Here is a 72,089-nt window from a genome sequence, read left to right on the forward strand (position 1 = left end):
CAGGACTTTTATAGTCTGCAGAGTCCAGCGCCTTAATGATGCTACATTATCATAGCAAGAACCAGGGAATTGTGCAGAACCTCCCCAAAAGTTCCCCAGAAGAGACTACAAGTCATCCTAACACGGGAAATAGACAGGATGGCAATGGGTGAAAGTTAGGCACAGCTCAGTGTTACACCAGTTTTCAAGTCCACTCTCGCTGTATCCTGGAAAAAAAAAAAAACCTGGCGTGGCCTAGGACATCCATATTAAGCTGTTCGGAGCTAAAGACTGTGGCCAGGCCTTTTTGAAATGAAGGGAAAATAGAACAGCTTCAACTCACTTTTACTGTCCTGTTAGCACATCAGATAGCAAGTACAGAAATAAAGACCCATGGGTCAACGATCACAGTTTAAAATTTGTTTCGGGGCATGAAAAGACTGTCCTCATGAAATTGCTATAAATACTTGTCTCAAGTGTCTGAAGATCCGACAGCCAGTTTTCAATGTGTGCTGTGCAGAAGACCGAGTATAGAAGTATATAGCCTCCTGGTTCCTAAGGCTTACCAAAAGAAAACACTCACACATGATCCAAGTGCTGCCTGTGGTTTGCAGTACCTGAAGATACTCTCTATCCAAATAGCATCACTCACTTTCTGTAGCTCATCTCAAGCCTTTACAAACACCGGTAACCAATCTAGGTGGAGAAGGCACTGGTGACCCACTCCAATACTCTTGCCTGGAAAATCCCATGGACAGAGTCTGGTGGGTTGCAGTTGGACACGACTGAAGCGACTTAGCAGCAGCAGTAGCAGCAACCAGTCTAGGAAAGAAGAGGACAATTGGCTTGGCCCTTTCCTAGCCCTGTTGGTCTCACCTTTTGTTGAACCACTTTCACTCTGGCCAGGCAAGGAGCAGGGGACTAGGATGTCTCCTGGTAAAGCAGAATTTCAGGATTATTATTGACTCTAGAATTTGATATTTTTTTATTCTCAAAACCTTAAAAAAACTGATAAGCTGTGAATATCTTTTAGTCTTTAATAATAAAATTGATTCCACGTGGTGCAGTGGTAAAGATTCTGCCTGCCAACACAGGAGACACCAGGAAATGTGGGTTCATCCTTGGGTTTGGAAGATCCCCTGGAGGAAGAAATGACAACCCACTCCAGTATTCTTGCCTGGAAAATTCCACGAGCACAGGAGCCTGGCTGGGCTATGGGGTCACGGAGGGTCAGACATGACTGAGGGACTGAGCACACACAATAAAATGGAATATGGCTTAGAGTCATAAAGATTATTCTCAGCCATTTGAAGCAGGTGAGGTATAGTAAAATAAGTAAATACCGAAGTGTCAAGCTTGGAATCAAGAGCCCTGGGTATCGATCTTGACCATACATCAGACCAACTGTGTGTCTTTTGGGGTTTATTTTGCCACACTTCGAAGTTTGCAGGATCTTAGTTCCCTTAGCAGGGATCAAACCTGTGTCTTTGGCAGTAGGTGCGCAGAATCCTAATGACTGGACTGCCAGGGAATTCCCCAACTGTGTGTCTTTCAACACAGACTCCTAGGATTGGACAAGAAAAGGATGCCACCTACATTCTAAGGGTGTGGTGTTCACAATAAACAGGAGTAAACAAGAAAGCATCTGGCACAGTGCCCAGAGCATGTAGGCACACAATAATATACTGGAATCTGGATCACTCCCCTCTACAATGCTGTTTTAATAAGTAATAAACTTTGGCTTATATTCAGTGAGAGGTGACTTTTAAAAAGAAATCATAGGAAGTTGGCAGGGTTTGTAACAGCATGATGCAATCGACACACACAGTGAAGGCGGGAAAGTAAATTGTTACAACCTCTCTGGAAGGTAAGAGAGGCAGATGTGTTAAGGTGGTTTTTGGCAATATGCCCAAGAGCCTTGAGAATGTTTCCACCCATTGGACCAGTGAATAATTCTACAACTGGCTGTTTATGCCAAAGAAAGAATAAGACATGCAAAGATTTATTTATTTGTTTATTCATTTTTAAACCTTTTTGGCTCTGCTGGGTCTTTGTTGCTGTGTGCTGGCTTTCTCTAGTTGTGGCCAGTGGGGGCTACCCTCCAGTTGCGTTGCGTGGGCTTCCCATTGCCACAGCTTCTCTTGTTGTGGAACATGGGACTCTGGGGCACGGGACTCTGGGGCACGGGACTCTGGAGCACGGGACTCTGGAGCACGGGACTCTGGAGCACGGGCTCAGCGACTGTGGCACATGGGCTTAGTTGCCCCAAGACAGGTGTGATCTTCCTGGACCATGGACTTGAACCGGTGTTCACTGTGTTGCAAGGTGGATTCTTAATCACTGGACCACCAGGGAAGCCTGAAATACAAAGATTTAAATGCAAAGTTGAACATCCTAACACTTCTTTTATCAGCGCTATTTATGATAGCTATAAATGCCCATTCATAGAAAGACTAAGTTACAGTGTATTTCTAGTTACAATGTATTCCTGTTGAACAGCTATATGGGCTTCCCAGGTGGCTCAGAGGGTAAAGCATCTGCCTACAATGCAGGAGACCCAGGTTCAATCCCTGGGTCCGGAAGATCCCCTGGAGAAGGAAATGATATCTCCAGTACTCTTGCCTGGAAAATCCCACGGACTGAGAAGCCTGGTAGGCTACAGTCCATGGGGTCATGGTAAAGAGTCAGACAAGACTGAGCGACTTCACTTTCACTTTTCAAGAAGTAGTGAAGAATATTTGGTGATGCAGGGAACATGCTTGTGAAGCTGTCACTGAAAAAAACAGGATACAATTATAGAGGCGTTTGTCACTGCGGGAAGAGAGGAAATACGGTATTATATTTATGGATAGAGAGGTTGAAGGAAATGACTCCACAATGTTACTATCATTTATCTCTAGATGTTGGGATAATGGGTAATTTTAATGTTCATTATTATATTTTCATGTTTTATAAAATTTCTACGGTGAATATGCTTTTCAGTGAGGGGATGGGTTTGGCAGTTGGAAACTGATCAAAATCTCTACTAGCATTAATCTACAAATACTTAAGCCCACATCTTTACAACATTAGTTGTGTTTTCTTTAAACTCTTAATTTCCCATGGAAGAAGCAAGCAGATATTGACTGCCTTTCCCAGCTTTGATCTCCCTTGCTTTTCAAGTCACCCATTCGTGCCATATCATAGCTAGATCCTTGGAGATCAGCGTCTTACGCTGCAGATCAGGAAACTGAGACCCGGATGACTTTGCCAAGGAGTGATGCTTGCTTTCTTCAGTCATCGGAAGGTGGTCTTCCTGGCTCAGCTCTCTCTGTCTTGTATCATGCTGCATCCATGAAGATGCACCTTTAAAAAAGGTAGAGCTTTCTGTACGTTTAAAATTCAAATTGGGATTCCTGCTAAGCAAAGACAGATTTGAATTATAGCATCGTGTGGTCATACTTGCATTTCTCCAATCTCAAAGCAAAAAAAAAAAAAAAGTTTTCTGTTGCTCTGTTTCACTGCAGCTTCTCAGCAAAGTGCCTCCATTAGCTGCCTGCAGTCACTGTCTCCTCTCACCCTGCTAGGCCTCTCCAGTCTGCCTGCATCTTCACCACCCCACTCAGCTGCTCTTGCAAAGTCACACTGGCATCCCCCTTGGGAATTCCAACAGTCAGCTCCATCTCCATCTTACTTGACCCACTGTCAGCATCTGACCCTGTGGATCCTGACCCCCATCCTGAGCCACTTTCTTCCTTTGACTTGCAAGACACCATGCTTTCCTTCTCTTCTTTCTTTCTGCCACATTGGCTGTCCCTACCGCCACTTCTCCTTCCTCCTGAAGGAGGGCACTGCAGGTTTTGGGATCTCTTGTCTTGCATGCTTACTCCCTTGGCCATACCATCAAGTCTCATAAACAAACAGACTGTTTTTCAGAAGAATTTTGGTCCCATAGCACAATTAAACAGAAAGTTCAGAGTTCCCAGGTACCCTTCACCCACCCCTACAACCTCCCCACCATCAATCTTCTCCCTCAGGGTGGTTACAAGCAATTGAACCTGCATAGACACATCAGTTTCACCTAAGCCCATGTGAAATGCCATTCTTAGACCAGGGGACTCCCACGTTTCCATCTCCAGCCTAGTCTTGCCTGTTTGATGTTTCCTCTTGGAAGCCAGCATTGCAAACCAAGTGTGTCCAGAAAGGAACCTCCTCTTCCCATCCACACCCACTCCACCCACCCGCAGCCTTCTCATCGCCACTAAAGACAGCTCCACCCTTGCTCAGGCCAATTATCTTGGAGTCATTTCTGATCATCCTTTTTCTTACACCTCACATCCAAGGAACTCTGCAGGTTCTACATTCAAAATAAATCCAGAAGCCCATGCTCCATCTCAGTCTCCACATCACCCCCATCCAAGCCACCATCCACTGCTCTGGTTCACTGCAGCAGCCTGACAGGTCCCCCTGCTTCCAATTGCCATGGTCTGTTCTGAACCCAGCAACCAGAGTGAGCCTTTCGAATAAGGGATGTCTCACCACGTCACCCCTCCGCTCAAAACGGCAGTGGCTCTCCATGTGGCCCCAAGAGAAAGCCCAAGACCTTATAAAGACTGACAAGACCCCACGTGACTGGAACCTCTCTCCACCTCTGAGCTCCTTTCCTGTTCTCTTCCCTCACTCATCTGCTCCAGCAAATCCTCCTTACCCCTCACCCCCGCCCCCCCCCCCCCCAGCAATCCCACCTCATGGCTTTTGCTGGGGCACTTCTCTCTGTCTGGAGCAGCTTGCCCTGGGTATGCATGGTGCACGCCCTCAGCTTCTTTGGGTCTTTATCCAAATGTTACCTCCTCAGTGTTTCAAATGGCAGCCTCATCCCTGAACTTCTATGTTCCATTTTCCTTCATCCCTTCCCTGTCTCTCTGTAGCACACACACCTTCTAACACACTGGAACTTACCTACTTACTACGTATGTCTGTTCTCCATGGAGTCCTTACACACACCCTAGTCTCCATTCTCCCTAGAATGTCAGCTGCCATCCCACACCCGGAGGAGTGCCTGTCACACAGGGAACACCAATGCGCTGATGAATCAAGAAAAGTACTTATCCCCTCTCTCCCCAAACTCCACTAAGATGACAGAAAAGACATTACAAATAAGGTGTATTCGATAATAAGGTACATACCTGGGCTTCTTTGGTAGTCTAGTGGTTAAGAATCCACCTGCCAATGCAGTGAACACGGGTTCTATCCCTGACCCAGTAAGATCCCACATGCCTTGCAGCAACTAAGCCCAGGCACCACCACTACTGAGCCTGTGCTCTAGAGCCCAGGAGCCACAACTATGGAGCCTGCACACCCTGGATCCCAAGCTCCGCAGCAAGAGAAGCCACTGCAATGAGAAGCCATCAACAACGCGACTAGAGAGAAGACTCTGCCCTCCACAACTAGAGAAAGCCTGCACACAGCAAGAAAGATCCAGTGCAGCTAAAAATATATAATTAAAAAAAAATTTTTTTAAGTGCAAACCTGCCTGGATGAGGTGTACAAGAAAGGAGGCAAAAACGGAAGACAGATTTCTTCTTTTTTTAATTAAAGTGTAGTTGATTTACAAGATTATAAAATGCCAGGCTATCTGAAAGCCGATGGAGCAGCAGAAACTGCTTCAACAAAAGAGAGGAGCTTCCACCCAATATGTCCACCCAATATGGGCGGCTGGGCATTGGCAGGAGGCCAGTGTACCCTGCAGAGCCACCCAGGAGCTGTGAACCAAAAGCCACAGGACCACCGACTACAGGGCAGGTAAAGGCTGGAAATGGGTTTTGGATCAATCCAAGGAGGCCTCAGGCTCCCTCCCACCCTAGCCCAGGAAACCAGAAATGACTGTGGGAAATGTGGAGGCACGGAGGCTGTGGACTTAGGGACCAGGGGCTGAGCTGACATGCAAGTGGGATTCTGGGCTCTATGAGGGTGAAGTTCTGCATCCTGAATTGGGAGGCCCCTTCCCCTCCCTGCACCCAGAAAGGCAGCAGTCGGGAGCCCTGGACACATTTAATATCTCCCTCCAAATAAATATCAAACAAAGTGCAATAGATATTAATATTTAGGGATTCCCCAAAGGTGTCACGTCTAATCATAGAGAAATCATAGAGAAATATACCATCCACATGCAGCTTCTGAGAGCTTTTGACATCTCCCTCTCAAATATGAGGGGTATGTGAAGATCACAGACATTCAAGGAATGCCTCCAGCCTGAGAGAGAAACCAGAACAAACAGAAGAATTCAGAGGAAAGACAATGGAGACAGTAGAATAAATCTTTTTTAAAAACTGTAATTACCTGAGAGAGAGAGAAGCTATTGCATCCATAAAAGAAACAGAGCTTAGAATATAAATACAAAAACAATTATTTTTTAAAGGAGGGTGGAAGAAAAAGTCAAAGAAACCTCCTAAAAATTAGAACAAATGAAACAATGTATAATAGGAAAGAAAGAAAACTAGTGAAAGAATCAGCCTGAGCAATAGAAGTTCTAGAAAGACATTGCAGAGAAAATAGCAGAGAGGAAATGAAAGATCCAATTCCACAAAATTGTCCAGACGGAAGAAATCATCTCCAAACTGAAAAAGCCCACAAAGTGGACATAATGATATACCTACAACAGAGTACACCAGCATGAAATTTCAAAACAGCTTTTTCCAAAAAGCTTATGGAAAGTGTACTGCTGGTGGGAATATGAAATTTTTTAAAAAGTCAAACATATATAGACCGTATATTTCAAATATTCCACTTCTCAGCATTAAATCAAGAAAAATAAAAGCATATGTCTATAACAGACTTATACATGAATATTCACAGCAGCTTTGTTTGTAATATCCTGAAACTGGAAACCACCCAAATGTCTATCAGCTGTTGAATGGATACACAGATAACCATGCAATAGATTGTTATTCAACAATAAAAACGAGTGAAGCCTTGATATATACCACATGCAGGAACCTAAAAAAATATTTCACTAGGTGAAAGAACCATCACAGAAAACCACATACTGTATGATCACATTTAGATACATTTCAAAATAGACAAGTCTGTAGAGATGCAAAGCAGATTATTGTTATTGCTGAGTCGCTAAGTTGTGCCAATTCCTTGCAACCCCATGGACTGTAGCCCACCAGGTTCCTCTGTCCATGGGATGTCCCAGGCATGAATAACAGAGTGGGTTGCCATTTCCTTCTCCAGGGGATCTTCCCGACCCTGGGATCAAACCCACGTCTCCTCTATTGGCAAGTGGATTTTTTACTCCTGAGCCCCCAAGGCAGCCCCAGAGAGTAGATGGGGTTAATTAACTGTTGTTAATGGTTACAAATTTTCTTTGGTGGATGATGAAAAAACCCTAAAATTAGGTTATGGTGATGGCTGCACAGCTCTGTAAATATACTAAAAGTCATGTAATTTTATGCTCTAAATAGGTGAACTCTATGGTATATACATTTTATCTCAACAAAATTGTTGAAGTTTTTTAACTGCAAACATCAGGGGACTTCCCTGGTGGTCCAGTGGTTAAGAATCCACCTTCCAGTGCGGGGGAGATGGATTCAGTCCCAGGTTGGAGGACTAAGATTCCACAAGCTGCACAGTAACTAACCCCTCAAGCTGCAACTACTGAGCCCACGGATTCTGGAGCCCCCACATTGCCAGAAAGAACCCTAGTGCCACAATGAAAGATACTGTGTTTCGAAACTAAGTCCAGATGCAGTCAAAAAAAAAAACATATATATATATATGTAGATTTTAAAGATCAAAACCAGCTCACATACAAAGGTTCAGAAATCAAATTGTTGGGACTTCCCTGGTGGTCTAGTGGCTAAGACTCCATGCTCCCAATGCAGGGGGCCTGGGTTTTATCCCTGGTCAGGGAACTGGATCCTCCATGCAGCAAGTAAGAGTTTGCAGATTGCAACTAAAGATTCCACATGCCACAGTGAAGACCCAACAAAGCCAAATAAATAAATAGGTTTTAAAAAGAAAGAAATCAAATTGTCATTGAATTTCTTAGAAAACTACTGGAGGATATTCTACAACAACATGAAGTGAAGTGAAAGTCACTGTCATGTCTGACTCTCTATGAACCCTAGCTGGCCAGGCTCCTCTGTCCATGGAATTCTCCAGGCAAGAATACTGGAGTGGGCTGCCATTTCCTTCTTCAGGGGATCTTCCTGACTCAGGGATAAAACTCAGGTCTCCTGCATTGCAGGCAGATTCTTTACTGTCTGAGCCACCTGGGAAGCTCCTATAATAAGAGAAAATGCAAAAAGAAAGGAAAACACAGGCTTCTGGGAACAGGGATCCCAACCCCAAAGACACGCAAAATGCCTGTAAGAGATGCTGGACAGTGTGGTAAGGCTTTCTAATACGGTTGCCTTAAGAGACAACAGGATTGTATATCGTTCTTGTTATGTGGAAGTAAATAAAAGACTGAAAAAATAGAGCTGGAATGAAGGTCTTCAGATTCCTGGTGCTCTTCTACATGTGCCTCATATAAGTACATCATGAGAAACGCCGGGCTGGATGAAGCACACGCTGGAATCAAGATTGCCAAGAGAAGTATCAATAACCTCAGATACACAGATGACACCACCCTTATGGCAGAAAGAGAAGATGAATTAAAGAGCCTCTTGATGAAATTGAAAGAGGAGAGTGAAAAAGCTCGTTTAAAATTCAACATTCAGAAAATTAAGATCATGGTATCCGGTCCCATCACTTCATGGCAAATAGATGGGGAAACAATGGAAACCATGAGAGACGTTATTTTGGAGGGCTCCAAAATCACTGCAGATTGTGACTGCAGCCATGAAATTAAGAGGTACTTGCTCCTTGGAAGAAAAGCTAAGACCAACCTAGACAGCATATTAAAAAGCAGAGATATTACTTTACCAACAAAGGTCCATCTAGTCAAAGCTATGGTTTTTCCAGTAGTCATGTATGGATGTGAGAGTTGGACCATTGGACAGCAAGGAGATCCAACCAGTCCATCCTAAAGGAAATCAGTCCTGAATATTTTTTGGAAGGACTGACGCCGAAGCTGAAACACCAATACTTTGGCCACCTGATGCGAAGAACTGACTCATTGGAAAGGACCCTGATGCTGGGAAAGATTGAAGGCAGGAGGAGAAGAGGATGACAGAGGATGAGATGGTTGGATGGCATCACTGACTCAACGGACATGGGTTTGGGTGGACTCCGGGAGTTGGTGATGGACAGGGAGGCCTGGCGTGCTGCGGTTCATGGGGGTCACAAAGAGTTGGACACGACTGAGCGACTGAACTGAACTGAACAATGCAGGAGATCCAGGTTCGACCCCTGGGTCAGAAGATCCCCTGGAGAAGGGAATGGCAACTCACTCCAGTATTCTTGCCTGGGAAAACCCACGGACAGAGGAGCCTGGTGGGCTACAGTCCATGGCCTCACAAGAGCCAGACACGACTTAGTGACTAACCCACTACCACCATACACAGATGAACATGTATCTGCATATGCACACTTAAATGAGTTTGTAAGCAAGCTGAAAGCAGTGAGCGCTGTTGGCCCAGCAGCTGGATAAATGCACCTTAGTCTGCACAGCTATACTTCTTAAGCGTAGGCATTAGTTCCACACAGAGATCTGGCAATCGTCAGACAGACCCAAAGTTTTAAGCTCATAAAAAGGAGTTACTTTTACAGGGAGGCAAATACCACAAATTTCTGGTTATCAGTCTTGTTATGTGATCTCTACTGATAAAGACAGGAGAATCTTCTAACACTACTTATTTTTACAAGCTTCCAGTCATAAATACCAAAATACTTTCTTTAATAAACTGTTAATCCCACACATTTATAAAATGGGCTATCAAGTGCCATTTTGGATTGGGGTCCATGTTTTGAAGGGATTTATAGATACAGGTAAAATTTGTTGCCAGGCACTATTTGCAACCTCAAACAACCTTGCCAGCTGAGACCACGTCTGTTCTCAGCCACCACTACCCTCAACCTTTTTAAGTCAAGGTCACCAGGCTTTTTTTACCCTTAACATAAACAGCAGTAAATTCTCCGAGGGCAAACATACCATTCTTGACTTCACAGGCTAAATGGATATGCATCAACTGAGGATCAGACTGCTATCGGCTACATTTTGCATGCATTGCCCTCCTAGTGTTGTTGAGGTTGGTGGCCTAACTTATTTCTTCACATTTAATATTTTTATGCCACTGGCTAAGAAATACCAGTAGACTAAAATCAGCTTGAGGCAGTTTAAGTCAAGAGGAAATTTACTAATAAGCTGATGACTAGCTGAGATCTTAACTCACCTAAATGTCTTAAATAACTAAGTTGGGTTACATAAAATGTAGACTTAACAAAGCAAAAACAGTGGAAGAGTACTATTTCTCAAGAGGAAAAGTATCTAAGGACAGTCACCTAACAAGAAGAAAACTGAGTAAATTTACACAGAGGATCTAATTCTGTCGGCGAGAAAATGAGAAGAATTCAGAAAGCGCTGACAAATCTGAAAGGAAAAGAGTGGTTAGGCCCAAACAGTAATCATTCTCTTGTTTATTATTATTTTTTTAATGTGATCCATAAAATTCAAAAGTTACATACTTTATCGTGTTGAAAATACACAACATAAAATTTTCCATCTTAGCCAGTTTTAACTGTACAGTTCAGTAGGGTCACATTGTTGAGAAACAAATCTCCAGAACATTTTCATCCTGCAAATCTGAAACTAGCCCCATGATACGTTTCCCCTTTCCCTCTTCCCTTCGGTTCCTGGTAACTTTGATTTTCTTTTTTGTCTCCATCAATTTGACTACATTAGATGTCTCATATAAGAGGAATTACAAAATTACACAGTATTTTTCTTTTTGTGACTGGATTGGCCACCTGATGTGAAGAGCTGACTCATTTGAAAAGACCCTGATGCTGGGAAAGATTGAGGGCAGGAGGAGAAGGGGACAACAGAGGATGAGATGGTTGGATGGCATCACCGACTCAATGGACATGGGTTTGGGTGGACTCTGGCAGTTGGTGATGGATACGGAGGCCTGGCGTGCTGCGGTTCATGGGGGTCGCAAACAGTCAGACATGACTGAGCGACTGAACTATTTCACTTAGCACAACACCCTCAAGCTTTATCCAGGTTGTAGCCTGAGTCAGAATTTCCTTCCTTTTAAAAGGCTGAATAATATTCCATGGTATATATATACATTTTGCATAATCCATTCATCCATCAATGGACATTTGAGTTGCTTCCATCTCAGCTTTGTGGATAATGCTGCTATAAACATGGGTACACATATATCTTTTTGAGAATCTGCTTCCAATTCTTTTGGATATATATCTGGAAATGGGATTACCAGGTCATATGGTAAATCTATTTTTTAATTTTTTGAGGACTCTCCAGACCACTTTTCATAGCGATCACACGGTTTCACGTTCCCACCAACAGTACACAAGTGTTTCAATTTCCCCACATCCTCATCAACATTTGTTATTTTCTGGTTTGCTTTTGTTCTTTTAGATTAAAAAACAAAACTATTCACTCTTTTGGGCTTCCCTGGTGGCTCAGACAGTAAAGAATCTGCCTGCAATGCGGGAGACCTGGGCTCAATTCCTGGGTTGGGAAGATCCCCTAGAGCCCATGGCAACCCACTCCAGTATTCTTGCCTGGACAATTCCCATGGACAGAGGAGCCTGGCAGGCTAGCTACAGTCCATGGAGTCGCAAAGAGTTGGACCCAACTAAGCACATATACGTTTTACATCTACAGTACAGTTTTCAGCTTAAAGTAAGAATGAAAGTTGGGTGAAAAAAAAAAAAGGAAATAATTGTCAAACTTTTCAAAATTTTTAAATGTATATAGTCAACTAGATCATTGCTCCCAGAACTTAAAAATTTAACTCCAAATTATTTAGATTTTACTTTTTCTTTTGAACACCCTGTCCTTATTCTGATTGATCAGGGAAAAGAAGATGACTAAGGGTTCATTCAACTGTAAACATAGGAACAGCTGCCAGTGGTAGAGACAGGGATGAAGGGGCATGATGACGGGAGGGGAGAAGGAAAGGCTTAGATTTGCACGTTCCCTGGTGGCTCAGAGAGTAAAGTGTCTGCCTGCAATGCGGGAGACCCGGCTTCAATTCTTGGGTCAGGAAGATCTCCTGGAGAAGGAAACGGCAACCTACTCCAGTACTCTTGCCTGGAAAATCCCATGGACAGAAGAGCCTGGCGTTCTACAGTCCATGGGGTCGCAGAGTCATACACGACTGAGCGACTTCACTGGCTTCCCTCTTAAAGATTTCCTTTCCAATCACTGCCACAAGCATGTTCATCAACACCAACAGGAGCTCCTGAAAAGAAGCTGATTTACCTGTTCCCCAAACAGCTGAAAACTGAGAGGCTCCCACCACCAGCAGTAGCTACCTAGACCACCAGAGGAATCTCTCAGTGGCCCGCCTGACTTTGGGAGTGACAAGGTGGGAGGTCAGCAACTGTGCCTTGAATAATAGAATGACCCGTATTGCTTCCCAAGCAATATATTTCCCTTATTAATAGCTCTAACCAGACCACTGCTCCAGTCTGCTCTAGACCATGACCCTATTTCTCTTCTGTCACTACTTTATCATCATTATTTGCTATTGTTGTTCAGTTGCTAAGTTGTGTTCCACTCTTTGTGACCCCATGGACTACAGCAGGCCAGGCTCCTCTGTTCTTCACTATCTCCTGGAGTTTACTCAAACTCATGTCCATTGAATCAGTGCCGCTATCCAACCATCTCATCCTCTGTTGCCCCCTTCTCCTCTGCCCTCAATCTTTCCCAGCATCAGGGTCTTTTCCATTGAGTTGGCTCTTCAAATCAAGTGACCAAAGTATTGGAGCTTCAGCTTCAGCAGCAGTCCTTTCAATGGATATTCAAGACTGATTTCTTTCCGGATTGACTGGTTCAACCTCCTTGTTGTCCAAGGGACTCTCAAGAGTCTTCTCCAACACCACTGTTCAAAAGCATGAATTCTTCGGTGCTCAGCCACTTTCTTTATGGTCCAACTCTCACTTCCATACATGACTACTGAAAAAACCATAGCTTTGACTAGATGGACCTTTGTTGGCAAAGTAATGTCTCTGCTTTTTAATCTGCTGTCTAGGTTGGTAGACAGCAGGGAGATAGTTTGTCTTCCAAGGAGCAGGTGTCATAGAGTTCAAAAACTAACTATTTAAGATCATACAAATTAGGCTAGTGGTTATTTTAGGGGGAAAAGGGGAGGTTAGAGACCAGATAAAAAGCATGAAGGCTTCTAGGGTGCTGTCAATGCCTCTTTCCCAATCTCAGTGGCTCTACATGAATGTGTATGTTCAAAACTCGGAGTTGGGCACATATGTGTACCTTTCTATGTCCTAACTTTTTAAAGCATACATTCCAGGTAGGAAGCTGTAGTATTCCAGAGGAAAAAAGATGGCAGGTCAAACTTGGGTAAGAATAGAGAGCAAGTGAAGACAAGATTTATAAATTGAGATGTATTTTTTCCCCAGCTTTTGCATTTCGTCTCAAGTCTCTGTAGGTCTAACAAAAGCATCAGCAAATTGAGTGTCAAGACAACGTATTTGCTTTAAAAAAGTGTAGTTGCTCAGTCATATCTGCCTCTTTGCAACCCCATGGACTGTAGCCCACCAGGCTCCTCTGTCTATGGAATTCTCTAGGCAAGAATATTGGTATGGATTGCCATTTCCTTCTCCAGGGGATCTTCCCAACCCAGATGCATTGTAGGCAGATTTGCATGAAAGAGGTAACAAATTTGAGTACAGTTGTAAATTCCTGGGAGTAAACACAAGTAATTTCCAGACATATTAGAATTTAAAAGCTTTGTGCTTGGCAGCACTAGATTCAGGGCACATTTAAGACTCAATCAAGTGAAGGGCTTGCTTGGGGCTTCCCTGGTGGCTCAGATGGTAAAGAATCCACCTGCAGTGCAGGAGACTTGGGTTTGATCCCTGGGTGAGGAAGATCCCCTGGAGAAGGGAATGGCTACCTGCTTCCAGTATTCTTGCCTGGAGAACTCCATGGACAGAGGAACCTTGCGGGCCATAGACTGAGCGACTAGCAGTTTCAGTTTCAATACTTAATCAAACTAAAAATATAGACTATAAGGCATTACCCTTTGTAATAGAGGGCAGATCAAATTTTAAGTAACACAGTATTTTAAATGTACACTCACAGGTGATACCATGAGAAATCAACACTATTAAAATTACCTGTTTTCCTACAAGTTTTTTACAAACTAATTTTCACTTAAGCAGTTTAAGAAATGTCCTTATCAGTATTGCTGAAGCACACAGACTTTAGATGTCTATGATATATATATAGCAATTATATACATATGAATAATTGCTACTTCAAGAATCTCAACTGTGTCACTTCCTATGGTTATTTCCAAGTAGTCTATTATACTCAGATGCTGCCTGCCTAGGAACCCAATTCTGCCTTGCTGGTAGCCCCTCTTCTGAAAAAATGCTCCCTAAACTATCTGATACCATGGCCCAGTGTCACTCACATTCTTGAAGAGCTATACACAAACAGCTATGGTCCCTACCTGGTAACATTATCATAAGGTGTACATTCTAGTCACCTTTAAAAGATGGTTAACACTGTATTGGGTAACAATCACAGTAATCATGCACTCTAAAATACTAATTTTTCTGGGAAAATTTGTGACCATTGCCCACAGTTTCTTCCCCTGACAAGAGCTAAAGTAAGAAAGGAACCCACACCAATTAATTTTATCTCAGATTACATTTAACCACAACTGTGGACTCTGAGACTCAGTCTGTATTTTATCAAGCCCTTGGTTGACTGTGATCAAGGTCTACTCATGTAGTGTTCTCAGAGAGAGACTAAAATGCTCATTTGCTTTTACTTCCTCAATCACATTCACGCAATAAACATCTACTGAATATCCTCCATGTGCCAAATATTGTTATTTAAGTCCTAAGATTTGTGTAGCTATCAGAAGGTCCTTGCCCCCATGGAGCTTACATTCTAAAGGAGGGAAACCGAAGTATCCAAAGATAGAAAAGTAGTGAGGCAACCTGGGAACGAGGTCATCCACTAAAAGATTCCTGGTTATGACAAACTAAATATGGATTTTGAAGGATGTCTTAATCCCATTTTACTGAAAATGCTCAAAGGCAATATTTTAAAACAGTAGCAGGACTTCCTGGTGGTCGAGTGGGTAAGACATCAAGCTCCCAATGCAGGGGACCTGGGTTCAATCCCCGGTTGGGGAACTAAGTCCCACATGCTGCAAAGACCTGGTGCAGCCAAATAAATATTTAAAAATACATGAACAAAACAGCAGCATGTGCCCAGCATTCTAATACACACATAGGTACAAAAATAAAAATACACATTAAAGGAAGCTGAAATGATCAAGGCCAGTAAATAAGACAAATATGTTGGTAATATTTTATTTTCAACAACCTGGTTAAGTCTTCTTGACTAAATGTGCAGAGTGTATGCTAACATATTAAATATCAGCACCCAAGTCCTGACATCATGCATGGTTCACTACACCTGCCCAGGACTGTCTTACTCCCGTGTTAACACTCTTCAGAATCAAGGACTTCTCCCACCTTTATTACTCTAGTCACCACTCCTTTCCCAACCTCATTGAACAGATAACCAAGGATGAACTGGGCCCTATACCACAATATTAATATAACCTATCCAAGTTAATTAAAAATGTTCTTCCAAGTTTAGTCCTTTTCAAAAAGGACTGAAGTTATTAAATGTTTTGTTTAGCTATGTTAAGACCTGTGAATTGGTTTTCATGAGCAAAAGCAATCATATACACCACATATGGAACAACTCAACTCACAACTCTTAACCAGTAAAGTGAACTGTGAAAATCTGAAATTTATACAGTATTAATATCAATTTTCAGAACAGGCACAGTTGCATATGGCTATACCTTTCACGCCCATTTCGTCCAGACGGTTTTGTGGACTTATCAGCATTGGTGTACTGACTGAAACCCAAGGAAGAAAGATACAGGAACAGAAGGGAAAAAACATCATGGTCGGGAAGGTTAGATACAAGTTATACATAGGGAAACCTGGTTTAACTAAAAAAAAAAAAAATTCTGCAGAACGACCTGACAACAGGCTGTTTGCAAACTCTTCACAAGGGTGACTCAGAGTCAAAACAGGAGGTCCACGGGCAAACTAAGCCCAGTTGCAAAATCAACAACTGGACGGCTTGACCCCAAGAGACTACTTTTCAGCGTAAAACCATCCCAGGTTTCTTCTGACAGCTATCTAATTAATTGCAGTTCAGTTTTAGTCATGTCTGGTTAACTTTTCAAGCTGACTTCAAAATATCTCAAAGAAACAATGGTTACTGAATTTTGAAAAATGCAACCATCTGGAAAAGTGGTAATTCAGCATCATGTATTAGAACTGAGTTGGAACACTAAGGGATTCATTTATTGGATATGTACCTTTCATCACCTGTTACCCTAATTGACATTGTTCAAAAGCCAAATTTATGTTTGTTACGTGGATTAATCTTCTCTTCCTTCAAACAAAAGCGTAATTTAACAAGAGGGTCAGTGATTATTAACACCCCCTTTTTCTAAGACAAATACCTATAAATCCCCTTCCTCTATTTTCTAGATATAAACTGAACCTCCTTCACATTTGGGCAATTCTAAAATTAAATTATCTGTGCCCCTCAAAGAGATATTTATACAAAGTACTTTCTAAATTATAGTTTATAGTTTATCTGCAGTTATTTAAAAAATAGCCCCTCTCCCAAAATAGACCCAATTTAGGTAGGCACAAGCCTAAGTTTCATACGGCATTTAAATACCACACTAATTAACCACAACTTAGAATGACACATTTTTAAAAAGTCATAATTATTCACATAATTTCCTTATTTGAAAGTGGAAGAGATGGTAATACAATCTGTAGTGATCTGAACATAGTAAGACATTTTATTACTACACACAGAATTCTTATTTAACAAAACCCACTCATTTGAACCTCTCAAGGCTTTATATAAAAAGTCTGAATCATTTCTGTATCTTTTCAATACATACAAAAATGCAAATTCAATGTTTCTAATGTATTAAGTGGAAGCCCAAATGCTGATTTTTCAATGAATAGGTAAGATATAATTTGGGCACACCTGCTAGAAAGGTGTTTAAACAATTTCTTTTTCTGTTTATTGAGGATAATCTTTACCAATAGCACTGCTGCTGCTGCATCACTTCAGTCGTGTCCGACTGTGTGTGACCCTGTAGATGGCAGCCTACGAAGCTCCCCCATCCCTGGGATTCTCCAGGCAAGAACACTGGAGTGGGTTGCCATTTCCTTCTCCAACTCATGAAAGTGAAAAGTGAAAGTGAAGTCGCTCAGTCGTGTCCGACTCCAATAGCACTACCAAAGATCAATCCAGAAATGGTAAACTTATGGTTCCCATTACTTATGGACTCTAATGAAATTTTACTACATTAATATTCAACAGAGATGGTTGGATGGCATCACCAACTCGATGGAAATCAGTCTGAGCAAGCCCCAGGAGTTGGTGATGGACAGGGAAGCCTGGCATGCTGCAGTCCATGGGGTCGCAGAGTTGGACACAACTGAGCGACTGAACTGAATATTCAACAGAACATACATTTTTAGAAGGATGCAAATTTCTACTCCTCTATATCCAGAAATTAAATTTTAATCCAGCAAAGCAAATGGATGTTTATCACTTATACAGAACACAGAAATAGGTCCTGAATATATGTAAACTTCATATACCTTAACTAATAACATGAAACAAAATGTAATTTCCTATTTCATGGCAGCCTGGAAGGATAATTATGTAATAAACGACAATAAGAAAAAGTCACTCATCATATAGTCTAGTCTTTATTGAAAGACTTAACTTCAACTGTGGTTTACAGCTTTGGCTTAAGTTGGCCAGTCATTTCAGCCTCTCACTGCCAGCAGACATGAAAATCAAGTGGTAATGGCATGAGGGAAAATACTAGTAGAGCGATCAGAGCAAAGAAGGTGGTCGTCAGAAACACATCACCAAAAATAAACCTCAAAGTGATTATGAAATAAACATTTTCTTGCTTGCCAAAGAATCTTTGCTGCTGTTTTTAATGAACATGGAAAAGGCAACGATTCTTAGGCTTAAATTGGATCAAGATAGCACTGACTTCACTCTGTTATAAAATAGTCTTGAGTCTGTGTTAGCTTGATAGTTGTATTTTAAAATGGTACATTTCATTTGGATAAGTAGCTTTATATTTTAAAAACCATTTAATAAGAAATATTAATAATTTCCATTAACTGAACTGAGCACGTAATCTTGTTCTTTCAGATTAAGATGAAAAAGACTTCAGTCATATGTTTACTATGCAGTATTAACTAGTCTGGTGTTGCAACAAGCTACTTAAGTTACTGGCAGACCAAAAAAGGCAAACTGAGAGTTTAGTTCAAGTTTCACATATATTTAAGAAAATTTTAACTAGGAGGCATAATTGAATAATTTGAGTGTTCTCCTTATAAAATATAAAGTAAATTTTCCATAACATCCCCCAAAGATACTAACCATGAACAAAAGAAATAAGGGTAAATTTTATAATAGATGAATGTAATAAATGAGTACTGTGGTTAAAACTAAAGTGCCATAAAAAATTTGGCCTGAAGATGAACAACTTCAGACTCTGTAAATTTTCATATTTAATAAATTTCTAAATGGGGGAAGAAGGAAAATACCAAAATTACTGTGGAGACCAATTTACAAAACCATTATTTTAAAGCTAATTATACGATTTCAAAAGTTTAAAAACCAGTAATTTGTGGGTGCTAACTGTATCTTATAGTATAACGGTAAAGAGTTTTTTTTCTTCATTTTGGTGCCCAGACTTCAAAACATTTCAAATACACTGCCTAAACATTTGCACCCCCTAGCTGTTAGGATTCAAATAGACAGTTTTATTTTACATTCCTGTTATGATAGAAATTTGAGGCAGATTTTATGCACATGGCCTGAAAAATACCTCAGAATCAAGTGTTAATCTTACCCAATCGAATCATTTACAAACTCTACACTCATACAGCTCAGCCTCTGTTCAGACTTGTCATCCCATGCACACTACCCACAAGGAAAAAATTAATTAAAAATAAAAGTCACAACTCTGTGTACTATTTAAGCTGAATATCCAATTATAAATTGGTACATCAAACTGTCTAAATAAGATGTTTTAACAATCTTGTTAAAAAAATTCTTGGGCAAAATATATCTAATTTTAAAAAACACCCCAAGATTTTTTAAAAATGCTTGTACTATACAACTTATAGACCTTGAAATAGGCTTACAAGGTTTTAATCAAGGTATTTACATACCAGATGATGTAAAGCAAAAAGAGAAAAAAGAAAAAAAAAAAATCTAATTTCCAATGACATTTTAAAATGTACTAATGCATCAGATTTGTATGAAATTAAAATTAAGGCTTTTTCTGTCATTTGTATAATTTTAATCTTACATAGTAGCCAACCTTGGAAATGTCAGTCTTAAACATTCTTATTCATCCATTGCATTCAATGCAGTGGAGTGTGTTAAGTGTTACTTCAAATAATTACATTGTTGCTACTTCTATGTTGAAGCATGCTTTTAAAACACTGTATTCAATATTTACAACGTATATCATTTAAACTTCATGTAAAAGCATAGGTATGACTGTCTGACTTTTAATACAAACACCATACTTGGGATTTTCCCCCCAAAATGAAATGTAGTTTACTACAGTTTTAATTATGAACACTTTTTAAAGTTTTAAAAATATGTCTTAATGTGAACCACCACCATTTGCTCAAGGCAGACAATGCTGTTCCTTATTTAGGTTACAAAATTTCTTTTATCAGTCTGGTTTCAGTTTCTTTAGGCACAGAGAAAGTATTTCCTCCAAAGCGACTTCAAAATCATGCATTTCTTCTCAATATCACTTTTTTTTTCCTGCTGACTTCGAATGTGGTCCACCTCAGGGGAGGGGAGGGGAGTATCAAAATTCAGGATGAACTTATATGTGATTCCCAGTTTTTCATGATCCTCCCTTTTTTGCTCTTTTAAAAACACAGTGAGTTAAAATACTGAACAGCAAGATAAAAATGGAATAGTATCTAAGAATCAAAATGTATTTACCCATTTCTCCTATTATATCAAAATTTGTAGTCAGAATTTTTTATTCACTTTATTTTAGTTTTTATACACAAAGAAAAATCATGTTCATATCCATCATGAACAAAAACTTAAAAAGGCAGAACTAGAAGACATGTGTCCTTCACCAAAGCAAAGCTGTGCTAAAGGTTCCAAACATTTCAATTTTTAAAATAAATATTTTCATTTTCCGATGTCTACTTTCATGTCTTCAGAGTGTCACAAGGAAATTGAAGCTATCATGAATTACATTTTGTTGAGAGTCCCCGCTCACTGTGTCTGGTAACTGGCCATGCCATATCCAGCTTGGTTGGGAGGAGGTATTACAGGGGGAGGGGCTTGTCCTTGGGGAGGCTGAGCACCAAATCCACCCATCCAAGCAGCTGAAGGTGATTGACTTGGAAGAAAGAAAGAAAGAAAAAAAAAAAAAAACTTCAGCAAACACAAATAAAAAAAAATCATCTATACATTTACACAGAAATCAAGCAGAGCCTAATCACAGAATAGACAAGAAATCAAGATACCTACAACAAAGAGCAAAGAAATAAATGTTACATATCTAGCCATATATGCAAAATATATGTTCCAATATTAGTCTTAAATTTTTGTTTAGACAACATAATTCTGTCTGATAAATATCTCAAAGCTGATTTTTTTTTAAAATGACAAATGATTCAACACATCTACCCTCCAAATATTGAACAAATAGTAGATATGTATATCAATTTAAAAAACACATGTTTACATTGGAAGGGGGAGGAGCAACTGCTGAGAATAAAGATCTAAGCTGGCCCAGGAAGAAACAGTACAAGGAACAACGCCATTGATCCATAAAACAAAAAGGGTAAGCTGTTTTGAATTAGATAAATCTTGGGAGACTTCTCACACAAGTTAATAGGCATAAAGCATTAAATTTCTGAACATAAATAAGACAAAAGATCTTTTCCATGCAAAAGTAAACAAGTAAATAAAATGGTGTTTAGAAATATAAGTCAAACTCTACCAGCTGCTCCTAGAGAGAGGACACAGCAGATGCTATCCCAATCTCCCTTTCCACCCAGATTATAAAGAGCAAAGTGGCAGCATTTTTCATAAGGTTTCTACAATGGTTATAATACCACATAGTTCAATGTATTTAATTTAAAAAGATTCTCCCCCAGGAAAACATACTTTTTAGATTCCTTTTGTTTGAACTTTATGTTTCTACACTGGAAAAACTCAAACAACTTACTCTACTCCAAATCCTTGTTGATTCCATGGCTGCCCGTATACTCCATAAGGCGGTACTTGCCACCCATTTGCCATATACTGTCCATACTGTTGTGGGTTTCCATAAACTTGGCTCCACTGGCCCCACTGACTATAGTCAACCTAGGAAAAAGCAAATTACTGTTTTAGGAAACGAGTAAGAAACACAGTATTTGAAGAAAGTGGGAGACAAGGAAGAGAAAAACTAAGTAAGCACCCTTATGTGAATAGGACTCTGTTATTTATCATTGTCTAAGTTTATTGGGGTGGTGACACCTGTGAAAAGAAAGTATTAAGATTCAGTTAATACCGTAAAATAATCACTTTTGAAATAGCATTAATAAAATCAACTGAAAGCAGCTATATGCTTTATTTTTTGTTTGCTCTCTTTTACAGACTTTCTAAAGCTCTTATGTAGATATGTAAGATGGAAACCTTAAAAAGTGCTATGAAAAATCGAATTACCTGTTGAAAGTTTTTAGTCATATCAGGAGATTCTTTACCCCAATAGCACTTAACAACATGTCCTTCAATTGTAGTACCATTCACCGAAACAATAGCATGAGCCGCACTTTCATGGGTAGAAAATCTAAGAGAGGAAGAGAAGGAGGTTTTTTTTGTTTTTAAACTTAGTAATACAGAAACCCCTTAGTTTAAACCTATCAACTTGGTATTTTCCTAAAGCACATTATGTAGGCAGTTTAAAGTTCTATATTGCAAAGATTAATTAATTTAGTACAAACACATACTTGAGGGGATCAAATAATATAACTGAAAGGAATGGATCACATGTAAGGTAGAATTATACCTGACAAATGAATAGCCCTTTTCTGGAAAAACTCTGATTTCCATAATTTGCCCAAATGGTGAGAAGGTCTGCCTCATAAGCTGATCTGAAAAATAAACATACAAAAAATGTAAAAATATTTAAGGTTCATAGTATCAAGAAATTACTACTAATGATGATGAAGCTCCACAGAGAAGGGAACTAGGAAAAAAGATTCACTATACCTGTTAAGCCAGAAGCAATTCCTCCACAGTACACAGTACAGTTTTTTGGACTTGACTGGTTTACTACATCTTCAAATCTCAACTGCTTAGTGTTATCTGTATACAGAAAGAAAGAAAAAAGTGTTGACGGTTATACAGCATTATAAAATGGGTTACTGTAATACTATAAAGATATGAGATATGCCTCACTGTGGGGAGAAACAGAACTTTTTTCTCCTTGACACTATTGATTTAATCTATAAAACCAGCTGGTTCACAGCTTCAAATATACTTACATCAAAGCCCAGTTATTTTCAGATAAATATATTGAAAACTAAATGAGTCTTACAATGCTAACAAAATTAAATTTTAAGAAATTAAGACTATACTAATAGATGATTTGGGGAAGTATCCTTAAAAACATATAAAAGCAGATGCATCTTACTTTCTTGTGTACTTTTAGGTGCAGGTGGTTTACGTGTGGCCCAATTGGTTCTGATTTGACGACCACCCAACCACTGACCTCCCATATGCACAATTGCATTTTCTGCATCCTGGGAAGGAAAAACAGAAAAGAGCGATTACCAACACAGAAAATAACAGTATACAAGACTCACTAAGATGAAATAAAATGTTGGCATTTTTGGATACAAAAATCTTATCAGTAAATGACTCATTACAGCAATGTTTATTTATACATTTTAAGATACTAGGAAACACATTTAATTGCATCAAGGGAAATTTATAATTCAAACATGCAAGGAGAAAAATCACAATCCCACTGATAACCAAGAAAAGAGACACAGTTGTTTTTAAATATCTTGTTGATCTGTAACATTACATTTACTGTAGAGTATCTAAAAACTCTTGATATTATGCTCTAAATCACCTTACCCCTTACCAAATCTACATTCTAATAGCAATGGATTATGATTATGATAGGCCTCTCCAGGTGATGTTAGTGGTAAAGAACCTGCCTGCCAATGCAGGACACTAAGAGAGAAGGGTTTGATCTCTGGGTCAGGAAGATACCTTGGAGGAGGACATAGCAACCCATTCCAGTATTCTTGCCTGGAGAATCCCATGGACTGAGAAGCCTGGTGGGCTACAGTCCCTGGGATCACAAAGAGTTGGACATGGCTGAAGTGACTTACACATACGCATGCACACGTGACTAGACACAAGATTTAAAACTTAAGACTGCGTTGATTTATAATGTTTTTAAAAAACCTTTTTTTTGGCCATGCCACATGGCATGCAAGATCTTAGTTCCCCAACCAGAGATCGAATCCATACGCTCTGCAGTGGAAATGCAGAGTCCTAATCACTGGAACGCCAGGGAATTACCCCCAAAATGAGTTTAGATTATAGAGGTTAATGTGCATTTGCAATGAATCTAAGCAAAAAAAGAATATGACTCCAAGGCCTTCCCTGGGGGTCCAGTGGCTGGGATTCTGGGCTCCCAATGCAGGGAGCCTGGGACCAATCCCTGGTCAGGGAACTAGATCCTGCATGTCTCAAACTAGAGAGTCTGCATGCGCGGGGAAAACTAGAAACCACAGGTGCCACAACTAAGACTTACAACAGCTCCCCCCCCCCCAAATACAACTCTTGTCCCTTTATCTTACTGCTTCAATAAAATGTGCAATTTGTTGTTGAAACTGTTCCAAAATGTTAATATCAAAGCCCATTATATTATCTGATATTACAGTTAATGCAAATGCTTAGATATTTGGTGCCCTTTTCTTGAATATATGCAAAAATCAATATGAATTGCCTAAAATTTCATTTCTGTAACTTGCTGTAGTCACTACCATCCCAGCTACAAAAATACAGATAATATAATTAAAAAGTTAAAATTGAGATTTTCATGGTTAAGACAAATATAATTTAACCTCCCTCCAAATTCTGAGGTTAGCTCGTGCGTCTTAATTTTGAGTTTTATTTCTAACACATCTTACTCATACCAAGTCACAACTGCAAACTTCAATATTCTTTCTTATCATCACCTTATAACCAGTCTATCTTTTCCCATTTATTTCCAAGCTTATGGAAAAAAAGAAAAAAAAGAACTATGCCCTATTACAAAATCACACAATCATCGTGTTTGTTGTTAACATCCAAAAACATTTACTGATGACTGAATTTTGTATTAAATTCAAATTGAGCTGAAAGAACATACCAGTTTATTATAAAAAGACACAAAGCCATAGCCTTTGGATTTTCCAGTTGCCATGTCTTTAACTACTCGGGCATCCCTGTGAAAAGAAGCACAGCTAAATGAGGGAAGTGAGAGTCATTCTCAAAATAAAAACTAAAAGGAACCACACACACTGTATTGTGAGCATTGTTTTAAATAAAATTTCAGTTAGCCCTAATTAACTACAGCCATTCCTGAACTCTCCCTAACGCTTCTTTACCTGTTAGAAAAAAGCAGTAGGACAAAAACATGTAATAAACATGCAACCTAATCAAATAGCCTGTGCTTTCTAAACTAAATGCTCAAATCTGAAGATTAATAGGAACAATAGTTTCCTTTGCTAATATTCTATTGGCTAGTGTCCTCTAAGGTTTACCGGTTCTATAAATTACTGTAACAATGCTAACTACTTTACCATGCAAACTCTAAATAGTTAAATGTTTTCTGCCTAGTGATACAAAATATATGAAATATTAAAAAATTGAAAAAGAGGAAAAAATAGGAATTAAAAAGGCATACATGGCCTGTTAACAGATTTCTTTATTTTTCTTGGTCAATTCTCTACCATCATTTTGGAGTTTGGGCAGCTGTAAATTTTGAAAAATTGACATTTTCAGAAATTTAAGAAAGGAGAATAAAAAACTAACAACAATGCTAAGCACACCAGTACGAAAACAACAAATTTACACAGAAATTTTAGTGAGTAAGTTAAAATGATTGGAAATATAGAACTCCACTGAATATAGAATGTTAAAATGTAAATACTAAAATATGTATATATAAATAATGTATAATAATAATAAATAGAAATGAGAAAAAAATCTACAACTGAGTTCCAGTGTGCACAGTTCCTTGCAGTTAGCCTTCAAGATCCTGTCCATTCTTATGAGCAATTCTGCAAAATAACCAGAATGCTATTACTTTTAATTGTGACTTGGACTTTAGAAAAACTGCAGGTCTCAGGTATAAATAAAGATTGAAAAACAGCAACCTGTATTATTTTTTACACTGATTTTTAAAACAGTACTACTTACCACATTTATTAGAGATTAAAAAGCAAAGCAAATATCAAAACAGAAAATTAAGAATTACATCTATCAAATAAAATCTACAGAACAACAAACTGTAGAGAGAAATATTGTTGTTCTTAGGTGAAACATATTTTTGTGAAGTACTAAAACATTTAACTTAAATCTATAGGAAATAAATACATAAAATAATGTGATTTTAACTAGATAAATTGTGATAAACATTTTACAGAACTTGTAACCACTTTTAATTTTCCAATATATTAGATCAAGTAACAATACAGTAAAATCTGAGCATAAACTTTGTTTAAAAAAATAAATAAATCAAACCACAATTTGGCCCTAACTAGCAGAATCAAACACCACTAACAAAAAATAATCTACTAATTAATCCCACATTTATGGCTCAGACATTGAAACATTTTAATACTGTAATAGTGCTACTTTTCAGCTAAAATATCAAAACACATTTATCATTATAATAACATATACATTTCTAATTTCACAATATACCCAAGGATTTCCCTACTTTTCCCCACTTATAAATTCCTTCTATAAAAGTTTAATACACAATTGAAATCACATTTAATTTTGGTTAACCTGTATCTTTAACCACCAAATTTTGAAAACATTTGACAAAAGCTAGAGTTTATAGTAGGCATTACCACCCAAACATCTGCTTTAAAGATAACAAATAGAATCACTTAAAATTTTTTCACATGTTATACACAGGATTAGATGAAAACAAGACCCCAAAACATTGAAATGACATTAACATTTTCAACAACATCTACTAATCAAAAAAACCAAACAAACAACAAACAAAAAAAATCACACTAACTAGGGAAAGAAACTCTTAACTCTGATACAAGTTCATCATATACAATTTTGCCTATTGCTATTGAATATAGTACTGATTATGATACTTACGATATTTTACCAAAGGGGGCAAATGCTGATTTGATATCTTCTGTTGTAATTTCTGGACTCAAATCTCCAACAAACACGTGGAAATGATCTGAAATCAAAGCATTTAGTAATCAAATATTTAAGAAGTCAGGGACTAAACCTTTTTTAGGCAACACTAAAAGGAAGAAAAAGCCCTATGTGAGCTGGTAATGCTGCCAGGATAATTTCACAACTCTTCCGTAAAATGCAGCAGGAGTACTTACTGGAAGTATCTTTTTTCTGGCTACTTGGTGTTGTTGCCCAGTTTACTTTGACCTCCTAAAAATAAAGATTATATTTCATAAAATTATTAGGCATGTCATTATTACTCATAACACTTACCACTTATTAAATCATTTATCAAGCAGAATGAATTTTGGTAAAAGCACTAAGCTGAAGAAAACAAAACCATCACTTGGCAGAACTGAGTATTTGTTTAAAAATTTGCTAAGAAAGAACACAAACTAATCTGACATGCAGATAGATAAGACTCATAAGGTGCCATCATTTATGATCTTACCTTTCCCAAAATTTTTCTCCCATTCATAGCAGCTAATGCAGCAGCTGCATCTCTGTGTTCATAAAATTCCACAAAGCAATATGGGTCATTGCTTGTATGCTGCAAAACAGAAAATCCAACAGAAGAGTTGACCCTTCTGCTATCGGGTTGCTGAGAAGAAAATCCAGGAAAAAACATTACTGATAGCTAGGAATGTATGAGGTGAGACTGCATAAGCTTATGAAAGCCTAACACTTTACAAAGCCTAACACTTTTTAAGATTTACACCTATACCTGGCTTTGTACCTCAGAATATTGTTGTACTCAAACAGAACTACAAAGCAGTAGAGAATCATGACTATCAATATTAAATAAAAACATAGGATTCTGGTGAAATATGTTAAATATAAAAGAGAAGTTTATACTAAACAAAACCTCAAGCTCAGATCTGAGAGATGAGGACCACTCCTTACCACTGCTCTCCTCTCCCAACATTATTTTCAAAGGGATGAACTCTATTTACACATCATAATCCTTCATAAACTGTATCCCATGACCATAAAAAAATACAGAAATGAACCAACTTTACAAACTTTACTTCTGATCGAAACTAGGATTAGTACTATTCATGATGAGACAAGATTATGTATTTCTCTGGATAAGGAAGGAATAAGAATGGAAACCAAAAAATTTCAGATTTATAATCAAGTGTTGAAATGAAATCCCTTTCAAAAGCTTTGAAAGCATTGGAGATTCTATACACTTTGAATTTGGCCTTCCAAAGACCAGAAAAATGTACTAGTGATTAAGAAAAGGTTTTCTGAAAATGTGTCTGAATAAAATATTCCAAGGCAAAGCTATGATTTTACATCAGAAAATGCCAATATAAGAGTGTCTAATATAACACCAATAAATATTAAAATAAGCAACAATATAAAATTATCAATAAACAAAAAAACACAATATAAAAGAAAGTACTTAAATTATAGCAACTATATGACCTATGAACCAAAATGGAAATGAATTTTTATAAGACGGCAACCTATAATGAACAGCTATACAATTGTACAAATATATTTTTATGTAGGCTAAAAATATTCATCACTGTCCAATGTAAAATACACTAAAAATAATATTTAAAATGTGGCAATTCCAGTTGCACTTACAAGGGATTAAAAATACCAGATAAAATAAAGCTCTTTTCAACAACCACTGTTTTTCATTCCAGGAAAGTTTTAGAAGAAAAATCCAAAATAAGACGTCTAAAACAATAGTGGTGAAGCAACCAGAAGGCATTTCCTTGAGGGGAAAAAAGTGTAATTGTTAATACTGACATGAAAACTATGGACTCTCATACAAAATCCTATTGTTGTAGCCACGAGAACGTTGTTGTACTTACGAGGCAGAGAAAGGAAATAGGGATAAAGACTCCAAAGAGAAAAAAAAAAAAAAGACTCCAAAGAGAAATACACATTCAAATTCCTTTTATGAAAAAGAGTTGACATTTACCAGTAACATTCATTGAAGAAAGGATCTCAAAGTAAGTAAGAAGCTAAATCTGTGCTAGTCAGCTTTCCTCCTTGTCCTACCTCTTTTGCCCTGATGGTCTCAAAGGAAAACGTGGATAACTAGTAAAATGTACAGGAATCCAATGGTAGAAATATAATAACTATGACAGGCTTCGGGTAGTTAGTCTACTTGTGCATACTGACTGCAAATTTATCTAACTAGTAGTAGGCCAGATCCCATTCAACGTACGTACATACATGTGTACACACACTCTTAGATATTCGTATCACACTGCACTTCATCTCACTTAAGACACCATTGTTTTTTTTGTCACTGTCAGAGATGTTAAATTTTTTTAACATTTGCCTTAGAATTGGTAATATACTCTTATTATAGTATATGGAGGTGGAGCTTCCCAGGTGGCGCTAGTGGTAAAGAATCTGCCTGCCAATGGAAGGGCCCTTAAGAAACTCAGGTTTAAAAAAAAAAAAAAAAAGAAACTCAGGTTTGATCCCTGGGTTGGGAAGATCCCCTGGAAGAGGGCGTGGCAACCCACTCCAGTATCCCTGCCTGGAGACTCCCAGGGACAGAGGAGCCTGGCAGGCTGCAGGCCATGGGGTGGCAAAGGGCCAGACATGACCCAGCATCTGAGCACACACATACCCACATGTATACGGGGAAAACAGCTAGAGTCTAAGATACAATACCTAAAGTAGAGCGTCATAAGGGCAAGAAAGATTTCTCACACACTGAAATGAAATTGATGAAAGGAAACCAACACTCGGCAGTGGAGTTCATGGCTTTTGAAAGCTTTCCATTTACTCCACTACCCAGGGACACTATGGGGGCTTCCCTGGTGGTCCAGTGGTTAAGACCCATGCTTCCAATGCAAGGGGCATGGCTTAGATCCCTAACATACCACGTGCTGCACAGCCAGAGGGAAAAAAATATTAAAACCGACTGTGTCCTTACCTTCGTGTTGTCACCAATTTTTGTTGGATGACACAAATATCAAAGCAGAGAAATATGAGACTTTAAAACTATTTACAAGTTCAAGTGTAGGAGTTGTAGAATATGAATAAATTATGAAAGTTCACTTCAAACCCTTCCACCCTCAAGTGGCTGATTGTGCATATAATTAAAAACAACAACAACAACAACAACAACAGTTTCTCAGAAGACTTTCTAGTGACTTTCTACTTTCTCACATTCCATTATTTCCTAACACACTCCAGTCAGTTTCTAACCCAACCACGGCAAGGAAAGTTTGTGCTGAGCTCACCAATGACTTCTCTGCCATCTTTGTGATCCCTTTTCTTCCTCATCTTGACTTTCAAGCAGATTTCAACACAGTTGACAACTCTCCTCCTCTTCAAAATATTCTCCTCTAGATTCCACCATATTCTCTTGGTTTTCCTATTTCCTCACTGGAAATCTTTCTGAGGGCATTTTTCCCTCTTAACTCAAACTATCACTGTCACTTAAGTGTTGAGGAAAGCCTGGCGAGCTGCAGTTCACAGGGTCACAAAGAGTCGGATATGACTTAGCGACTGAACGGCAAGTGCTGAGTTGCACCAGGGCTCGCACCTAGGCCACCCTACTCTCTCCTCTCTCAGCACTATCTCTAGCTCTACGAACTACATCTTATCCAGTCCCATGGCTTCAAATATCACTGCAAGCCAGTATCATCAGCATTGGTCTCCCCAGAGTTCCAAAATATTTATCCAACTGCCTACATATAATGTCCATTTATTGATATATGTCTAAAACACATCTTAAATTTAACACTGCCAACACAGAGCGTGATTCTCACCACTCTCCCCATCTATCCCGTGCCTTCAGTCATGTTCATTTTACCAAATAAACAGCATTACCACCCACACAACCACAAACAAGAATCTTAGGGGGTTTTCTTGATGTCTATATTTCCCTGTGTCCCACGGCCAATCCAGTCCTATCAACGCTGCCTCCAGAATACGTCTTAAATTTATCTACCTCTACTTCTGTGGCTACCACTCTAAAGAACAAGTTCCCTGCAGCATCTCTTACCTTGACTAGTGAAACAGACACAGCCAGTTTCCTTCTCCTTCCGCCCTTGCCCCCTACAATCCATTCTCCCTACAACAGTCATTTTCCTGTCACCTTTAAAATGCATATAAGACTAGAGAAAGTCCCAGCCCTGCAATGAAGACCCAGCACAGCCCCTCCCCCGAAATCTAATAGGAATACTTTACCACCCTACCTAAAGCCCCGGGTGCAACCACGATAAAATCCAAGCACCCCGTCATGGCCGGTACTGCCCTACTGATTCCAAACCCTGCCTGCCTGCTCACTTCCCACCATTCACCAGGCTCCAGCCACCTGGGTCTTTGGTTCAACACCCAAGCTAACTACCAACTCAAGGCTTCTGTATGGGCTGTTGCCTCTGCCTCTAGCTCTTAATATAGACAGCACCATCCTATTATTCCCATCTCAGCTCAAAGAGGTGATGATTTCTGACAGAAATCATTACCAGGTTGGTCCCATACCCAACATCCACAGTCTGAAAAAGACTCATTTGATCCTTTAAAATTTGGCTGAGTCAACTACCCGCTGATGAGAGAGATTTCTGGATCACAGACCATAACCAAAAAGCCTCAACATTCAATTAGGCAACTTCTGTTCCCATCTCATGAACCATTATTATTACATTCACAAAACAGATGCCAATGGCAGGATGCCTCCCCTCACCACCCAGGCTACACGGCACCAACACTCCACTCATCATCACGGAACTTTCATTCTCTTTAAAGCTCTTATCCCTATCCAGAATTACCGTTCACAGTTTTCCGTAACAGTTTACTGTTGTTGACAACACTCTCATTTATACATGAACTCTTGGGCACCTTGCTGGTCTAGCTCTGCAGTATGTTCCCAATGCTCTGAACGGTGCCAAGTACAGAGGAAATGTTTGATGAATGAAAAGAGAGAATGAGTAATAATCAAAGACAGGAAGGAAAAAAGAGGTATTATACCAGACAGAGAGATAATTACTGTTAGTTAGGAAAGGAGATCAAAAGGCCACTTGGCTATACAGGTTTTTAATAGTTTCTCCCGTCTCAGGACATCACCCAAACTCCTCAACACAGCTCTGGCCCCTGATGAATGCTCCTGCCTCATCTCCTGGCATCTCAGAAGACGAATCCCATTCCAAACTTAACCATGTTATGGTTTTTATTTTTCCCTCAGTCTCATAAGAACTCCCACTCTCTGTCTACGGGCTGGATCAACATTCTTCTCTCTACCTGGATTCCCTTCTTCCTCAGATTCCTAACTAGCCAGTTTCCACTATCCTTTCTGGTTTCAGCTGAGACATGGAATCCTCCAAGAACCCTCCCCTGACTGAAGACTGTGTGGACCTATATGCTCCTAGAGCACTTGAAACTGTCAGCTTCCGCAGCATTTACCATCCTATTATCATTCGTACCTGTTAACCCCTCTGTCTCCCTCATTAGACTGGAAAATTCTATGGGGCGAGGAACTGTTTTATTCACCACTGTATCCTTAGCACTTACCATGGTACCTGGCACAAACTGAATAGTCCAAAAAAAAAAAAAAAGAGAAGAGAATAAACTGAAATACAAGTCATTGACCAGGAAAGTATAAAAAGTAAGATTTTGTGGGGGAGGGAAGGAAAATAAATTAGCAATTCAATTCAGACTCCTACCTTCATCAAGCTGCTCAAGCAGCATTTACTAAAAATGCTCAAGATGCCTGTGTGGCACTATGGTCATAATAAGCCAACGTTCTGCACACACCATCCCCTGAACTTCAAGTGTAACACTCTTACTGTAAATAGACGAAATATCACCTTTTGAGATAAGCTCTAACAACTTTTTATAAGCAGCATCACCTGAAGATAGCATCATCATGAAGGACTATTTGAAAATAAGGGCACACTTTGTCCTCTCGACTTCTAAACCTAGTTTGTCAGTCAAAGCAAACAAGTCAACACAACAAACACTAATCTCTCCATCTAGTAACCTGAGGCTTAAAATGATACAAATCAACTCATGTATCTCAAAATGTTAAACATTATGCTAACTGTCAGCACCTGGAACTGGGAAGCTCTTACCTCTGTGATCATTTTACAGCTTTTACAGGGTCCAATCTGACTGAATAACTGAAGAATAAGAACTTCTGTCACATCTCTGGAGAGGTTACCTACGTATCTGTATAGGAAGAGGAAAAAAAAAAAAAAAACTATCAGCAATTTCCCTTCAGCTCTGGCTCTAGAGCATTATCATTTACACATCATCTTTTATTTCAACTTCCTCTCTCTTCAATAAAATTTTTCCAATTAAGCCTGATTCTTTGTGTGTAAGATTAACTCTCACCTAGGAAAGCATAACTGTTCTTAGGGCACTAAAGTTATCACTTCAAAAGACTTTATAAAGAGCATATCAATGTGATTTTGCATACCCCCCAAAGCATATTATTCTGCAGCCTATATATCATTTTCTCATCTGTTAGAATAAAAATAATAAATTTAAACCAGTCTCAAGAAAACTACAATGTTTAGATGTGAAACACAATTCAAAATAATGTATAACACACACAGTACCACAAATATTGACTCATTGAAACACCAATCATAGAGGGGTATCAGATATAAGGTTAGTTTATCTTAGACCCTCAACCAAAGCAATTATGTGATCAAAGAACAGAATCAAAGTTATAGCAAAACACACAAGAGATTGAAGGATTTTTTTTTTTCTGTCTTGGTAATAAGACTGTCATTGATGGTATGTCTTCATTATTTTGTTTCAGGAGGGCAGGGTAAAATAACAAAATTTCCTCAGCTAAAATGCATCAGAATCAACAAAATACATCTTTATGTAGATAACAAAGCAAATACAAAGATTTCTCTACAAATTCAGAAAAAATTAAAGACAAATTCAGGCATACTTTTGACTATAACATATCTAAAAATGTTTTTTTAAATTACAAGTTGAATATATATATTTTATATAAGAAATTTAATATACAGGTTAAGTTTAAAAGAAAAGAACACTGTCACTCAAAGATGACTACCTTGTATCATGGCTCTATCTCAATTTAGCTGAATAAATTTTTTAAGTCTTTCCGGTACTCAGTGTATAATTCCTAAAACTCACATCTGTTATGATCCTCATAAACCAAACAATATTTGTAAAATGTAGACACTTTTCTTCTGGAAAGGAAAACAAGCTTTACTTTCCTAACTATAATATATAACATCTGGAAACAACGTATTGAGACCAATATACGCCTTGCATCTACAGTTGCCATAGTTTAAGCTGGGACACTCTGAAAGGGAAAACAAGACTGAGAAAGCTAAGGTTAAGTGTAAAAGAAGAAAATCTGATTAAGAATGAACAGCAATTTTCTTCTTTACCTAAGAATTTCATCATAATGGGTCCTAATAATTTTAACACACTCTAAAAATGAAACATAAGTCCAATGTTACTTGAATGGAAGACTAAATAAGTGACAAACTGGTTGAGGTCCACGTTACCTTTTTTGTTACATTTAAAGTAGAGCAGACCCATGAGTAGGCTGTGCAGGACACACTCCCAGCAGTAGTGAAAGGTTACAGACTTTTGAGCTAGCCAGACAATCACCTGTCTCCTTTTTTTTTTTTTTTAAACCCATAGCAGTTTGTGAGTCTGTATCCTTGGAATTTTTATACAAGGTAGACTTCACTTTCACTTTTCACTTTCATGCATTGGAGAAGGAAATGGCAACCCACTCCAGTATTCTTGCCTGGAGAATCCCAGGGATGGGGGAGCCTGGTGGGCTGCCGTCTATGGGGTCGCACAGAGTCGGACATGACTGAAGCGACTTAGCAGCAGCAGACCTAGCTATAAAGAACAGTGACCTTGGTCTCTGAAGTGTTAAAACTCATCTAACCTAAAATAGTAATAGTTAGCTCATTTCTAAGTGGAGAAGTTAATGGCAACCCACTCCAGTATTCTTGCCTAGAGAATCCTATTGACAGGGCTGTTGTCTACAGGGTTGCACAGAGTCAGACACGACTGAAGCGACTTAGCCTGCATGCTTGCATTGGAGAAGGAAATGGCAACCCACTCCAATGTTCTTGCCTGGAGAATCCCAGGGACGGGGGAGCCTGGTGGGCTGCCGTCTATGGGGTCGCAGAGTCAGACATGACTGAAGCGACTTAGTAGCAGCAGCAGCAGCTCATTTCTAAGAGAATAGGAGTTTCACTATCAAAGCTAACTAGTAACAAAGTAAAAAGTATCGCTTTTATGTAACAAACTGTAAATGATTTAAATAATTTTAAGTTTGTATGAGTGTTTAAACATCTTTCCAGGAAAAACTGCAAGGCATCCTGTTTCATAGGATCTTTATTCCAAGTCAATCTATTTCTAATTAATACAGATTCTGAAGAACTTCTAGAGGCACATTTAGATATGTTAATTTACATTTCAAGCAACAAAGAGCAAAAGGTTAATTTTAGAATGTCATGAAATACTTATAGAAAAAGTCCAGTTTTAAGGTTTCCTACTTTTCAAATATTTTCGCTAAAAGTTCAGTGGTAAAGCAGCAAACTCCAGAAGCTAATATAAAAATGGCCTTCCATAACCACATGTAAGACATCTGAATCTGACAGGAAAAAAAGGATATAATTCAACACATAATTTCACCTAAGTTATACCCAAATCTCAAGATTGCCTTTTCCTTCACTCAGAGTTCTGTAATTCATTCATCTACATTTGCCTTCATCTTCCATACAACTTAATACCGAAATATCTCGTAACTTTTAAAACACTATACAGCTTAAGTACCATGACATTATTATAAAGTTTCTGTCCCAAAATAAATACTAACAAAAATATTCAAGGCTTGCTCTGGCAAAAATATCACATCTTGGTAGTATACTGAAATATTACCCTTTTTCCTTCTAAATTATACGTCATTTCTACACTTTCTTTCTGCTTTGGTTATGAGGCAGTCAACATATTCTAACATCCCAAGAATTTAAATATAAAATTTCTACTTGAAGAACACAGAATAACAGAAAAAGACAAATAGCTCAAATGCTCATATCTGACAATTCAAAGAGAAAATACTTAGGAAATTCTGAAACACTTTTTAACTCAAAGTGGGGAAAAAGCATACGTTAGGTCTATTTTGTCTTGTAAGAACGGGAACTGTAGGAATTAACACATTAAAAATGGAAAATGGTGTCTTTATCCCTAACATCAGGGTTAAAATCAAATTTGAGACTAGAACTTGGCAGTTTCACGGTAGGCAAAAGTCCACATTGCCAAACTACTTCCTATGTCGAACTGTGTAGAATTTTAAGAACACCATGCCTTTCAGAAGACTAATCACACTTTCCATCGCTGACTGTGCTCTCACTCTGAAAAGATTAGCCGTACCGAGATCAAAATTATCAGCACTTTTACACAAGATGCTATGGCTAAGTAACATTTTTGGTTTTGTTCTTGCAAATTCTTATGTAAGAGAAGATTTTGCAACAATATCCTTCAATGGGCCTCTAATGAGCTGATCAATTTATCAATATTTCATTTTAGGAAGGAGACAGGGCAGAAGAAAGGTACAGGAGGTATAAGTGAACTGACCAACTATAAAAGGAATATCAACACACACACACACACACACATACATTTTAGAGAAACAGAATATGATTAAATTGAATGAGAGGCTTAATTTAATTTCAGGCCCAATACAGCCAAACCCTTGGTAGAGTAATCAATTTTATAATAAGATTTAATAGTATTTACTTCTGCTATTGCCCTTGGATGGTCAGATTATACCCTAAATCAATGGTTTATTTCCTCCTTTTGACTGAGTCTCTGTTAGGAAGAAAACAGCCTACAAGATGGCTCTGCACACCACGGTGTAACCCCCCATCCACAATTCCTCTTCATTGTGGTACATCGAATAGATGAAGAAAATGAACCTACAGTAGAGCACCATTACCATGTAACGCTGTGTAACAGATTCAGAAATACCATGGATCAAATCACTGCGCTCAAAGTTACCCACAACACAAATCTGAAATGTGAATCCTACAAGGTAGGTGTTGGGCAGTTCACTTCCAACACCAGTTTTACACAGAATTTTTCTCGTTTGTTTTTTTAGATCCCAAATTATCCAATATATATTAGCTCCCCCCACCTCCCGCAAATGTCAAATGAGAACAAAGAACATCAGAAAACAGACCTTCAAAGCAACTATATGACAAACTTTAGTCTCAACATCAAAGCAATTCTATATCACTTTAAATACCATCAAATAAATTAGTAATACTGTAGGTAATGAATATTTAAAGACCTACCTAGGCTATAAACACCATATTGTTTTCTGATGATAGAACCATATGTCTTAGCTTGTGTGTGTCTGCAGGAAAAAAACCTCACTAGTAACACACAGGCATTTTAAGGAAACAGTTTAAGATAAACTTTGTTAAGAGTACATTGTTTTAAAACATACCAACCACTTTAAAGCCCAAACCAAAGATCACAATATAAAATAAAAGAAGGATCTCCATAAATAAACAAAACCCCTACTAGATATCAATCTCTAAAGTCACCTTCAAATTTTTCATGATGTTACTTGTATCTAAAAGAACCTTTTAAGAATACGTAAAATATGCATTACTTTTATTAAAATCTGACAAAAATGTAATTGTGAAACATTCGCTTTTATCTCAAAATTGTACGTTTGAGGTTTAAAATATATATATATAAATCAACAGACCACACCATGTATGACCATGTCTGCCTATATATAATTTTAAATCAATCAGGATTTCTTTAAAAAACGGACTTAATATTAAATTTAGTGAAAAGAAGTAAAATCATTGTAAAATATTTGAGTACCTCTTACGTTCCAGGCAGGGGTAAGACCTAGGAAGATGTAGCAGTCCTTGTCTAAAAAAAAAAAACAACAAACCTTCCCATGGAGAAGAGTGGGAGCAGGAAAAAGGAAGAAAAGCAAACATGTGCTGACATCTGACAAGCAGGCACAACCAGGCTCAAGATGTTTCAGTACTTATATGTATACATGTCACATTTTTAGACAGCTGTAAACATACTGAGAAAGAACAGGAGTTTGGAGGAGGTTGAGGTAAGAATTCTTAAGTGACAAATTATGTGGAGTAAGATCTGATAGAGACGGAAGAGAAGGCAGATGCAAAGTAGTTATATGAATTAAGGCTACTGCAATAGCATTTTATTTAGCATGATAAAAACCAGGAATTCTTCATAAGAAACAGATACAATTAAAGTGAAACGTGCCTCAAGAATTTACCAATTATTCAGTAGCTATTATGATGCAATGATAACATTTCAGAGTTTTAATTACAATGTAACTTTCCTCTTTGTTAAATACAAGTGCTTGCTAGGCCTAAATTCAGCCTTCCCAGATGCTTCCTTCCAAGAACACATTGCTAACTAAATCCCAAGTCTTGGCTTCAACAGATGTCAAGAGGACAAATTTCAAGCTTGTCCCAATTCTCTCTTCTGGGAAAAGACAGCAGAAATGGAAGACAGCACAAAACATACACGGTAAACTTCTACTAAGCAGGCTTTTCATCCAAGCATTAGATGTGCTTCAGCTGGCCTCAAATTCTCAAAAAGAATAGCAGATACTTTAGGGAGACATTAGAGAAACAGGAACAAAAAAGTGTAATCTACCCCTCCCAACAAGACAAGAAGCCAAACTTGTACCAATATTGAACACAGATATCTACCTTCTTGACCGAACACACTTTCCTTGCTAGAAGTAGAGAAGAAAAACTGGTCAAACTTCCTGAGTACCCATCCACCTTCGTCTATTCCCCCCAAAGTAATTTCCCCAACAGATAGTAGGGCCAAGTGGACTATGATCCTATCAATGCCAGGCAGAGGCAAGAGAAAACAAAGCAGTGACCTGACTGACTCCCTGCACTGGAGGCAGGTGTGCTGAGCTTCGAAACGTTAGGAAAACCCAAGGTACCCAACTTAAAACATTTAACTAGGAATTACTCACACTTCCAAAAAAAAAAAAAAGGCAGGAAAAAAAGAAAGGAGTGCCACATTATTTGCAAAGGAATGCAAATGCTGAGTCATCACTCTTCAGTAGAAAGGCAAGGAAACTCGAAAAAGCAATTGGAAGATGAAATTCATTCATTATACTGGGCTTCAGGTAAAGAGCAACAGGAAGATCGAAGAAAGAGCGCTCAAAAGACACACATCGAAGAGCTGATTAAAACAAAACAAAACAAAACAAAAAACCTCTACTTATCCAACTCTGAAGGTCTCGACCCAAGAAACAGATTAGGAGGAGGTAACACCAATGAGAGCAAAGGCAGTTTAACAACTGGTTGTCAGTTTAGCGTAGGTAGCGCTCAAAGTAAACTTCATCATCCAAGAAGGGAAAAGATGCTCCGGCGGCAAGAGGCATCCCTTTCTCACTCTCAAAGTAGCGGGCGCTGGGCGAGTGTTTCTGACAGCGTGGGCGCGGGCACGTGGGGCAGAGTAGGGGCTAGAGTTGCGGGCGAGCGTCCGGCTTCCTCTGGGAGTTCAACTTAGGGAGAAGAGCCGGCAGCGACTGGAGCCGGGGACGTGGAGGGCGCGAGTGCCGATTCCTCGCGACCCACAGCGGGAGGTGGCTGCGATCCCACCCCCAGGCCCACCCCCACCAGGCCCGGCCCCCATGGTCGGGCGGGGGTGGGGGGGGACCCGCAGCTCCCGGCCCAGCCCAGGGCTCCCAAAGCAGACGGAGAGCAGGAGCTCTCCCGGGCCTGACAGGCTCTGCCGTGCAGAAACCCAGCTTAGGAAGGGGGTGCAAAGAAGGGCGCTAGAGGGAAAGGTCCAAGCGAGCCCCGGACCCCAGGAAGTGACTGTATTTGGGGGGGAAGGGAGGGCTTCCCTTCCAAGGAAAAAAGGGACAGATGAGGAATGCACTTCGCGTCCGCGCCACCGCGGCCAGGGATCCACCGAGAAGTCCCAGCTTCGGCCCCGCACTCCTGCTCCCTCCCACAGCATCCCGCGGTGCCAGGGGGCCTCCCAGCGCCTGGTACCCCCTCCGTCTCGGGTACTCACAGAGTCCGGGGCTGCCCGTCGTCTTCCATCATGGTGGGTGCGACGGAGCGATCCCGGGACAAGGGGGAGGGCAGGGCCGGGGAGGGGAGGGGGTGGGGAGGAAGGGGAGGGGGGCTCCGGGCACCGGCTGGGGACAGAGGAAAAGGCACCGAACCCTGCTCTCGGGCTTTCTCCCCCCAGCCCGCTCCGGACACTGCGCTCCAACCAGGAGGAGCAGGAGGAGGAGGAGGATGGACAAAATGGCCGCCGCCACCAGCCAGGCAGGAAACGGGGCAGAGCGCAGGCGCGGCCCGCCAGGTCACTGCTCAGGCCGGCGGCGACGACCTGCAAGGGGGATCGCTAAGAGGGGAGGAAGACGGGCCGCTGAGGGAACCCGGTGCGGTGTCACGGCGAACCACGTCGTCGCTGTGCGCCGGCCGGTCGGCGAAACCCAGCCAGCTCGAGTCAAAAAAAAAAAAGAGAGAACCGCCAGGAAGGTGATGTGTCTGTGAATTGTGGTCCTAGAAATGAGAGAGGGAATCACTTCTCCAGAGGACTTCTGGGAACTGTAGTCCAAAGGAGACGGCCGGCACCAGCGGGGCGCTGTGGACGCGGAGAAGAGACTTCTGGGTAGTGTAGTCGTCTGTGAGGCGTGCGGCGACCAGGAAGTCGGCGTGCTGGGAGGGGAGCGGGGGTAGAATAAAAGCTACAGTAAGAGGCGGGGAGACGAGGTGGAGGAAAGCCCCGTCTCGGAGGTAGACTACAAGTCCCAGAGTGCCTCGCGCTGGGGGCTGTCCTAGCACTGCTCCTGGCATTTTAAAGCACTTCTGTTGGCTCTGCGGGAGCTGCCGCTCCGCCTCCGTCCAGCTTGAGAGCGGTTTCTTCAATTGCTGCTAAAGGCAGTGCTCTGACTCCGCGTGGTGTCCGCCGGCCTCCTGTTATCAACCGCTACCCCGCGCGACGGGCGAAGATGATAGAGTGGACCTTGGACCCGCGCTGAGCTGCAAGCTACCCTCACCGCCCCCCCCCACCCCTACTTTCCCAACTGCCAGCCGCGTCCTGTGGCCGCGTTTTCCCTCAAATAGGTATTCGAGCCTGGGTTGGCGGCATGTAAATTGCTTTGGGGGTCGTGCTCAGTCGTGTTCGACTCTGCGACCTCTGTAGCCCGCCAGGATCCCCTGTGCATGGGATGTTCCAGGCAAGAATACTGGAATGGGGTTGCCATTTCCTCAGGGATCGAATCTGCGTCTCCTGTATTGGCAGGCGGATTCTTTACCACTGAGCCACCAGGGAAGCCCTAGGGAAAATTGCTTTACAAGTTTCGAAGATCTCTCCATCCGTTCACTCATCGGATAAGGTGATAAGAGCAGGGGGTTTATAGAACCATGTTAAGGATTGACACCAGGCTGAGGAGTTTGGGCTTTGTCTTCTAGTCCATGAAAAGCTATTTAAGGGATTTATTCTCTTAACTGGACCTGGGTACAGGTCTGTATTTATCATAATGCAGTTCATCATGGATCCATGCCTCTAACAGTCTTGGTGGCTTAAAACGACAGGAATGTATTATCTTACAGTTCGGAACTGAGTTTCACTGGACTATAACCAAGGTATTGGCAGGACTGGTTTAAAAAAAAAATGGTTGCAAGAGATGAGGATGAATAGGTGGAGCAAATTAAAGCACATGTAACCCGAAGCAATGGCACCCCACTCCAGTACTCTTGCCTGGAAAATCCCGCGGCGGAGGAGCCTGGTGGGCTGCAGTCCATGGGGTCACTAAGAGTCGGATACGACTGAGCGACTTCACTTTCGCTTTTCACTTTCACACATTGGAGAAGGAAATGGCACCCCACTCCAGTACTCTTGCCTGGAAAATCCCACGGACGGAGGAGCCTGGTAGGCTGCAGTCCGTGGGGTCGCTAAGAGTCGGATACGACTGAGCGACTTCCCTTTCACTTTTCACTTTCATGCATTGGAGAAGGAAATGGCAACCCACTGCAGTGTTCTTGCCTGGAGAATCCCAGGAACGGGGGAGCCTGGTGGGCTGCCATGGCTGCCGTCTATGGGGTCACACAGAGTCGGACACGACTGAAGGGACTTAGCAGCAGCAGGTGGAGCACAGGTCATTTTTACCCCAGTGGTGAAATTACTCTGTGAGGTGTTGTAACGATGGGTCCCAGAGTGTACAACACAGAGTGAATGCTAATGCAGACTATGAACTGTTAGTGAGTAGTCATATGTCAACACTGGCCCATTGTGTGCAACAAATGTACCACATCAGTGCAAGATAGTAGCAATAGGGGTGGAGAAGAAAATGGCACCCCACTCCAGTGTTCTTGCCTGGAGAATCCCGGGGGCGGGGGAGCCTGGTGGGCTGCCGTCTATGGGGCCGCACAGAGTCGGACACGACTGAAGCGACTTAGCAGCAGCAGCAATAGGGGAAATTGTGTGGTACAGAGAGAATGTATCGGAACTTTGTATTTTCTGGACCATTTTTCTGTAACCTTCAGTTCAGTTCAGTGGCTCAGTCGTGTCCAACTCTTTGCGACCTCATGAATCACAGCACGCCAGGCCTCCCTCTCCATCACCAACTCCCAGAGTTCACTCAAACTCATGTCCATTGAGTCGGTGATGCCATCCAGCCATCTCATTTTCTGTCGTCCCCTTCTCCTCCTGCCCCCAATTCCTCCCAGCATCAGGATCTTTTCCAATGAGTCAACTCTTCGCATGAGGTGGCCAAAGTATTGGAGTTTCAGCTTTAGCATCAGTCCTTCCAATGAACACCCAGGACTGATCTCCTTTAGGATGGACTGGTTGGATCTCCTTGCAGTCCAAGGGACTCTCAAGAGTCTTCTCCAACACCATAGTTCAAAAGCATCAATTCTTCGGCGCTCAGCTCTCTTCACAGTTCAGCTCTCACATCCATATATGACCACTGGAAAAACCATAGCCTTGACTAGATGGACCTTTGTTGGCAAAGTAATATCTCTGCTTTTTAATATGCTATCTAGGTTGGTCATAACTTTTCTTCCAAGGTGTAAGTGTCTTTTAATTTCATGGCTGCAATCACCATCTGCAGTAATTTTGGAGCCCCAAAAATAAAGTCTGACACTGTTTCCACTGTTTCCCCATCTATTTCCCATGAAGTGTTGGACCTGAAAACTGCTCAGAAATAAAGCCTATTACAAAGTGGGAGAGGGGAAATGGTGTCTTTGTATCTTTTTGAGCTTTTTTCATACACTGTATGAAATTCATACACTACACTGTAAGATTCAGCCATATTGTATGTATTTAGTTCATTCATTTTCACTCTTGTATAAGATTCCAGCTGGTGAACGTACCAGATTTTGTCTGATTTCTCATGAATGGACATTTGGGTTTCTTCTAGGTTTTTGCTATTGTGAGCAATGCAGCTATGAACATTTTTGTATTCTGTTACAGATTTATAAGAGCTCTCTTTGGTTTGTTTGAGTCTATATGTAAAAGTAGGTTTGTTGAATCATGGGATAGTGAGTATTCAGTTTTAGAAGATAATGTCAAATGTTTTTTCCCAAGGGGATACACAGATTTGCACTATATAGGAGGTTTTATGAGTGGATCCGTAACTTCTTCAACATTTGCTTTGTCAGACTTTTTACACGTATCAATCAAAATGTTAGCTCAGTGTGGACTTAATTTGCATTTAATAATAAGATTGTCTCTTCATATTCCATAGCCATATGTTTCCTCTTCTGAAAAATACCTGTTTATATCTTTTGTCCATTTCTCTGTTAGGTTATATATGCTTTTTTTCATTGATTTTAAGGAATTCTTGATGCTGATCCTTTCTCAGTTATGTATATTGCAAATATCTTCTCCCAGTTTATAAGCTGTCTTTTTAAATGCCTTTAATGAACAAAAGTGCTTAATTTTTTAAATTATTTATTTATTTATTTTTGGCAGTACCTAGTGGCTTCTGAGATCTTAGTTCCTGGACCAAGGATTAAACCCACACCCTCAGCAGTGAAAGCACAGATTCCTTACCTTTAGACCACCAGGGAAGTCCCAAAAGTGCTTAATTTTAAAGTGGTCAAATCTGTTTGGAGTGTGTCTGTGTCTTGTTTAAGAAATATTTTCCTACCTCAACTTCTAAATCACAGATTCTAAAAGATATTCATCCATGGAATCTACTAAAAGTTTTTAAACTTAATATTTGAAATTTAAGTCATTAATCTACCTGGAGTTAAATTTTATACAAATATAGGGTAGGGATCCAATTTCATATTCTTCCACATTTATAATCATTATTTTAAAGTTCCATTCATTGAACAGTTCCACACAGTGTTTCCCATTTGATCTGACATGCTCCTTGTGTCATCATGTAATCTGGGTCCTTAGAAGATCAAGAGAGGCATTGAAGGAAAATTTGTGAAGGGTGAAATAGGACAGGAATAGGCAAAAATCCCACAATACATGTTGGACACGTGTGAAAAGGGAAGTGGGCAAGGAGGGTTGGCTAGGAATTGCCTCCAAGTTGGTGCAACTCGGAGTCGACGATGAGGTCACTGGAGACCCTTAGAGAAAAGTTTGCCTCTTAGTTGAGACCCATTTCAGACAGAAACGGCTCCACTCCTGTACCTCTGCTGTCTTAGCCCCTGGCTCAAAGCAGCCTTGGGCGAGAGCGTGGTCTCTTCACGAATGCTGCAGTGGCTATAAAGTTGCTGTCTTCTAATCTGGGCGAGACCTAGAGGTTGTCCACTAACTGTGCTCCGAGCCCTGGTTCTCTTGGAGGGAGTTTTTAGTAAGGTAACTTCATGGTTACCAGAGTCCTGTGCCAGAGTTTCTGACAAGCACAGGTTTGTTTCTGGGCTCTCTAGTCTATGCCTGTTGTCAGCACAAAACTATTATCTTCATGAGAAGTTCAAATCATAGGGTTAGTCTTCCCCTTTCTGCTTTTCCCTAGAAGAATCCATCTATTCTCCGTCCCTCTGTGCTCAGTCACTCGACCGTGTCCGACTCTTTGCAGTCCCATGAACTGTAACCTGCCAGGTCCTCTGTCCCTGGGATTCTCCAGGCAAGAATACTGGGTCAGGTAGCTGCTGCTGCTGCTGCTGCTGCTGCTGCTAAGTCGCTTCAGTCATGTCTGACTCTGTGCAACCCCACAGATGGCAGCCCACCAGGCTCCCCCATCCCTGGGGTTCTCCAGGCAAGAATACTGGATCGGTTAGAAAAAAGAAAGTGAAGTCGCTCAGTAGTGTCTGACTCTTTGCGACCCCATGGACTGTAGCCTACCAGGCTTCTCTGTCCATGATATTTTCCATGCAAGAATATTGGATCAGGTAGAGTAAGTTGCTATTTCTTACTCCAGGAGATCTTTCTGACCCAGGGATTGGGTCTCTTGTGTCTTTACCACTGTGCCACCAGGGTTCTCTTCCACATATGTTCCAAGGTTTTAAGTAGAGGAGTAGTATCAGGCCTATACTGGAGCAGGAAAACTCAAGCAGGTATCTAGATTATCACAGGGATGAAAGATTTCAGGCTGAGAGAGCTTCTGGGCTAAATTTCAACAAGTAAGAGAAAAGGAGTTACAAACTGAGTAGATTTAGGTTTTCCCAGTGGTCATGTGTGGATGTGAGAGCTGGACTGTGAAGAAGGCTGAGCACCAAAGAATTGATGCTTTTGAACTGTGGTGTTGGAGAAGACTCTTGAGAGTCCCTTGGACTGCAAGGAGATCTAACCAGTCCATTCTGAAGGAGATCAGCCCTGGGATTTCTTTGGAAAGAATGATGCTAAAGCTGAAACTCCAGTACTTTGGCCACCTTATGCGAAGAGTTGACTCATTGGAAAAGACCCTGATGCTGGGAGGGATTGGGGGCAGGAGGAGAAGGGGACGACAGGATGAGATGGCTGGCTGGCATCACTGACTTGATGGACGTGAATCTGAGTGAACTCCGGGAGTTGGTGATGGAGAGGGAGGCCTGGTGTGCTGTGATTCGTGGGGTCGCAGAGTTAGACACAACTGAGTGACTGAACTGAACTGAACTGAGGCAGTAGCAATGAAAAAGACAAAGTTATGGATACAAAATAACAGGATGGCAGTAAGGTGGGAGAAGGGGAAAAAAAAACAAGCTAACTCCATGTGTTAATGGCTTGCCTATCTTCCCAGATGGTGAATTGTTTCACTGAGTCAGAAACACAGGAAGAGCGGGTTTTAGGGAAAATGCGTTTGATTTTGCTCTCAGTGATTGCACATCTATTTAAACCTGCCCAGCATTCAGATGGATATGGAAGTCTAGAGCTCAGGGACCCAGACTAGCTACCGGAGTGAAATATCTGTAGGTGTAACTGAGGTCTGGGGTGAGAGAAAGTGTCCCCTGGGGAGGGTATGGAAGGAGGGCTGAGAATCTGAGAGGACAAAAACACATGACAAAAATCAAAGAAACAACCTTAAAAGATCAGTCAAGAGGAAAGGCTCCTACCCGAAACCCACGTGGATGGATACTATGGAAAATGCCAGAAAAAGTAAATAAAGTAATAAGTGTTGGTGACAATGAGCAGAAATTGGGACCCTTGGGCCCTGTCAATGGGAATGTAAAATGGTGCAGCCACTGTGGAAAACAGTATGGCAGTTCCTCAAAATTAAAAACAGAATTACCATATGAGTCAAGAACTCCACTTTTGAATATATGCCCCCAAGAAATTAAAAGTAAGATCTCAAAGAGAAACCATACACCCGTGTTCATAGCAGCGTTAAAACAGCCGAAAGGTGGAGGCAACTCACGTGCCCACTGATGGATGGATGCATAGACAAAATGTGGCCCATATGTGCAGTGAAATTATTATTCAGCTTTAAAAAGGAAGGCGATTCCACCACATGCTACAACATGGATGAGCCTTGAAGGCGTCCTGCTAAGTGGAATAAGCCAGTCACAAAGGGCAAATGTTGTATGGTTCCACTTACAGGAGGGGCCTAGAATAGTGGAATTCAGAGAGCAGGCAGAAGGGTGAGGGCTGGGGGTTCAGGGAGGACGCCGGTGTTTAATGGGCACGGAGTCTCAGTTTGAGATGATGAAAATGTTGCAGCAATGGATAGTGCTGATGGTTGTCTAAAATGAATGTGCTTAATACCACTGAGCTGTACACTTAAAAATGGTATCCAGGGTAAGTTTTGTTGTATATATTTTACCGCAATCTTTTAAAAAGAGTCTGAGAGAGATTTTGTCAAGAAGATGAAAGGTAATTAATACCTAGTTTGTTCGCTCTTACTGAAAGGAGAGCAAACAACTGAGACAGAATTGGGAGATAATGTAAATAAGTATATGAAAAACCAAGTGAATAGAAAAATAAGACATTTCCCAACTCCATGAAAAGGAAGTTACATTGGCTAGGAGAAGTAATTGTATTGCTTGGCTCAGCTGTGCGTAACATTTACATGGTCATAATAATAAAGACGCTGAAAATTGATTTAACCAAAATTATATTACAGCAAAGTATGTGTTTGTATGGTAGATGAGGGGTGAAAGATAAATTCTTATCTTTTATAGCCGAAGTCAATAGATAATACCTGAAACTGAGGAACCGGGAAATGGAAATATAGTCAAGCTATTTAAAGATAGGGAGTAAATACTGAAAATGGATGATTCTGGGAAGAGGAAATGGAAGAGGTTCCAGAATTTCTGGTTTCCTGACAAGCCAGGAAACATCTATACATCTATAGATATACATGTATATAATCTATAGATGTATATATGCATGTATTATACATATAAATATGTATACATAGGTATGTGTGTATACACATCGATATTTTAAAAACTACGTAGATAGAGCTGATAAAAATTAGAATTCATCTATAAAGAAAATAAAGCATCAACATGGTTGAACCAATGGAAAAATTAACCTTCCCCTCCCCAATGCTAAGCCTTAGACCTAATAGGGTGCTGTAAATGATGAAAGGCCTTTACTCTTTGTAAAATCAAGCAACTAAAACATGTAGCAAAAGGCTGATCTAAATTAAAATCAGACAAATGAGGAACATAGACACGTTGAAAAACCAGCCAATAGCAATCTCAGCCTCTGCTGCGTGCAAAGTCATTTAGAAACAATTTCAAAAAGTCACCAACCTCTGATCTGATGAAAAGGGTCCTCAAGTCTGTGGTTTGTGACAGTGGGGACCAGGGTCTGTTAGGTTCTCCAGAGTTCTTAACATGATGCTCTTTCCTATAGTCCTTCAACTCCCCCATCTCAGGTCTGTTAGATCAGGACCCTAACTTGAACACAATCATCAGTTAAGAGACTCTACCTTAATTTCTCACCTCTAACCACTTTGGAAAGCAATCTGGCAGTTACCTATAAAATTAAACATAAAAATTACTATATGATCCACTTATCCCACTCTGATTTATTTACTCAAGTGAAATGAAAGCTTATACCCACACAGAACCTTTATCAGAAATGTTTATAGAGCTGTATTCATAGTCACCAAACACTGGACATGTCTTGTGACAATTTTATGCCAACTCAGTTAGACAGCAGCGCCCAGTTGTTTGGTCACACATTAGTCCAGATGCTGCTGTGGGGATATTTTTGTACATGTGACTATCATTTACAGTTTACTAAGTAAAGGAGATTATCTTCAATAATGCGGGTGGGCCTCATTAAATCATTTGAAGGTCTAAAGAGCAATCACTGACATTTCCCAGAGAAGAAGAAATTCTGCCTTGAAAATGTAGCATAGAAGTCCTGCCTGTGTCTCCAGACTGCTGGCCTACCCTTCAAATTTTGGACTTGTCTCACACTCATATGAACTAATTCCCCAGAATGAATTCTTTTTCTTGATAGACACAGATGCAGATATTGATACAGATGCTATAGATAGGTATAGATGTATATATGCATGTATTATATGTATAAATATATATACATAGATATGTGTGTATACAGGCTTCCCTAGTGGCCCATATGGTAATCAATCTGCCTTCGATGTGGGAGACCTATGTTCAATTCCTGGGTCAGGAAAATGCCCTGGAGAAGAGAATGGCAACCCATTCCAGTATGCTTGCCTGGAGAATTTCATGGACAGAGGACCCTAGTGGGCTACAGTCCATAGAGTCACAAAGAGTCAGATACAACTGAGCAAGAGAGAGAGAGATGTGTACACACACACACACACACACACACATATGTATCTTACTGGATCTGCTTTTCTGGGGATTGACACATATCAGTCCTGATTGATATATATCCTAAATGTCCTTAAACTTCTGAATAAACTGATACACTATTCGTACAGTGGAATCCCGCTTAACAATGAAAAGGAATGAAATTTGCATGCGACAACAGGAATGAATCTCAAATGCATTACGCTTTATTCTTTCATTCAAAAGAAGCCAGGTTCCAAAGTCTACATGCTGTGTGACACCATTTATATGAAATTCTGAAAAAGACAAAACTGTAGGAATGGAAGACAGGTAAGTGGTTGCCAGAGGAGGAGTTGACTATAGAAGAGTTTGTGGAGATTTGGGGATATAATAGAACTGCTTTATAGCTTGATTTTGTAATAGTTCAGTTCAGTCGCTCAGTCATGTCTGACTCTTTGCAACCCCATGGACTGCACCATGCCAGGCCTCCCTGTCCATCACAAACTCCCAGAGTTTAACCAAACTCATGTCCATTGAGTCCGTGATGCCATCCAGCCATCTCATCCTCTGTTGTCCCCTTCTCATCCTGACCCCAATCCTTCCCAGCATCAGGGTCTTTTCAAATGAGTCAGCTGTTCACATCAGGTGGCCAAAGTATTGGAGTTTCAGTTTCAGCATCAGTCCTTCCAATGAACACTCAGGACTGATCTCCTTTAGGATGGACTGGTTGTATCTCCTTTCAGTCCAAGGGACTCTCGAGTCTTCTCCAGTACCACAGTTCAAAAGCATCAATTCTTCACTGCTCAGCTTTCTCTATAGTCCAACTCTCACATCTGTACATGACTACTGCAAAAACCATAGCCTTGACTAGATAGACCTTTGTTGACAATGTCTCTGCTTTTTAATATGATGTCTAAGTTAGTCATAACTTTTCTTCTAAGGAGTAAGCATCTTTTAATCTCATGGCTGCAGTCACCATCTGCAGTGATTTTGGAGCCCCCCAAAAGTAAAATCTGTCACTATTTCCACTGTTTCCCCATCTATTGTCATAGTTACTTGACTACATAATAATTATACCATCATAAAAATATGCTAAAAATGCACAAGAGGCAATCATGTAAAGAAAATTATTCTCCTGAAAATAAACTGTATGGTAACACAGAACTTCCTACTTAATGATACATAGAGGTTGAAAATGAATCTGGAATATAATAATTATGTTAAAAATAATTGTTGGGCTTCCCTTGTGGCTCAGTGCTTAGGAATCCATCTGCCAATGCAGAAGAAATGGGTTCGATCCCTGATCCGAGAAGATCCCACATGCCGCGGAGCAGGTAAACCTGTGCGCCACGACTACTGAGCCTGTGCTCTAGAGTCCAGGAGCTGCAACTACTGAGCCCACGAGCCACAGCTTCTGAAGCCCAAGAGCCCTAGAACCCGTGCTCCCCACAGGAGGAGCTGCCGCGGTGAGAAGCCCATGCACCCCAGCAAGAGACTAGCCCCCGCTCTCTGCAGCTGGAGAAAAGCCCACGCGAGAGACCCAGCACAGCCAAAATTAATAAATAAATGCAATTAAAAAAACACTTTTTGTTGTTCTGTTATTTAGTTTTGTCTGACCGTTTGCGACCCCATGAACTATAGCACGCCAGGCTTCTCTGTCCTCCACTGGTTCCCAGAGTTTGCTCAGATTCATGTCCATTGAATCAGTGATGCCATCTAACTATTTCATCCTCTGGTGCCCTCTTCTCCTTTTGCCTTCAGTTATTTCCCAGCCTCAGGGTCTTTTCCAATGAGTTGGCTGGCTCTTCTCATCTGGTGGCCAAAGTATTAGAGCTTCAGCTTCAGCAACAGTCCTTCCAATGATTATTCAGGGTTGAGTAGGATATCAACATAAGATAATATGTATATAAAATGAATAATATGTACATTAAATTTAAGATATGTACCCTACATAAGTTAAATATAGTTTATTTTTTGTTTAGCTATTTTTATTTAAGATGTTTTTATTAAAAAAATCCAAATACCAATAAACTGAGATGGTTAAAAACAAACAAACACAAAAATCCTTGTTGTTGTTTGTGTCTTTCAGTTTATTTTCACTGCTGTGTTACATTCCACTTTGTGACCATTGCAGTTTATTCATTCTTTCATTAATGTGCATTTTATGCTATCACTGGGCTTTCTCGGTGTCTCAGATGGTTAGGAATCTGCCTGCAATACTGGAGACCCTGGTTCGATCCCTGGGTTGGGAAGATCCCCTAGAGAAGGGAATGGCTACCCACTTCAGTATTCTTGCCTGGAGAATTCCATGGACAGCAGAAACTGGCAGGCTACAGTCCATGGGTTGCAAAGAGTGGACACACTGAGTGACTAACACGTTCACTATACTCTCGCAAGTAGTGTTGCTGTGAATATTAAATAAACTATTACTTAATATTTATCTTTTTCCTGAAAATCTACCACTATCCATATTGACTACAAAATAAAACCCAAAGGGACCCATGATTGCATCAATAGCTTGTCCTGGGCTCTGGCATCTGTCTTGGTTCAGCCAATGGGGAGTACTGGCTAGTCTTGCCAGATAAAATACAAGACACCCAGTTAAATTTGAATTTCAGCAATATTTTAACATAGGCATTTCTCATGTAATCTAGCAACCCTTGTATTAGGAGGTTGGAAGAAAGAAAAGACAGTATTTATTCCCGCAACTTCCTACCCACTGGATTGCTACCCTCAGCTGGTCATGTCCCCTAAAACATAACCAGCAGTCTTCAACATACAGCTCACCATGTTCTAGTAACTGGTCCTCCTTCTTGTTCTGTCAGGCCTAAAACTGTTAGTTGATAGCTCCCAGTTATTATTAGTACTAGGCTACTGTAGCAACTCCTCCTTGTGGCTGTTACTAAACCCTGCCCACACTTTCGTAAATAGATCCCTGATTCATTTCAGTTTCCCAGTTTGAGTGTGGTCTGTGTCCTGCAGATATGAGGCTGTTCCTGGCTTTTTGAGACAGAATAAGTAAATCTATCCTTGACATTTCCATGGCAATTTGTGTAAACCCTTAGGACTCCTGGTAAGGCCAGAGTACAGGGCCTCTCCTGCAGCCCCACATATCAGATCCATTTAAGCTCCTCTGATTCTTTCTCTCCTGTAGTTTGTCACTACCATCTCTTTGGAGCAGGAAAAAACAAAGAAACTATTCCAGAGACCTCATGGCTTCCTTTCCTCTCTGTGCCTTTTGGTATGAGCTCTGTATTCTGAGTCCTCCAGGCTCTTGGTCTCTGAGACCTCAGGAAATCTTTCCTCTCTCAATAAACCCAGCTCTTGCAACTGAAAAGTGTAGTTCTCAAGACCAGTGTCTTACATGTTTGAAAAATCCACTCAGATGCTCTGTGAACTGCTATAACAGTCCTGGTTCCTGACACACTCTGGCCTGAGATGATAAATAGCCTGTGTTTTGCTCAGTCATGTCCATCTCTCTGTGGCCTCGTGGGCTGTAGCCCGCCAGGCTCCTCTGTCCACGGAATTTTCCAGGCAAGAATACTGGAGTGGGTTGCCATGCCCTCCTCTAGGGGATCTTCCTGACTCCGGGATTGAACCCGTGTCTCTTGTACCTGCTGCACTGGCAGGTAGAGTCTTGACCACTAGAGCCACCTGGGAAATTTGAGATGATAAATGTCATGGCATTTATGGATGAGGGCCACAATACTGTGATAAAACAAAAACCTCAGCTGTCTCTAAATTTTATCTCACTGTGTGGTACTTAGTGCAGTGAGAGTTTCGCACAGTGCAGTTTAGTACAGTGAGAGTTTAGCAATTGTGCTCAAGAAAGATGAAAAAAGAATTAAAAACATAAAAATAGTTATCTCTAGGACTTCCCTGGCAGTCCAGTGGTTGAGACTTCGCCTTCCAATGCAGGGGGTATGGGTTTGATCCGTGGTATGGATGTGAGAGTTGGACCATAAAGAAGGCTGAGCATCAGAACTGATGCTTTCGAATTGTGATGCTGGAGAAGACTCTTGAGAGTCCATTGGACAGCAAGGAGATCAAACCAGTCAATCCTAAAGTAAATCAACCCTGACTATTCATTGGAAGGAATGATGCTGAAGCTCCAATATTTTGGCCAACTGATGTGAAGAATTGACTCATCTGAAAAGACCCTGATGCTGGGAAAGACTGAAGGCAGGAGGAGAAGGGGGCCACAGAGGATGAGATGGTTGGATGGTATCTCCGACTCAGTGGACATGAGTTTGAGCAAACTGAGGGAGATGGTGAAGGACAGGAAAGCCTGGCATGCTGAAGTCTATGGGGTCACAAAGAGTCAAACATGACTTAGCGACTGAACAGCAACAATGGGGAACTAAGATCCCACGTGCCTTGTGGCCAAAATGCATCTTAAAAATAGTTGCTCATAATTGAACATTTCACCTGGGCTGTGCAGACAGTGCCCGTCTTCACCACACCTGCAAGGGAAGGGAGGTACTGTTTCAGTGCTCACCTTCCACCCTGGCTCTGTGATTCATGCCAGGGCTGGCAGTCTGCAAGCTCCAGTTCTTCTCTCACAGCTGGCCAAAAAAGGACCACAAGGGGTAGTGTGGAAGGCAGAAGGGACTTCTTCCTATTTGCTTGCTGGGAACAGCAGATGGTTCCAATTTCCAACTTCTTTCCACATTCCTAGCATGGCGGGGTAGTACCCACTTTTCAGCTGTCTATACCCCAGCTCCATGAGGGCCCTCCTCCAAGGTCCTCAGCAGTAGCTGGAGATCCCATAGGTCCTTGTGATCAACTGTTACACCAGTGACCCTTGATGGATGATAACCTCGTGAGGTCAGTGCCCTTGTGGAGTCCCCTCCACTGTAACTCGGGCTAGGCCAAGTGATCTGCTGTGGTTGGTGGGATATCAGCTAACAGGAGGATGGATCAGAACTTGCGCTTTGGGGCTCATTTTCTTGGGCTGGCGCTGCCACCATCACCAGTATGCTGTTCAGTTGCTCAGTCGTGTCGGACTCTGCGACCCTGTGGACTATAGCAAGTCAAGCTTCCCTGAGGATGAACAGACAGAGAGAGAGACAGGCCAACCCCTCAGCATGTCTCAGCCTGCTTTCCAGCAAAAGATTGCAGCACAAGTGAGCCGGGGTGAGACCCATAGAAGATCTGTCCAGCCAACCCACCCAATGTGAAGTCTCTAAGCTTTGAGGCGATTTGTTGAGTAGCAATAGATGACTGAGGCAGTTCTGAAAACCCCAACCTCTTCTCTCCACCAAAGGAATGGTAGCTGCTGCTTGTGGTTATTTTCTGTAGCTTCAAAATACCTATTTTTGTCTTTTTTAGTCCTCCAACACGTGTAACAAGTTCCCCCAACTTCTCTTTGTTAAACCAACTAATGTAATTTCTGTTTTGCTAACTGGATCCTAATCCAGTATCAGTATACCCATTGTACAGATGAGAAAACTGAGGCTCAGAAATTAAGAAATAGGTCACTGTTATGGGTTCTGAACTGATTCCAGAGTCCTTGCTATACTTTATATTAGAGTATTCTTCTACAGCAATAGATACGTGTACTAGATAATAAAAAAGTTGTTACAGATTGTTATGATGACAACTATTTGCAGTTGATGTTACATAGGAAGGACTCAGTTCAACATCTGGAAGTCTCCAGCGTGTGAGCCAGCAGAGGGAGCTCTTGTCCCCGCCGGCTGACCCATTGGAGAGCAAGGGTGACAATACTTCTCACCATCTGAAAGGCTTGGACAGAGGGAACTGTGTGCTCCTGGAGGAGATGGGAAAGGAAGCCATGTAACATTTATGAAGCCTCCAGAACTCTGCCAATTTCACTTATAAAATATTATAAGTCCACTCTCTTTGGAGTGGACTGTCCTCCAAGAGAAGGAATTCAGTGTCCTTGCTGTCCTCCTCTGGCCCTATGCCTGATTCCACCGAGGTCAAGGGGAGTTTCTCTGGAACTCAAGATGGGCCACACCTGCCAGTGGACAGTTACTCAGTTAAAGGGACCTCGGGTGGAGTGTGGCTCTTGCCTCTGTCCCTTCCTGTGAAACGATAGCAGGAGTAGGAAAGGGCAGGCCTGCTCTCTGCCCAAGAGCACGTGACCAAACCACCTCTCCTCCCTTCCCCTTTCTCCTCCAGACCTGCACCAGCTCTGCACTTGGCTCCCTCGCTCTTGCCACTGGCTGTATTTCTCCCTGATGATGGATCTATGTGAAAGCTGACTTTTCCTCTTATCACGATTACAAAGTCTGACACTCAAATCTAAGTTCTGGGGTAAGAAATACTAGACTTCAGAACCTGTAAGCAGGCCTCAGGGTCCAACCAACATGGACAAGCGGGGCAGTACCCAGGCAGCCCACCTTACCTCCTTTCTCTGCCATGGGGTTTGGAGCAAACGGTCAGTGATTCCTCCACCTCTTACTTATCTGCCATTGCCTTCTGTTTTGGGACTAGGTCTAGCTAGAGAGGGGCCTCCCTGGTGGCTCAGATGGTAAAGCGTCTGCCTGCAATGCGGGAGACCCGTGTTCAATCCCTGTGTTGGGAAGATCCCCTGGAGAAGGCAATGGCAACCCACTCTAGTATTCTTGCCTGGAAAATTCCATGGACAGAGGAGCCTGGTAGGCTACAGTCCATGGGGTTGCAGAGTTGGACAGGACTGGGCGACTTCACTTTCACTTTCACTCATTAGAGAAAATAGGCCAAAAGTAGAATTTGGGACTTCTGGACTTGCCCTAACTAAAATGCCTTTTTTTTTTTTTTTAAGTTGAACATTTCTTACTGCTTCTCCACATTTTAAAAATTATTTTTTTAATTGAAGTGTAATTACTTTACAGTGTTGTGTTATTTTCTGCTGTATAACAGCATGAATCACCTGTATGTATACATATATCCCACCTTTCTAAGAGCTTCCCTCCCACCCTCTCATCCTACCCCTCTAGGTCATCACCAAAATGCCATTTTAAAACATGATGTCATATGTAGCACATACTAAAGAATGTAATATATATGACGTGTCAAGGATAATAAAGTGAATACTTTCCACTCCACTTAAGAATTAGCACACTGCCCACCCCCAGGTTTCTCTATCCATATGTTCCCTCTCCTCTCATCCAATCTCTACTCCTTTAAGTTAAGGGGTAGTTTAAACTAGGCTGAGTCTTTTTCCATTCACTTCTGCTTTCAAGTCCTAATTTATCACAATTCTATTTCTTCTTCAATTACATTGATACTTTAAAAATGTTCAGGCCCTCAATTTGGATTTATTTCATTATTTTCTCATAATTATATTCAGGTTGAATATTTTTGGTAGGAATTCCTTGTAGGTGATGCTGTGTCCTCAACATATCCCATCAGAAGCTACCTGGTGTTGATTTGCCCCATTACTGGCCAAATTAAAGAAGATTGAAGAAGATAACTGGTGAAGATGTCCACCAGACTTCTCCTTTGGAAAGACACTTCTCACTGTTTGTAATTCATGATGTGATCATTTGAGTGGATGTAAATATCCTTTCCCCCAACATTATTTTACCAGTGGTTTTAGTGCTCATTGATGATTCTTCCTTGAATCAATTGGTACAATATTGGTTCCAGGGCTTCCCAGGTAGCACAGTGGCAAAGAATCTGCCTGTCAATGCAAGAGACACAAGAGACATGGGTTTGAACACAGGGTCAGGAAGATTGCCTGGAGTAGGAAATGGCAACCCGCTCCAGTACTCTTGCCTGGAAAATCCCATGGACAGAGAAGCCTGGCGGTCTGCAGTCCATAGGGTCGCACAGAGTTGGACGCAACTGAAGCAACTTAGCATACACGCCGACTGGAGTCTCCCAGGACAGGGAGCCAGTCTCATTCTTTGGGCCACTGCATCTCCAGCTCTCAGTGCAGTGCCCAGGGCGTTCAGTAGGCGTCACATGTCAGGCTGAGGTCCGCCCTGGGCCCTGTAGCAGACTCTTTTCTTATACTCCAAGGTAACCCGAAGCTCAGCAGAATCAGCAGAGCTGCTGCTCTGGCTCAGCCCAGCTCCCGACCATCCAGTCTACTCTCAGAATTTAAATGGACCCCAGGAGCCAAGGAGGAGTTGAAATGCAGAGCTAGCAACAGTTTACCTCCATAAATTAGACTCCCTGTTGCTCACAGTATTAACTATGGTTTCAGGCACTTCCACTTCAATTAAGACTTGGCACACTTCAAAATACCTCTGAACAGCAGGACATTGATTGAATTTCGAGGTGCCAGGAAGCCAAATGGAAAAATAACACTAAAACCACTGGTCCTTTTACATTGTCGTTAAAAGTGTAAACAAACAGCTATTACACTTCTTTTAATTTTGATTCTGTTCCAAATTAACCTGGAATAAATATAGCAACTTCACAGTGCTTAAGCAGCCCCATTAGGCATGTCCAGACCAGTCTACAGCACTCTTGACCTGAGGTTCCAGTTTGTCTCTCTGCACTACTCTGGGTACACAATGTGGGTCAAAACTATAAGATTTTGTAAATGTTGTAGAGGATGTTTGAATTATTCAAATGGTTGTTTTCATGTATGTTCAAATATAGAAACTCTGGACAAGTTTGTAATTATATATTTTATTTAAAATTTTTTTCAATTAAAAAAATTTTACAGAGAGCTTTGAAATAGGTTATTTTATTTATTAACTTAGTTTTTGGCTAGTGTGATCTTAATTCTCTGACTAGGGATCAAACTGGCATGCCTTACATTGAGAACGCTGAGACTTAACCTCTGGACCTCCAGGTAAGACCCCAAGTTCCAGGCAATCTTCCTGACCCAGGGTTCGAACCCATGTCTCTTCTGTCTCTTGAACTATAATTCAAGCATTATAGTTTAAATGCTCTCCTTTGGTCATATAAATTATGGTACCTATTCAATGAAATAGTGCCCAGTTATTTAAAAAGAATGTGGGGAATCAATATGCTTGAATATGGAAACATGCCCAAGCTTATTAAGTGCACACAAGCAAGTTGCAGAGCATTGCGTGTAACATCTCTCTGTGTGGATGTGTACGTAGATACATTTTCTTGGAAGCACAGAGTATTTCTGGAGAGACCCTACGTCATGTCTGGGAGGAGAATGGCTATGATGACTCTCATTAACATACATGAGGTGCTTCCTCTCTGCCAGGCATTGCACCAAGCATTTCCCGCTCCCTCTCTATGTGGACCATTTTTAATAATATTTGTTGAATTTTTTATAGTATTGCTTCTGTTTTATGCTTTGGTTTTTTTTGGCCACAAGGCATATGGGCTCTTAGCTCCCCGACCAGGGATTGAACCTGCAGCCCCTACATTGGAAGATGAAATCTTAACCACTGGACCACCAGGGAAGTCCCTGCACCAAGCGTTTTTCAATACTTTCATTTACTCTCCACAGTAACCCTGCTGCTGCTGCTGCTGCTGCTGAGTCACTTCAGTCGAGTCCGACTCTGTGCGACCCCATAGACGGCAGCCCGCCAGGCTCCCCCGTCCCTGGGATTCTCCAGGCAAGAGGACTGGAGTGGGTTGCCATTACCTTCTCTGACAGTAACCCTAAGAGGAAGCTATTACTATGATCTCTCAATTACAGACTAGGAAACTGAGGCCAGGAGCAGAAAAGCAACTCAGTTTCAGTGTCCTACTTTTTTTTTTTTAACTTTGAATCTACATTATTTCTCTCATAAAATCTTTTCCTCTTAGATTTTGAAACTGAGAAGGGCAGTGAAAAGGTTCAAGCCCAACAAGTTCTCTTATGACAGTGAATGAAATTTCAAGTTGCATCACATTTTACGGCATGCACTCTTTTCTGGCAGCTTTGCATGGAGAAGGCGATCAGAAGAGTCTCAGTAGAAGCAGGAAAGAGGAGAGGCCAGTGGGAGGCCCTTCAGGAGCCCCTGAATCTTGTTTCCTTAGCATGTGATTATAGATGAGCCGACCCCATTGCCATGAGGATGACAGTAAGGAGGCCTCAAAACTGAAGGGTAACACTGTCTCTCAGTACCCTAAATAATGCAAGATTAGCTACTGGCTGCAAACTTTTATCCAGGGGCACCTGGATAAAACCCATTACCATCCAATACTCACCATTTTGCCAGATCTTCCACTAACACTTCATTTGACACTCACAATAACCCGTGGACTCCCTAATTCCCATTTTAACACCTAGGAATCCAGCACTTCGTGAAACTCTAATTCAAGGCCCACAGCAAACTGCAAGATTAGGACTTGAACTCAGGTCTATCTGCTTCCCTCTGAACTCCTACTGTGGGCTTCCCACGATAAGCTGATGGTAGCCAGGTGTCACAGATTTCATAGGTTCAGTCACTCAGTCGTGTCTGACTTTTGCAACCCCATGGACTATAACCTGCCAGGCTCCTCTGTCCATGGACTTTTCCAGGCAAGAATACTGGCATGAGTCACCGTTCCCTTCTCCAGGGGATCTTCCCAATCCAGGGATCGAACCCTAGTCTCCTGAGTCTCCTACATTGGTAGGTGGATTCTTTACCTCTGAGCCACATGGGAATCCCCTTACAAAGCATCCCTCACCCAAATTGTGTAGCACACAAAAAGTGAACAAGTGCAAGGCTCCCACCTCATGAGCCGGCCTCTGTCTGCTCTTGAGTCTTCTTCACTGAAGGATTGCTGGGCAAAGTAGCCTCTGCTCCCAGATCGCCCAAGGGGCCACCTGCCTAATGACCTCTGAAACTGCCCTGAATCTTATTCCTGCCGTCTACAGCTGAGACCTTCCCAGACTGACGGCTGTATCCTAGAATTTCCACCTGGGCTCTGGTGCCTCAGCCTCCATGGACTGGCCACTGTTGCACCCGCGGACTCTGATACTAATGCTCAGGCCCCGTGGTCCTCTAGAGATCCAGCTTCGAAATGCAACAGCGTGTCCTCCGCATTTCTTGGGAGGGCTCATGGAGCTCTGAATCTCATGCCCTAGAAGTCTGGTGTCTTGGAGAGAAGCTCCTGGGGCTGTTTCTAAAGGACTTTCTGAGGCTAAAAATGATGGTGAAGGGCAAAGCTAGTCTCCTGTCACTCCCACTCGAACACGGGGCACCTGGAGACACGGGCACACACACACATTCCATAGCTCCGGGTCCTGGTTTGCTCTTCCCTCTGCCTGCAATGCCCTCCCTTCCCTTGGGAATTCAGTTCAGATGTCACACCCTCAACTCCAAGCTGAGCTACTGCTTTCACGGCACCAGTCAACCGCCATGCCAACTTCCTGCAGTGAATCTCGTCTTCTTGGCACTGCCAGCATTTAAGGATGGGGCCTGGATTCCGGTCACCTGCGGTTGCTCAGAGTCTCACCTGACACCTGGCTCACCGCGGCCGCTCAGAGCAGGCAGGTGGCCCTGGCCGGCACCTGTGTTCTGAGCCTCCAGGTGGCCTCTTCCTTGTGCGGCACAAGGTTCCCATTGTACAGACACATTACATAAGTGTGCAAGGCTTGTGTTTGCGGCTTATCTGAGTTTCATCTGCAGAAGCCGTAATTGAAATAGCTTCCACGATGGGAAAATCACTTCTAGAAAACAATTTCCAAGCTTGTGGCCTGGATCGTTCAAGCTGATTACAGGAAACGTTTGGAGTGCTAATGCTCCCCACGCTGCATCCAGATGGGTGTGTTTACTAGGCTAAGAAATGTTAATCCTGTATTTGGCCCCAGAAATATCTGGCCTCCTCTTTGGAGGAAAATAGGAAAATAGGGTCATATAGCCAGCTAGGCTTAATTATATTCCTCTAAAAGAATGCTGTTTTCAAAACAAAGCTGGGGAAGGAGGTTGCCAATTCTAATAGTGTGCTACTGACACTAATTTCTTTAAAAAATTCAGAAAAAGAGTTGTGAGTACTCAGTCTTCAGCTCCATCCCAAGGCTGGCCAAACGTCAAGAGTCTGAACGCTGACTGAATGCTGGAGGAGCATGCCTGGGGGAAGGACCCGAGGTCTGAATCTGCTCTCCTCTGAAGGATGTAACAGCGTGCGTGTGATCAAATGACATAAAGGAGAACTGATGGAGTCCTGGCTTCTTGCCAAACACCATGCTAAAATCTCTACATCCTTTCGTGATTTGATCCGATGACTCTTTGAAGGAGATTATTATACTAACTCCCTTGCAGCTCAGAAAACCAAGATTCAAAGAGTGGCCCGCTCAGGGACTTCCCTTGTGGTCTAGTGGTTAACACTCTGCACTCCCAATGCAGGGGTCTTCGGTTCAGTCCCTGGTCAGAGAACTAGAATCCACGTGCTGCAACTAAAGATCTTGCATGCATGCACCTCAGTCGCTTCAGATGTGTCTGACTCTTTGCCACCCCATGGGCCATAGCTCACCAGACTCCTCTATCTATGAAATTTTCCAGACAAGAATACTGGCATAGGTGGCCTTTTCCTTCGCCAGGAGTATCTTCCTGACCCAGGGATTGAACCCACATCCCCTGCTTCTCCTTTATTGCAGGTGAATGCTTTACTGCTGAGCCGCTGGGGAAGCCCTAAAGATCCTGCATGGGGCAACAAAGATCCAGCCCAGTCGAAGGGGGGAAAAGAAATCAGGGGCCTGTCCTAAGTTGCAGGCATTCCTACGTGCTTTGCAAACACTTTCTACAACTTCAAACTATTTTTTTAACCTCTCCATGGTGGCAATACAACCAGCCCTGCCTCTGCATGGACACCTCTGTCCCATGCAGGGAGAATTCAAGTTTTTCGGGCTGCAAGATTGCAGAAGGACAGCAGGTGCCCTCTTCTCCCCAGGATACATTCTTCCACCCAGTGCTCAAGACAGAGGAGACAACAGATTCATTAACCGAAAGAGTGACCCAACACTGGCCTGCCCTGTCCAAGCTCTCTGAGAGTCTGACTTGGGTTGTGAGTGCGAGGAGTTAGCATGGAGAGGAACAGAGCTTTTGAAGCCCTGTAGCCCTGGCATGGAAGTACTTCCAGGCCTCCCCTACCAGCTTCCCACTGATGCTAGGGAAATAGCTAGCAAGAAAGGAAGAGTCCCTCTTTGTCAATTAAGAATGCTATCTCCTGGGAATTCCCTGGTAGTTCAGTAGTTGGGACTCTGTGCTTCCAGTGCGGGGGCTGAGGATCAATGCCCAGGCAGGGAACTAGATCCCTAATGCCACAGCTAAAGATCCCAGTGCAACTAAAATCCAGCACAGCCAAATTAAAAAAAAAAAAAAGTCACCTCCTGATGCTAGTGCCAGAAGAGAGTGCTGAATTGTGGTCCCTAACTCAGCCCTGTGACTCAGCTCACAGCCCCCTGCCTCCCAGACACTGTTTGTGGAGCGCTGTAATTAGTTAACGAACCATCTGAATGATATTTCTCTAGTCATTCAACCAGCCCCCCCTCCTCAGGGTGCTAATTGTGTTTGAGGTTATTTAAAAACATTATCGGATCCAAATAGAGTTTACATCAGCAGACAGTGTGATTAGCAATTCTGCTCTCCCTGGTGTTTCTCAGCTGTGCTGCGAACCGCCTGGTGAGTTGTGCAAAAATGGTTTCTGCAGCCTTGGCTCCCACTCCCCAACCCCAGGGGTCTTCTCTGAAACAACCAGCTGCCTGAGAAGGGAGGTCATAATAACAGAAGTAACTTGTGGCCAGAATCCAGTTGACCTTCGTTTAGAACAGATTGTTTTCAGAAGAGTTGCTCCATTAACTTGATCATCTCCTCTTTAGATGAGAATTCACTCTCCTCCCCACCCCCACCCCCAGTTTGAACCACATAGGATGTGGGATCTTAGTTTCTGGACTAGGGATCAAACCTGCGCCCCTGCTGTAGAAGCTTGGAGTCTTAACCCCTCACTCTCTTTTACCTTTTTACTTTACAAGAAAATATTGTGACACTAATCTTGGTCCCGGAGAAGGCGATGGCACCCACTCCAGTCCTCTTGCCTGGAAAATCCCATGGGCGGAGGAGCCTGGTGGGCTGCAGTCCATGGGGTCGCTAAGAGTTGGACACGACTGAGCGACTTCACTTTCACTTTTCACTTTCATGCATTGGAGAAGGAGATGGCGCCCACTCCAGTGTTCTTGCCTGGAGAATCCCAGGGACGGGGGAGCCTGGTGGGCTGCCATCTATGGGGTCGCACAGAGTCAGACATGACTGAAGCGACTTAGCAGCAATCTTGGTCTACCATCCCTTAACACCTTTTATGGAAATATTAGAGTGATACAGTTAAAAGCATGTACCTATGCTTACTTAACATCTCTAAGCCTCCATTTCTTTCTAAAACGGGCATCATCATAGTGATTCTAACAGGGGCTAACATTTTAGCACTTATTATGTGTCAGGCACTGTTCCAAGTATTTCACACGAATTGTCTCCTGTGAGCCTCAGGAACTCCGAGATAGCATGATTAGGTAATATAACTAGATGCCTGTGATGATCCTCAGGCTTCCCAGGTGGTGCTAGTGGTAAAGAACCTGCCTTCCAATGCAGGAGACTTAAGAGACATGGGTTACATCCCTGGGTTGGGAAGATTCCCTGAAGGAGGGCTCGGCAACCCACTCCAGTATTCTTGCTTGGAGAATCCCATGGACAGAGGAGCCTGGTAGGTTACAGCCCATAGTATTGCAAAGAGTCAGCTACGACTGTAGTGACTTGGCACAATCTGATGACCCTCACTTTTTGTGTCAAGAAACTGAGTCATGGAGTAATGGAGAGGGCCAGTAACTTCTCCAAGATCACTCCCCTGCATGTAATGGAGCCCAGATCCAAATTTAGGAGACTGATTCTATGCCAAAACTACTCCCAGTTCAGTTCAGTCACTCAGTTGTGTCTGCCTCTTTGCGACCCCATGGACTGCAGCACACCAGGACTCCCTGTCCATCACCAACTCCTGGAGCTTGCTCAAACTCATGTCCATTGAGTCGGCCATGCCATCCAACCATCTCATCCCCTGTCATCCCCTTCTCCTCCTGCCTTCAATCTTTCCCAGCATCAGGGTCTTCTCCAATGAGTCAATTCTTCACATCAGGTGGCCAAAGTATTGGAGTTTCAGCTTCAGTATCAGTACTTCCAAGGAATATTCAGGACTGATTTCCTTTAGGATTGACTGGTTGGATCTCCTTGCAGTCCAAGGGACTCTCAAAAATCTTTGACACCGCAGTTCAACAGCATCAATTCTTTAGCTCTCAGTTTTCTTTATGGTCCAACTTTCACATCCATTCTTGACTATTGGAAAAACCATAGCTTTGACTAGATGGACATTTGTTGGTAAAGTAATATCTCTACTTTTTAATATGCTTTCTAGGTTGGTCATAACCTTTCTTCCAAGGAGCAAGTGTCTTTTAATTTCATCGCTGCAGTCACCATCTGCAGTGATTTTGGAGCCCCCCAAAATAAAGTCTGACACTGTTTCCACTGTTTCCCCATCTATTCGCCATGAAGTGATGGGACCAGATGCCATGATCTTAGTTTTCTGAATGTTGAGTTTTAAGTCAGCTTTTTCACTCTTCTCTTTCACTTTCATCAAGAGGCTCTTTAGTTCCTCTTTGCTTTCTGGCATAAGGGTGGTGTCATCTGCATATCTGAGGTTATTGATATTTCTCCCAGCAAACTTGATTCCAGCTTGTGATTCATCTAACTCAGCATTTCACATGTTGTATTCTGCATATAAGTTAAATAAGCAGAGTGACAATATACAGCCTTGATATACTCTTTTTCCAATTTGGAACCAGTCTATTGTTCCATGTCTGGTTCTCTTCCTTCTTGACCTGCATACAGATTACTCAGGAGTCAGGAAAGATGGCCTGGTATTCCCTTCTTTTCAAGAATTTTCCACAATTTGTTGTGATCCACACAGTCAAAGGCTTTGGTGTAGTCAATAAAGTAGAAGTAGATTTTTTCTGAAACTCTCTTGCTTTTTTTAATGATCCAACAAATGTTGGGAAATTGATCTCTGGTTTCTCTGCCTTTTCTAAATCCAATTTGAACATCTGGAAGTTCTTGGTTCATGTGCTGTTGAAGCCTCGCTTGGAGAATTTTGAGCGTTACTTTACTAGCGTGTGAGATGAGTGTAATTGTGTGGTAGTTTGAACATTCTGTGGCATTGCCTTTCTTTGAGATTGGAATGAAAACTGACCTTTTCCAGTCCTGTGGCCACTGCTGCATTTTCCAAATTTGCTGGCATATTGAGTGCAGCACTTTCACAGCATCATCTTTTAGGATTTGAAGTAGCTCAGCTGGATTTCCATTACCTCCACTACCTTTGTTTGTAGTGATGCTTCCTAAGGCCCACTTGACTTCTCGTTCCAGGATATCTGGCTCTAATAACAACTCTACTACTCTGCTTTTTTCGTATGGCTGTGAGGACTCAGTGAGATTCACTAAAGAAATATTTACTGTGTGCCCAGGTACTGTCACAGGTGTTAGAGTTAAAAACAACCCCCACCCACCCTGCCTTATAGATATCACATCCAAGAAGAGGAGATTATCCACTTAAAGCTTTTAGTGCAACACTCAGGAGAAGGCCCAGAGAAGGCAATGGCACCCCACTCCAGTACTCTTGCCTGGAAAATCCCATGGGTGGAGGAGCCTGGTAGGCTGCAGTCCATGGGGTCGCGAAGAGTCGGACACGACTGAAGTGACTTAGTAGTAGCAGGAGAAGGCCAGTGCTCATTTCCAAGTGTTAGGGTTTTAGAAGTTTCCACATGGTATTTTAGTTATTTATATACACGTTTTTTAAATTACCTATTTATTTATTTATTTGGCCAGTGTGGGTTTTAGTTGTGGCATGCAGGATCTTTAGCTGCAACTCTCAGTTGCGACATGTGGGATCTAGTTCCCTGACTAGGGATTGAACCTTGGCCTGCTGCATTGGGAGAGCATAGTCTTAGCCACTAGACCATCAGGGAAGTCCCTATACACACGTTATAATGCTCCCACTAGATTATAAATTCCTTGATGGCAAGAATAATTTCTGATTCCTTTCTGTATGTTTTCTAACTCCTTACACATAGTAGGAAGTCAATAAATATTTGTTCAATAAACAAACCCTACTGATCCTGAATGTATGTGAAAGAATTGCAAAAAGTGCTTTAGCTTTATCCGTGTATTAATGCAAATGTTTTCCATGTAAAGTTAATCTATTGGGATTGCATGCTCAGTTGCTCAGTCACATCTGACTCTTTGTGACCTTATGGACCATAGCTCACCAGGCTCCTCTGTCCATGGGATTTTACAGGCAAGAATACTGGAGTGAGTAGCCATTCCCTTCTCCAGGGGATCGTCTCAACCCAGTGATTGAACCTGGGTCTCCGGCATTGTAAGCAGATTCTTTCTCATTGGAGCCACCAGGGAAGCCCTATGGTTTCAATGGAGCAATTGCTAATCCCAGGGCACAGGCTGTCCCTAGAATGTGGATGAGAACCTACCAATTACACAAGGTAGCAATGAGTAAATAGTGAGTATTTACACACAAGCCAATATGGCGAATTTTTATTGTAAAGAATTTTTTATTGTAGATCAACAAAAAAACTGTATTAGTTAGCCATATTGCTGCATTTCAAATCCTAAAAGATGATGCTGTGAAAGTGCTACACTCAATATGTCAGCAAATTTGGAAAACTCAGCAGTGGCCACAGGACTGGAACAGGTCAGTTTTCATTCCAATCCCAAGGAAAGGCAATGCCAAAGAATGCTCAAACTACTGCACAATTGCACTCATCTTACACGCTAGTAAAGTAATGCTCAAAATTCTCCAAGCCAGGCTTCAGCAATACGTGAACTGTGAACTCCCTGATGTTCCAGCTGGATTTAGAAAAGGCACAGGAACCACAGATCAAATTGCCAATATCCGCTGGATTATCGAAAAAGCAAGAGTGTTCCAGAAAAACATCTATTTCTGCTTTAGTGACTATGGCAAAGCCTTTGACTCTGTGGATCACCACAAACTGTGGGAAATTCTTAAAGAGATGAGAATACCAGACCACCTAACCTGCCTCTTGAGAAATCTGTATGCAGGTCAGGAAGCAACAGTTAGAACTGGACATGGAAAAACAGACTGGTTCCAAATAGGAAAAGGAGTATGTCAAGGCTGTATATTGTCACCCTGCTTGTTTAACTTATATGCAGAGTATGTCATGAGAAACGCTGGGCTGGATGAAACACCAGCTGGAATCAAGATTGCAGGGAAAAATATCAATAACCTCAGATATGCAGATGACACCACTCTTATGGCAGAAAGTGAAGAAGAACTAAAGAGCCTCTTGATGAAAGTGAAAGAGGAGAGTGAAAAAAGTTGGTTTAAAGCTCAACATTCAGAAAACGAAGATCATGGCATCTGGTCCCATCACTTCATGGGAAATAGATAGGGAAACAGTGGAAACAGTGTCAGACTTTATTTTCTGGGGCTCCAGAATCACTGCAGATGGTGACTGCAGCCATGAAATTAAAAGACACTTGCTCCTTGGAAGAAAAGCTATGACCAACCGAGACAGCATATTAAAAAGCAGAGATATTACTTTATCAACAAATGTCCATCTAGTCAAAGCTATGGTTTTGCAGTAGTCATGTATGGATGTGAGAGTTGGACTATAAAGAAAGCTGAGTGCAGAAGAATTGATGCTTTTGAACTGTGGTGTTGGAGAAGACTCTTGAGAGTCCCTTGGACTGCAAGGAGATCCAAGCAGTCAATCCTAAAGGAGATCAGTCCTGAATATTCATTGGAAGGACTGATGCTGAAGCTGAAACTCCAATACTTTGGCCACCTGATGTGAAGAGCTGATTCATTTGAAAAGACCCTGATGCTGGGAAAGATTGAAGGTGGGAGGAGAACGGGATGACAGAAGATGAGATGGTTGGATGGCATCATGGATGCAATGAACATGAGTTTGAGTAGGCTCTGGGAGTTGGTGATGGATGGGGAGTCCTGGCGTGCTGTGGTCCATGGGGTCGCAAAGAATCAGACACGACTGAGCGACTGAACTGAACTGACTGATTGCTGCATAACATATTACCCTCAAATTTTGTGGCTTAAAACAACAGGAAACACTTATTATCTCACTTAGTGCCTATGGGTCAGAGTTCGGGACCAGCTTGGCTGGAGGTTTGGGCTCATGCAGCCAAGATGTTAGCCAGGGGAGGTTCAAGATGTAGGAGACTTATGTACGTATATATACGCCTATGGCTGATTCATTTTGATGTATGGCAGAAACCAACACAATATTGTAAAGCAATTATCCTCCAGTTTAAAAAAAAAAATGATGTCAGCCTGGATTGCAGTCACCTGAAGGTTTGACTGGGGCAAGAGGATCCACTTCCCTGGTGACTCAGGCACAAGTTGGTGCTGGTCAGCACCTCTGCGTAAGGACCTCTCTACACGGATGCTTGACTGTCTTCAGTGTGCTGACTGGCTTCTGCCAAGGGGACCAAGGAAGGTCTGCAATGTCTTTTATGTTCTATGTTGGAAGTCACACACCCTATCTTTTGCAATATCCCATTGGCCCCACAAGTCAGCTTTATTCAATGTGAGAAGGGATTATACAGAGGCGAATACCAGAAGGGAATGGTCATGGGCCTATCCTGGAGGCTGGCTACCACGATGGGAAACTGGAGCTCAGAAATCAGACAAGAGCTGGAGGGCAGCCTGGAGCCAAGGAAGCTCTGGACACTTGGGTAGCCAGCGTCCCTCAGTCTTCACCCTTGTTCTCTCCCCTTCATGTGACTCAGTCACACCCCTGTCTTCTGCCAATGCTGCTTCTTACTTCACATTCCTAGAAGCAGAGCCTGAGGGCTTGGTTCATCATTTTCCCCCAGGTCATTACAGGTCACACGCCAGCCATTGAGTTGTGTTCTGGGGATCCACTCCTAGCTCAGAGACGTAGGGAAGTCAGGTTTCATATGGTGCAAAACATAGACACTTCAGCATGGACATTAGTCTGTGGTCAGGACAGCCTCGGTGAGGTGAGGTTGGAGGGAGGTGGGGTCAGAGTTCAGGAAGGGTAATCTGCCTAGTATTGCTCAACAGGCACTGTGCTGGACAGAAGGGCCACAGATGAGGAGAAGGAAGAAAAATGAAGACTAATAAGTTGATCCCTGGCCTCTCTGTTTAAAGAGAAAGACACCCATAACCAGATAATTATAATTTGTGTATAATAAAACTCCAGGAGATGGTGAAGGACAGGGAAGCCTGGTGTGCTGCCGTCCATGGGTTGAAAAGAGCTGGACATGACTGAGCAACTAAATTACAACAACAAACAATAAAGCTATGTTAGTAGTACCTGGGTCAAGTGGAGAAAGTTTCCTAAGACCCTTCTGCAGGATCTTGAAGGGTGAGATGGAAAGGATCCACATGAAGGGAAGGGAAAAGGACATTTCGGGCAAGAAGAGACCCGTATAGGATATTTGGGGGGCAAGGTGAGACTCCGTAGTGGGGCTGGAAGGTAGAGAGAAGTTGGCAAGTTTGGCTGCGACAGGTATGGGGCGTCACTGAAGTTCTTGGATTCTTCCCTGAGAGTGGTAGGAAGTTCTGGAAGGTTCTGAAATAGAAATGACTTCTGTGGGTGGCTCCAGGAGCTGACGTTTCCTTTGAAGGATTGTTTAAACACATGACCTTCCCTGGGGGCTCAGATGGTAAATAATCCTCCCGCCAATGCAGGAGACCTGGGTTCAATCCCTGGGTCCGGAAGATCCCCTGGAGAAGGAAATGGCAACCCACTCCTGTATTCTTGCCTGGGAGAATTCCATGGACAGAAGAGACTGGCGGGCTACAGTCCATGGGTTCGCAAAGAGTCGGCCATGACTGAGCGACTAACACTTAAGCACAGGAGGATCCACCTCCTTCAGGTTCTAGATCACAAGGGGTTGTGTATGCTTCGAGGAAAGCTGTGGTCTCCATTATACAGAGATATCCATGCTTATGAGGAACTGCCCTTCCACTGGTTTCCTTTAATAGCAATCGCTCCAAATATAATTCCATAGGCATCCAAAGTCACCAAAGCTTTTTTTCAACACCAAGAAGGCCACCTCTACATAATGGAATGATGTCATCAGAAGTCTGAGAAAAGTCTCCCTGTGGACTCCTCCTCAGATAACTTGTCCTCCTTCTACAAAAAGCCTCCCAACCAATTCAGAAAATAATGTCTGGAAAGTAACACTTTCAGAAGTTCAAGCCATGCTGCTGCTGCTGCTGCTACTAAGTTGCTTCAGTCGTGTCTGACTCTGTGAGACCCCACAGATGGCAGCCCACCAGGCTCCCCTGTCCCTGGGATTCTCCAGGCAAGAACACTGGAGTGGGTTGCCATTTCCTTCTCCAATGCATGAAAGTGAAAAGTGAAAGTGAAGTCGCTCAGTCGTGTCTGACCCTCAGCGACCCCATGGACTGCAGCCCCCCAGGCTCCTCTGTCCATGGGAGTTTCCAGGCAAGAGTACTGGAGTGGGGTGCCATTGCCTTCTCCACAGGCCATGCTAATAAACAGCTTATAGCAGATTCACGATTTCTACATCAGTGAACTTAGGTCCAAAGAGGCCAGTCGCAGATTTTATACTTTAAATATCTAAGGGCCAATTTTATTTCTGGGCTTCCACTTGGACTGAGGGTTGCTTTGTTGAAGCCTGGCCCTGGGTAGGAGGACCAGTATGTTGTAGAAGCTCCTGGAAACTGCATGGTCCACGGTTAAGAGCCTGCCCCCTGTTAATATGGTTAACAGCCAGCTTGTTGTTGTTGCTCAGTCGCCAAGTCGTGGCTGACTCTTTGCCACCCCACGGACTGCAGCACACCAGGCTTCCTTGTCCTTCATTATCTCCTGGAGCTTGCTCAAATTCGTGTCCACTGAGTCAGTGACACTACCTCACCATCTCATCCTCTGCTGCTCCCTTCTGTTGCCTTTAATCTTTCCCAGCATCAGGGTCTTTTCCAATGAGTTAGCTCTTTGCATCTGGTGGTCAAAGCATTGGAGCTTCAACACCAGCATCAGTCCTTCCAATGAATATTCAGGGTTGATTTCCTATAGGATTAACTGTCTTGATCTCCTTGCAGTCCAAAGGACTCTCAAGAGTCTTCTTTAGCACCACAATTTGAAAATATCAGTTCTCTGGTGCTTAGTCTTCTTTATGGTCCAACTCTAACATCTGTACATGACTACTGGAAAAACCATAGCTTTGATCAGATGGATCTGCCTGGGCTTATATCCTGACTCTGACACTTTCTACTCTGTGACCTTGGGTAAGGTTCAAATGTTGACTCAAAGTGCCCAGGTTCAAATCTTGACTCTCCATTCACCAACTGTGTGACCTTGGGCAACTTTCTTAACCTCTCTGAGCCTCGGTGTTCTCTATAAAACAACAATAATAATGACTTCCCTGGCAGTCCAGCGTTTAAGACTTCACCTTTCAATGCAGGGAGTGCGGGAGTGCGAGTTTGATCCTTGGTCGGGGAGCTAAGACTCCACATGCCTTGGGGCCCAAAACCAAAACATAAAACAGAAGCAATTTTGTAACAAATTCAAGACTTTTAAAATGGTCCATATCAAAAAGTATCTTTTAAAAAATGCAACAACAGTAATAATGACACCTAACTTCGCAGGCGTTTGTGAGGCTTGAATGAAATCACGTAGATGCCTGGTACTTAGTTGTACATTCAATCAAACCTAATTTTCATTAGCAGCACCATCTCTCACTTAAATGCTCATGTTGGCCTCCTAACTAGTCCCCTGACCTCCAGCCTTGCCTTCCTACAAGATATTCTCCATACGGCAGCCGAAAGATTTCTTAAAAGCACAAATCTGGGACTTTCTTTGTGCCCCAGTGGTTAAGAATCTGCTGCCAAAGCAGGAGACTTGGGTTCAATCCCTGATCTGGGAAGACTCGACGTGCCTCAGAAAAACTAAGCCCAAGTGTCACAACTACTGAGCCTGTGCTCTAGAGCCCACAGGCTGCAACTATGGAGCCTGTTCGCCGAGAGCCCGTGCTCCATAAGAGGAATCAACCGCAATGAGAAGCCTGTGCGCTGGAAGGAAGAGTTGCAACTAGAGAAAGGAGTCGCAACTAGAGAAAGTCCCTGCACAGCAATGAAGACCTACCACAACCAAAAATAAATAAGTAGATAAACACAAATCTGATCGGATTACTCCTCACTTAAAATTCTGCAAATGGCTCCCATTGTGCTTACTGTAAGGTCCCACAACCAAAACTAAATAAATAAATTAACACAAGTCTGATCGGATTACTCCTCATTTAAAATTCTGCACATGGCTCCCATTGTCCTTACCATAAGGCCCCACACCCTAAAGAGTCCTCGATGGCCCTGCAAGATAGGGCCCAGCTCACTTCACAGCG

The 72,089-nt window shown here is 41.9% G+C and overlaps 1 protein-coding gene across 17 annotated transcripts; it reads right to left on the reverse strand.

Moving 5' to 3' along the window:
- Nucleotides 1–18,893: 18,893 nt before the first annotated feature.
- TIAL1 (TIA1 cytotoxic granule associated RNA binding protein like 1) lies at nt 18,894–40,234 on the reverse strand. Of its 17 annotated transcripts, XM_040254863.1 has the most exons (14): nt 39,722–39,979; nt 37,517–37,567; nt 36,973–37,034; nt 32,740–32,836; nt 27,138–27,236; nt 26,842–26,896; nt 26,600–26,687; nt 24,624–24,699; nt 22,887–22,995; nt 22,463–22,558; nt 22,260–22,344; nt 21,917–22,040; nt 21,435–21,574; nt 18,894–20,600 (listed from the first exon to the last, which is right to left on the reverse strand). In XM_040254863.1, the coding sequence occupies exons 4-14, from the start codon at nt 32,749–32,751 to the stop codon at nt 20,474–20,476; spliced, it is 1,011 nt and encodes a 336-aa protein (XP_040110797.1). In that variant the 5' UTR covers nt 32,752–32,836; nt 36,973–37,034; nt 37,517–37,567; nt 39,722–39,979; the 3' UTR covers nt 18,894–20,473. The 17 variants fall into 17 exon arrangements, 14 of the variants coding, with proteins under 14 accessions (XP_040110797.1, XP_040110788.1, XP_040110799.1 ...); XR_005723545.1 differs by lacking the exons at nt 36,973–37,034; nt 39,722–39,979 and adding an exon at nt 21,669–21,727 and having other exon boundaries at nt 27,138–27,287; nt 37,517–39,245; XR_005723546.1 differs by lacking the exon at nt 39,722–39,979 and adding exons at nt 25,161–25,228; nt 25,468–25,536 and having other exon boundaries at nt 21,435–22,040; nt 36,973–37,606.
- Between the last annotated feature and the right edge of the window lie 31,855 nt (nt 40,235–72,089).

The sequence above is a fragment of the Oryx dammah genome, unplaced genomic scaffold (genome assembly GCF_014754425.2).
Source record: "Oryx dammah isolate SB20612 unplaced genomic scaffold, SCBI_Odam_1.1 HiC_scaffold_14, whole genome shotgun sequence".
NCBI lineage: Eukaryota > Metazoa > Chordata > Mammalia > Artiodactyla > Bovidae > Oryx > Oryx dammah.

Excerpts from the sequence above, each read along its gene's own strand:
- TIAL1 (XM_040254853.1), bottom strand. The coding sequence starts at position 37,638 with ATGTTTGCTTTTCTTCCTTTTTCCTGCTCCCACTCTTCTCCATGGGAA. Across the intron at positions 26,897-27,137 it reads GGAGAAAAATTTTGGGAAAG|GAGGTCAAAGTAAACTGGGC; the intron begins GTAAGATCATAA and ends CTTTATTTTTAG. Across the intron at positions 22,041-22,259 it reads AAGGGCTATTCATTTGTCAG|ATTTTCTACCCATGAAAGTG; the intron begins GTATAATTCTAC and ends TTCCTCTCTTAG.